This window comes from Antechinus flavipes, chromosome 3 (assembly GCF_016432865.1).
Source record: "Antechinus flavipes isolate AdamAnt ecotype Samford, QLD, Australia chromosome 3, AdamAnt_v2, whole genome shotgun sequence".
In the NCBI taxonomy this organism is placed as follows: Eukaryota; Metazoa; Chordata; class Mammalia; order Dasyuromorphia; family Dasyuridae; genus Antechinus; species Antechinus flavipes.
The window spans coordinates 351143684-351215772 of NC_067400.1; the positions used below are offsets into that span (position 1 = coordinate 351143684).

A 72089-nucleotide genomic window follows, 5' to 3' on the forward strand; every position below is an offset into this window, starting at 1 on the left:
TTAAATTATATTCTGATATTCCGCATAAAAGTGAGAAATTGTATTTTGTATACATTTAAATCAGTTATTTTAGTATGAAGACATTGGAGATATTTTTAAATAGGCCTTTTAAAAATTTTATTTCCCTCTCCCAATTACATGTAAAAACAATTTTAAACTTCAAAAAAAGTTTTGAGTTCCTAATCTTATCTCTCCTTCACATCTTCCTCCTTGAGAGGAATTGTGAATTGATCCAGCCATTCTGGAAAACAATTTGGAACTATGCCCAATGGCCTACAAAATTGTTCAAACCCTTTGATCCAGCAATGTCTGAATCTGTATTCCAAAGAGATCATAAAAATGGGGAAAGGATTCACAGGTGTAAAAATGTTTGTGACAGCTCTTTTTATGGTGGCAAGGAATTGAAAATTGAATGGATGGTCATCAGTTGGGGAATGGCTGAATAAGTTATGATATATGAATGTAATGCAATATTATTATTCTATAAGAAATGATGAGCCGGCTGATTTTAGAAAAGCCCACAAAGATGTACATAAACTGATACTGATGAAGTGAGCAGAACCAGGAGAATATTGTAGACAGTGACAGCAAGATTATGTGATGATTAACTATGACAGACTTAGTTCTTTTCAGCAATATAATCCAAGACAATTCCATAGACTTGGGATAGAAAATACCATCCAATTTGGAGAAAGAAATATGGAGACTGAATACAATTTGAAGCATACCATTTTCACCTTTTTTTGTTTGCTTGCTTTTTTTTTCCTTGTGGTTTTTCCTTTTTGTTCTGATTTTTCTTTCATAATATGACTGATATAAATACGTTAAAAATGACAATATGTGTATAACTTATTCAAGATTGCTTGCTGTCTTAGGGAAGAAAGAAATTGGACTTGGACAAAAATGAATGTTGAAAACTATCTTTACATGTAATTGGAAAAAATAAAATCATTTCGAATTTTTAAAAAAAAATAGATATTTTCTCCCTTTAAAAAATCTTTTTAGGATACATATCTAGCAGGGGTATTGCCAAATCAAAGAGCACAGTTCTGTAGCCCCTTGGGCCTTGTTCCAAATTGCTCTCCAAAATGGTTGGATCAGTTTGCAATTTTACCAAAAGTATATCAGTGTTCTTGTTTTCCCACATCTCCTCCAATATTTACCATTTTCCATTTTTGTCGTATTAGTCAATCTGATAGGTATGAGATAGTATCCTAGAGTTCTTTTAATTTGCATTTTTCTAAATAATAATGATTAAAGCATTTTTATATGACTATGATATCTTTGATTTCTACTTCTAAGAACTTCCTGTTCATATCCTTTGACTATGTGTCACTTGGGGAAAGACTTAACATTCTTATAAATTTGACTTAATTCTCTATATATTTGACAAAAGAGGCCTTTATTCAAAATAATTACTTTAAATTTTTCCCAGTTTTATTCCAATATTGTTTGCAATGATTTTGTTTATACAAAAACTTTAAAATTTTATATAATCAAAATTAGTCATTTTATATTTTGTAATATTTTTTATATCTTGTTTGATCCTAAAATCTTCCCTTATCCATAGATCTAACAGGAAAATTATTCAATGGTTTCCTAGTGTGCTTATGGCATCAACCTTTATGTATAAGTCATGTACCCATTTTGACTTTGTCCTGGTATACAGTGTGAGATGTTGGTCTATATCTAATTTCTGCTATGCTGTTTTCCTGTTCTCCAGCAGTTTTTGTCAAATAATGAATTTTTGTCCAAAAATCTTGGATCTTTGGATTTATCAGATGCTAAATTACTATGGTAATTTACTACAATATATTGTGTACCACTCTATTTCTTAGCCAATACCAGATCATTTTGATAATTATTGTTTTATAATACAGTTTGAGATCTAGTAGTGCTAGATCATCTTCTGTTATATATTTTTAAATCAATTCCCTTGGTAATCTTGGCCTTTTATTCTTCCAGAGAGTAGTTATTATTTTTCTAGTTCTGTAAAATAATTTTTTGTAGTTTGATTGGTGTGACACTGAATAAATAGAGCAAGCAGAATTATCATGTTAAATTATATTGACTTGGCTTGTCCTTGAGCAATTAATATTTTCCCAGTTGTTTAGATCTGACACTATTTGTGTAAAGTGTTTTGTAATTGTATTCATATAGTTCCTGGGTTTTTCTTGGTAGGTAGATTCCCAAGTATTTTATATTGTCTACAGTTATTATAAATGGATTTTTCTTTCTATTTCTTATTACTAGACTTTGTGGGTAACACATAGGAATGCTGATAATTTGTTTGATTTTATTTTATATCCTGTTTCTTTTGCATTCTCCAAATTTCTACATTTTTCTATTCTTGACTTTATTTATAGAAGAAATATTAAATTTAAAATAATTGAAATATCCATTTTAAATTTCAATAAAGCTCTCTTTTGATTCTACTAAATCTCCTTCCTTTATATCTTCTTCCTTAATTTTTAGTTGGATATCATTCTATCATGATCATTCCACGTCTATGCCCTCTATGTATACAATATGTATATCTTGTAGTGATAAAGTTATAGATAAAGTTAAGAGTTATAAATATTTTCTTGCCATGTAGGAATATAAACTGTTTTATCTTATGAAATCTTTTATTCTTTCTCTTGTTGTTTTTTAAAAATCTTTTTCTGTTTCTCTTGAGTCCTATATTTGAAGATCTTCTTAAAAATTCAGCTCTGGTCTTTTAATTAGGAATTCTTGAAAGTCTTTTATTTCATCAAATATACATCCCATCCCCAAAGGATTATATTCAGTTTTGCTGGATAGATGATTCTTGGTTGTAGTCCTAAATCATTTGCCTTCTTGAATATCATATTTCAAACTTTCTGTTTCTTTACAATAGAAGCTGTTAAATTCTGTTTAATCCTGACTCTGGTTCCATGATATTTAAATGGCTTTTTCCTGATTGTCTGAAATATTTTCTACTTGAACTGGAAATTCTGGAATTAGGCTATGCTATTCTTAGGAATTTTCATCTGAGGATCTCTTTCAAGTGGTGATTGGAGGAGCCTTTCAATTTCTTTTTTGCTCTCTGGGTTCTAGGATATCAAACCAGTTTTTCTTGAAAATGATATCCAGAGTCTTTTTTTATTGTGATTTTCTTATAATCCAATAATCTTTTTTTTCTTAGTTCAATAAATTTATTTTTGAAAATGTACACAAAAATCTCTCTTGGATCTATTTTCAAGGTGAGTGATTTTTCAGTGAGAAATATGGCATTTTCTTCTTTTTTTCTTCTTTGATTTTGCTTTATTGTATCTTGATGTGTCATGGAATCATTAGCTTCCACTTGTTCAATCCTAATTTTTAAGGAACTATTTTCTTCAGTGAGCTTTTGTACTTTCTTTTACATTTGGCCAATTCTGTTTTCTAAGTAGTTATCTATTTTGGTGAATTTTTGTATATTTTCCCTTATTTTTGGTGTTTCTTTTGCTAAGCTATTGATTCTCTTCTCCCTCCCATGATTCTCTTGTATTACTTTCATTTATTTCTCCAATTGTTCCTCTACTTTTCTCATTTGCTTTATAAAATCCCTTTGAGCCTGAGAACAATTTACATTTTTCTTTGGGAGGGAGCTTGGCATGGAGCTATTTTGACATAATTGTCACCTTCTAAGTTTGTGCCAGTCATTTTCTGTAGTCAATTTTTTTTCTGTTTTTTTAAAGATTTATTTTTTCTGCCTATTTTATGATTTGATATTTTTATGTAAGAGTTGGGCTCTGTTTCTGCATTGTCCCAATCTTGTTGAATCAGAACTCAGAATCTTGTTGCTGGCTTTCACTGGACCAGGGTCTAGTTCTTAGTTTGCTCTAGAGGTGGGGGGCTCCTTTCTAGCATGTTCTGGGGGCAAGTCCTAAAAGCCAGCCTGATCTAAGATAAGCCTCACCCTTTTTTCATCAGACAGGCCAATTGACTCTTAGTGCCAAGATGATGGAACGAGCAAAAGGTCCCTAGAACCTACCCAAATTCCTCTCCAAACAACAGTGAAAACCACCTCAGAACCAATATAGGAGTGGGGAAGAAGATGAACAAAAGCTGGATTAGCCACCATCTATAAATCTTATGTCCCTGTGACTTTCCTTAGCTTTAGTTTCCTAACCTATGAAAAAAGTTTTATTTTAGCTATAGACCTACAATCCTATGTTCATTTTATAACTGAAAGTTCTCATTGGACACTGGATAGAAATGAGCTTTCATTGATTGAATACTTCATATAAAACACCTTTTTATTATTCATTATGTCTTCCTTCTTTCTCATTTAAACTGGAGTACATGTAACGCTAGATTTGGAATTCTGTACCTTGGATTCAAATTCTATTCTTGATATAAAGTTACTGTGAGACTGGGAAAAATCATTTACCTTCTCTGAGTTTTAGTTTCCTTATCTGTAAAATAGGATAAAAATAGCATTTACCTGGTTTTGTGGCTCAGATGGGATAAGGCATGAAACTCTATGGAGTTCTGAAGTTATATAATTATTAATTATATTCAGTCTAATGAGTATTGTACTTTACATTACCCTGGCACACTCCTTGCCAATAAACAAACTTTATTTTTTCAATAAAATGTGAGCTTCTTAAGGTCAGGGACTCTATTATTTTCTCCTTGAATCTTTGTGGTTTGGTGTATCCAGCATCTTGTATGACAATTACACTAGGCACTTCATAAATGCCTGTTGAATTGAATGGATTACAATTAAATTACTTAAGCCAGACAAACCCACTCTTTGGCATGACCCAAATTCCATTCTTTTTTCTTTTGCTAAAGATTCTTTATATTGGTCCCTATTTACAATATGATGATCATTCCAGGGATCCATTATAATCTTCCCTTTTAAACCAGTCCTTGGGATCTTTCCAATGTGGCAGTGTAGCAGCACTCTGGAATGTGTCAGTCTCCTTATTAAGTGAGTGTTTTAAGGACAGAGCATCTCTGGTAAATTGATATTTTCCCATTTTTTTCTGGGGGGAGAGGGACTGGTGGAAAGAAAAGTCCTGACATGCTTTATAACCTGTTTTTTCATGCCTAGTTATCCTCTAAAGCTAGAGTTCTTGACTTGGTAGCCACAGACCCATTTATCTGTGGATAAATTCCAAGAACTTGGATGGGAAAAATCATCTTTATTTTTATTAATTTTTTATTTCACTTGAAAACATTATTCTGACTAGAGGTCCATTGGCTCCATGATGCAAATAAGGTTAAAAAAAATTCCTGTCCTAAAGGAAAATAAGGCCTCAAGGCTAATGTTTAAGCCTTTTATTTCTTCAAGGACAGATAGATCTTTCAGATTGTGTCCATATTTATCTTTGATTTACCTTAAACAATCACATCAATTTAACTTTGACTATCAGGCCATTTTGATGGTGGAATTTCTGGGCAATCAAAAAGTGGGGGAGTCGATTTTGAGACAGACAACTTCACAGTACCCTTCCTATCATGACACGCAGCCTGCCACCTAACCTGTCTATCCATAGGCCTTGCCCTGCTTTCCATATAACCATGCAAAAGAAAAGGAAGCAACTGGCAGTTGGGACAGTTTGAGGGACTTGCATCAATTCATTTTCTATGATCATCTGTGGTCTAGGAGAAGGGAATTCGTTTGATTTTTTAGTGTTGGCTCCAATCAAAGAAAACACAATCAGTGAGCTTTTCTTTTTCCTTTTTCTTAAGGATCTTGCCAGAGGGAACAGAGAAATGATACAGAGTGAAACCATCCACACTTGGATACACATGTGTATTCAACATAGGATATCTTGTGAATGAAGCTAATCATTTAATTAAGGATTGACAATCAGATTACAGTTTGAGCTTCAAGGAATTTGGGGACAATATGGGATGTTCTCTATAGGAATCAGCTGCATGATACCCCAGCATCTTCATTGTGGTTACAGTTATGAACGCCCCAGGAACTTTTTGGGCAATCCCAGATGGTGTTTTCAGACCCCGCGCATTCAACATCATCCAACCAAATTTTTCCAGAACCTTTCAAATGACAACAATGAAAAGGATAATTAAATCATGGGCTTCCAATTTGGACAAAACAATCTATAAAAACATTATCCACAAAGGCAGGACTATTCAAGAAATCTAAAATTTGGGGTTCTTTTAAAAGGTTTGGTGCAAGTCTTGGGGTTTGCTTAATATTCATTTAACTGTTAAATCCTATGAACTTTAATTTCAAATTGTCTCCCATCTCTCTTTCCCTTACCATTGCAATGACCTTTGCCTAGGACCTTGACATTATATATTGACAACTATGGAAGGCTTTTATTTGGTCTTCTTGGTTCTAACTTTCCCCACTGTCATTTAGCTTTTCAGTATTCCTTTAAATTTCATATCCTTTTCTGGGTTTGTGTTGCTATACTCTTTTCCCTTACTTCCTCCCCAATGCTTTCTTGCCACTTGTGGAAAAAGCACCTGTGCTTAGAGGCTCAGCTTAGGTTCTTTGCTGTTTAGATGCTTTTCAGTCATGTTTAACATTTTGTGACCCCATTTGGGGTTTTCTTGATAAAGATACTTGGCAAAGTTGTTCACCATTTCTCTCTCCAACTCATTTTACAGGGGAGGAAACTGAGGCAAATAGGGTTAAGTAACTTGCTTAGTGAGTATCTAGGGCCAGATTTAAACTCAGGAAGATGAGTCTTCCTGACTCTAAGCTCAGCACTCTATTCACTGCATCACCTTGAAGCCATTTAGATTCTAGCTCCTCCATAAAATCTTCTCAGAGCATGTTAGACCATAGTGATTTCTCCTTTCAGAAACCCTTTCCATGTCTTCTCCAGGGGTCCAGAACCCTTATGCTATATTCTGACTGTTCAAAGGTACCTCCTTGCATCAGTTCACTTAACTCTGCCCTCCTTTTAAGACTCCCAGAACTTACACAGTCCACCATGAGTGGTTAGAGGTTGAAAAGAAAGTCATTTGGTTAGCTGATTAAAATAATTTAAACTTGTATGTGTGTGTTGGTTGGTCTTATCTCTGATGGTATTGGGTTTAAGAAGATCTTATATCTCAAAGGAAATTTTTAAGTAATGAGATATTGGGGAAAATTCTTTTGAACCAAAGGTTTCTAAGTGTCTGGCTTTTAATTTAGGAAAATTGTATTGAAATTAGTAATGAATCTTTCAAATAAGTGTCTGAGGAACATGGGCTCATTTGTTTATTTTCAGTTTGTTACTTACCTGGTGCCGCAGAGAATACTCTTCCTGACCTGTAGCCCATCATAACACAGAAGACAGTGGCATCTCTGTCATCCCAGGAGTCATCACAGATAGTGCCCCAAATACCACCATAGAAAATTTCTGCACGGCCTCTATACCTGTCGCCAACAATTCTAACATTGGAGGCTTGGCCTGTGGGGGGAAGTAGAAAAGATTCACAAGGAGCATGTGAGGAAATCACTGTTCTGTCCCACAGCAACACCAATGGGGCCAAGGGACAAAAGTCCAGCTACTGTGTATCATGATATCACTACAATTTCACTGACACCTATTGCTCCTTACACATGGATTCTGAGATATTGAACACCGACTCCTCAGATTTGCAACTCTTGCTAATAAGATCCTCTTTGCCATTTTCCTAGCCTTTTGAATTTGACATCCTTATGACATCTGACCCAGAGTGCCTTCTGCTTTACTTTGATCATGACTAGGATCATAGATCTCTTTCTCTTGGAGAGTTCTCACTTTCTGACTCTATTCATTGCTCTTAATTAGCAATATATTTTTGTTCTATCCACTTGAATTTAAGAATCATATTATATAACTTTCTAAATTAATAGTACTACTTTAAAATAGTGGGGGCCTTAAATAAATAATTATTTTAATAGAAATTAGCTGGATTATATGTTCTTCATGATTCAGTGACCACTGCCTGGAATCAGGTACTATTCTTCCTTCCCTCCCCTTTTCTTTCTTCCCTCTTTTCTTCTCCCCCATTCTGTTTTTCTTCTTATCCCTTCCCTTCCCTTCTCTTCCTTTCCCTTCCCTTCCCTTCCCTTCCCTTCCCTTCCCTTCCCTTCTCTTCCCTTCCCTTCCCTTCCTTCCCTTCCCTTCCCTTCCTTTCCCTTCTTCTTCCCTTCTCTTTCCCTTCTCCTTCTCTTCTCTTTCCCTTCGCCTTCCCTTTCTTTCCCAAAATAAATCTCAAGGCCTTTATGCCTTAATGGTTTCTCTAATGAAACCCATAAAAAAGTGACCAAGTTTCTTCAGTTGAGCCTTTGAGGCATACTTTGCTAGAAACAGATAATGGTGCATGGCTGAACTTTGGGGACCCCAGGGCCACTTCCAGGTCATGTTAAACCATTAAAAGAAGATTTTGGAATTCTCTTCCCTAAAGGATAAATTAAGATAAAAATGGGCAATACCTGATTCTCCTTTGATCCCTTGTGGTCCAGGCTGACCTGTGATGAAAAGAAATGAGTCATTATGAGTACAGACCAGTTTGCAGCTCCTTTTTTTCCCTTCAGGGATAACTAGTGGGGGGTATATAAGGACTTGAGAGATGGAGAAGAGATCATGTTCTCCCTTGTTCTGTCCAGAGATCTATCAGTAGAATTGAATTAAATTGAAATGAGCTATAGGAATTTATTCATTTTGCTTTGGAAAGGCTTTCCAGCTTATGCTTTTATTCATGAGCAAAAAAAAAAAATGGGCTTAATCTTCAGACAAAAGGATTTAGTTTAGATCTGAGAAAGAACTTTCTGTAGTGAGGGTTTATAAGAAAGTATTATAGAATCTTTACTAGAGGACATTGATTGATATTAAGATGGATCCACTCTCCCTAGAGACTAGGAGGATCCCTTAGGAAGAATGCTATGATCTCTATCCCTAAATGTAAATCCAACTCCTTGAAAACTTAAAATCATACTCCACAAAAAATCAAACCAAGCCAAACCAAACCAGAACCCTGCCTTACCTTGCTGTCCTTTTTCTCCTTTGGTGCCTTTTAAGCCAGGTTCACCTTTATTTCCCATACTTCCTTGTGCTCCTTTTTGACCTGGAGGACCTACAGTAGAGAAAAGAGGTAAGTGGTTCCTATCACAGATGCATACCTGTGTGCATGCATGTGTGTGTGTGTGTGTGTGTGTGTGTGTGTGTGTGTGTGTGTGTGTGTTTCAGTTTTAGTTTCCATTAACATTATTTAGTACCACTAAAATTGGTATTGCCTCCTTACCCAAATCTGTGATGAACAGAAATTGGGAAACAGACCCAAGAAAAATCAGACACACAGTTGAAAAGAAATTATAAACTGTTCCTCTTTTCATAATCTTTTTGATTCAATTTTCACTGAATCCTGAAGGCTATAATAATCTGTCAATTAAATTATTTCAACTGAAAAAGCATCAGTTAAACTGGTTTTATTCATGTAGCTCAAACTAGTCTGTTTGACTGGTAGTCAATTGATAGAAATACTCCAACCTCTGATTTTGAGATTATACAAGCCCAAACACCAGGATAAATTCTGTAAATCATCTGGATGTTCTGTCTCTCTGACTATATCCAGCTATTTTGGCATCCTAGATGTTTGGCTTTGTGTAGAAGCCCTAGTCTGAGTATGTTGTTTTTGGGAAAGATGGAAGACAGATGCTGAACCTGAACTCAAGAAGACTTGGACTGAAATCTTATCTTAGACATGAGCTGTGGGTCCCTGCCAAAATCATTTTAATTTCTCTGAACCTCAGTTTCCCCATTTGTAAAATGAGGCAGTTAGAGTGGAGGACCTTTAGGGTACATTCTAGCTCAAATAAAAAAAATTCTATGATCCTGGCCTGGTGAGAGCAGATAAGGTAGTGCAAATTGTTTGGAACATAAAGACCTTTCAGATCTGTGATTTTACAGTCTCTTTCACAATTGATGAACACAATTATTTTATTTTATCCAGATTAATATATTTGTACATATATATTTCCCATGAACACTTTCCATCCTACCCCCACCCCAATTTGGGATATAGTTTACATTATTTTCTCCATTTTTTATAAAAGGAAACCAGGATCCCCAAAGCTCATTGACTTTTCTGAGATCACATCATACTTGGGCTATTCTAAGAACCAGAAGCCCTGGTTTTCCTTATGGTCCTTCAAGTCCATTACAACTTTGGGAAGGGGGGAAGAGAGAAGTCACAGAGTCACAGAGTCCTGCCATTTGAATGCCCAGCCTTTATTCATCTCTTTAAGAAATTAAAATCAAATAAGTACTCTACCTGAAACTCCTGCTTCTCCTTTTGTTCCCTTTTGTCCTTGATGCCCTAAGAGAAAAACAAAAAAGAAAAAAAAGAGGGGAGAAAATAATAAAATTTAGATATTAGACACTTTTCATCTTAAGACACTTTCTATTTTTTGTCTGATTAATTCAGGAGGGAAGATACACTGGTTTCCTAGAATTTTTAAAAGGCCCCTTCACTTACATAAATGGAGACAGGATTGCAGATGAATAGTAGACTGTGCCTTCATGTCCAACAGAACCAAATGGGACTATAAACCTTGATTCTTTAGGCCTCATGCTCCCTGCCTGAGACTGCTATATAGAAATTTAACAAAATTGTTTGATGTCTCCTATGTATAGAACATTCTTGTGGCTAGACATATGGGGAGCCACAAAGTTCAGAAATATAGGCATGCTTCCTGCCCTTGAAGAGTCAACAGTCTACAGTGGTTCTCAAACTCTTTTTCTCAGTATCTTTATGGTATTAACAACTATTGAGAATATGTCCAAAGAGTTTTTGTTTATATGGGTTACATAATAGGTATTTATCACAAATAGAAAAAAAAACTAATTTTGAATTTGTAGACCCTCTGAAAGGCTTTCAGAGACCCTCCAGGATTCACTGCACCACACTTTGAGAACCACTGGTCTAGTAAGTACACATAGCTATAAAATATAAGCTTTTTGATACAGTATCTGTTTTATTTTTGGCTTTGAAATACTCATTGAGCACATAATAGCTATAGGTACAATAATATCTGAATGCATTGGAGAAGTACAAAAAGAAAGTCTGAAGAAGAAGCTTATTATGAAAGGGGGGGGGTATAGAATTTAGGAAAGTCTTCAAAGATGAGCCAGAATTTGAATTGGGCTTTAAACGATAGAGTAGGCATTCAACAGACAAAAATGAGAAGTGAGGACTGGTCAAACAGAAAAGGATTGAACAAACAGCTTGGAGGGAGGAAAACAGTATATGTTCTGAGGACAGAGAGTAGAAATTGATAGGTAAAGCTGAATTGAAATAGTACATAATTTACCATCTCATTCATGGAGAATGAAAGCATTGAGTCCCAAGATATACTTTTAAGAAATGAGGTAATTGGGTAGAAGTGACTTTTCCAGAGTCATGCAACTAAGTGTCAAGAGACTGAGAGCAGATTTGAAGTCCTTGAAGATCTCAAGTCCTTTAGTTGCTGGTGCTCTATCCACTGAGCCACCAATCTGCCTCACAAAACATTTTTTTGATAGGAGTTGACATAGGGGACTCAATTGTGATGGGGCATCCATTAGGAACTTTGGGTACATTGTATATTGTAGGAGCACAACAAGTTTGATTATTTTGGGGAATCTGTGTGTCATATCAGGACTAAAGTCAGGAAGACAGTATAGTTTTTAACAGAGTATAGCAATTGTTTACTTGTAGTTCTGTGAAGAATAATAATTATACATTAGGAATTATAATTGCATATAAATATAATCTTAAATTATATTTAAAAACATACATAAAAATATTGACAGAGGCTTGATCCCTATTGTGAGATGAAATTTACACATATATTGTCATTTACTAACATTCAAACTGGTAATAAAGTTTGGAGGCTTTCGTTCAAGCAAATTATTAGAATTCATCATATAAAAATGCAAAATAACTAGTTATAGAATGAGATTTTGCCATTCAAATGAGTGAAGTTTTTTTTTTTCAATAAATATCTGCTTTAATGGGTTACAGTACAGATAATTATACTTTATGTGAATTGAGACCTTCCAGGTAGAGTTTGTCATTTCTCTTTCCAATCACAGCCATAAGACATTTAGATAAAAACTTTTGGTTTTAATATAGATCCTGGGAATATTTCTGCAGACACAATTTTTTTGAGCAGCATTTTGTTTGATAGTTATTATTGAGATGGCATAGTATATTGGAAAGAGTATTGAACCTGGATTCAAATGCCAACTTAATGTCATAAAATCATAGGTCTAGATTTGAAAGGGGCCCAAGAGGCCATCAGATTTATTTTTCAAATGAGGAAACTTTACCATTGAATGATTTTTTAAAGTCACACAGGTAGCATCAGAGGGAATTTCTGAAACCAGTTCTTCTAACTCTAGAATCAGTACTCTTGATATTTAGTTATTTGCTATCTACGTGACTTTAGTCATGTTACATTTTGAATGGGCCTCAATTTTCTCATCTTTAAAATGGGAGGAGTTGAAATAGATGGCTTTTAAGATTTTTTTCCTAGCTTTAGATCTTTGACTCCATGATCTTAACATTCTCCCTAAGGAAGAATTTTATACATGTATATATGTATGTACACATACATATATATATATATATATATATATATATATATATAATATATACTTACATACATACATACACATAAATGACACATATATTCCTTATATTTTTAGGATAAGTGCACTAGAATGCCTTTGTTTTTTTCTGGGACATCTATAAATTATATTCTACTGAGAGATTATTTTTTATAAAATGAGTTCCCATCTGGGAACTTGGCCTGAGTTAATCAAAACTGGACAAACACCACAGTCCCTTTGATTTGGGGAATACCAACATCCTGACACTAAAAAATATGTCTATAAATATAACCAGGAAAAGATCCCTGCATTGCAATATCTAACCTCTAGTACTACCTTAATAAGATGCTGCCAGCCTACTGAACGGTGGGAAGACCCCTCAGAAATACGTCTCTGATAAGAGGCTGTAGTTTAAAAATATTTGAATTGTTTTGGACACATTACAGGAATGTTATATTTAGATTTATGCACATTTTAATTGCTGTATACCTAAAATTGGAAAATGTAATATTATATTTATTCTGGCTGTCAGAATTAGGAGCTATATTGGACAAGTTAGGATTGAATCAACCTATTTGAGGTGGCCTGGTTAATTGCAAATGAAATTCATGAAGTATGAACCAAAAGCTAGGGAAATATCTGAAATATCTACCTGTGACAAAAGTAGAAGAAGAGTTCTTCTGGTGGGCTTTAAAAGATAAAGAGAAATTTCATACTTGAAAAGGAGAAAGGAGGATATTCTGACAACAGTGTTAAGCAAAAACATGGAAGTATGACAAGACCGTGTGTGTGTGTGTGTGTGTGTGTGCACGCGCGTGCGCATGTGTGCATGTGTGTTTGATGGGATATTGAGGGAGATAAAGTAGACAAAGATTTAATCAATTCAGCTAAAAGCACAAAATAATGAGGGAAGAAATATGAAATAAAGCTGAAAAGGTAGAATCATACCATGTTGTGGAAGGCTTTGGATGTCAGACAGAGAAGTTTGAATTTAATTTGGCAGTTGCTAGCTAGACACACTGAAGATATTTGCATAGAGGAGTGACCTCTAGGTGAAGAAGCAGAGAATGGGTGGTGATGCTGAGAAGTGATGAAAAAATGAGAATTAAGGAAGACTCTTGCCATAAGGCTGCCATCTTTATAGGGAAGAAGATTGACTAACTGCTTAATTGTCAAAATCAAAAGTGTTTCATAAATCTTTTTCACACAACTAGTAAAGAAACTGGTTCTCTGGTTAGATGGCTGACACTGACTTTCCTAATCTGCCTTATTATCCACAAGAGGAGCTTAATCAATATTTGTTAAATGAGTCAATTGTGACTAACTATCCAAATGTGTACTATAACTCTCTGAGTGGAGGATATTGCCTAAGGAATAAATTGAACAAAACTAAGTCCTCTGATAATCTGAAGAGAGCTTAATTGAAAAACTAGAGAGTTTGCTTGCGTTTTTAAAAGAAAATTCTTTTTAAATAGGAGAAAGGTCAGAGATGAAGACAGGTTATGATGACCTAAGATGCTAATGATACAGCCTGCCAGAAGTGCTTGTGACCTGGCCAATGTGTTGATTTGTTTTGCTTAACTGTATTTTTTTGTTACAATGGAAATATCTACTCTGTGTGTGTATATATGTGTAATGGGGGGAGACTGATTTATTCAGAGATGACATTGATATAAAGAAGGTAAAACATTTTAGTATATGATATAATGCATATGCCATTTTAAAAATGTAAGATTTAATTTATATTTTATTATACAAATATATGAGGTATCATAGGGATAGAAAATTTGCTTTGAAGCCAAGAAGACTGGAGTGCAAGCTCTGTCTCAGATACATACTTGGTTGTGGCTATGACTATAGGCAAGTCATATTTTATGCATATCTTATGTACATGTACATGCACACATGTATATACACATTAATATTATATAGCAATACTTACATGATATAGGATACACATATATGGTATGATATGACCACATACATATATACCTACATAGAATCAGACCTCATATTACATGCATACATATACATTCATTTGTATATGTGATTACATATACACATGAATATTCATGTATGTATATACCTGTATATATGTGAGTATATATATTACAAATATATGTGTATGTTTACATATATACACACATACACACACATAATCTTAGGTAAATTTTCTATCCTTTCCATATAGGTCTCTGTGTGTGCTTTTTGTTTGGATATATTTATTTGTGTACACACACACGTTTAAATAATATATGTGTATGTTAGGTATCAAGGTGGAAAAGATGTCAGACCCTCTAGTCCACAGTCTTGTTCATATTAGGAAAGTAAGGCCCTGGGAATTTGGATGATTTGACCCAGATCATATCAGAGATGGTCCTCTGATTCCACCATGTTACTTCACAACTCTCTTCCCCTACCCCTGGGCTCCAAGGTAAAACATTTAATCAATTATTCCCAACAGATCACAGAAGACATGGAATGGGCATCAGTTATATCAAATCTCATCTCTGTTACTTGTGGTCTTGGACAAGCTGCTTAAACTTCCTTGGATCTCCATTTCTTCATCTTTAATGGGGATATTGGATTAGATGGCCTAAAAAGTCCCCTCTAGCTCTGCATGTGTGATCCTAATGTAACACAGCTAGCTGGAGAAACAAATAGAATGCTGTACTTGGAAGATCTGACACTTACTCAGACACTTCCTAGTTTTGTGATCCTGGGCAAATTACTTTAATCTGCATTTGCCTCAGTTTCCTCATCTGTAAAATGGGAATACTAATAGTTCTTATCTCTCAGGGTTGTTTTGAGAATAAAATTAGATAATATTTGGAAAGTATTTTGCAAATATTAAAGCACTATATAAATGTTACCTATCCTCCTCCTCTTCTTCCTTTTCCTTTTCTCCTCCTCATTGTCATTGTCATTGTTGTTAGTTAATATTCTCTTAAATTGACTACCTCTTCATATGGAGCAGGTTACTCTTAAAAAGGGCAGTAAATAATACTTTTGTGTAAAGAAAAAGAATTATATCGATTGGTCAAGAATATAAGATATTGTCTCTGTTTTTGATAAATATTTCATTTAATAAATATTATTAAAATATGTATATGAAGAAACAGTTTTCAGATGTTATTTGAGCCATTTCACATAGACAATGACTTGTGCCAAAAATATAGACTTAAATCATCTTACAAAAAGATATAATAATGAATTCTGTTTGTAATGTTTGTGTTTGTAAGTGAATAATGTTTGTAACTGAATAGGTTAATGGTTCAAAGGAGCAGAGAAAAAATGTTTTTATTCAAAATGGGAATAACATGAATATGAAGAAATTAATTTCAAGGACACAAAACGAAATTTGAAGACCATGTTGAGAAATTTGTGTTGCAGGGCAATATGGTCCTGGAAGATTTAGGCAACAGGAGGCAGAAACTGGGTTGTTAACAGTGAAGATATTGAAGACCTAAGTAATAGTGTCAACAGGTAGTAAAAAACATATTTATAAAAGTTGTTTGAAAAAATCAGCAACAGGAGTAGTTATCTAAAAAGAGTTAATCATGGGATTTCTGATGGATTGGACAGAAATTCAACCTCATTGGATTAGAACTTCTCAGTGCCATCTAGAGTTTAAGCGAGATAATGCCTCAGAAGTGCTTACTTTATTTTGCAACCCTCTTTCCCTCTGATTTGAAAGAGAAAATGAAAAAGGGGAAAGACAGCTTTGTAAGTGATACATAGGATGAAATCCTGAGATTTAATATGTTAACATGGAATCCTGGTAAATGAAAAGTTGACTAAGTTTTTGTTGAGTTGTTGGTAGTAGGTCTATAAAAGTTTATGCATTATTTTTTGATTTGTCTTTTATCATTCATCCATTTGCTTTAATATATGTGTACCTATGATGTCATTTCCCCCTTTATTGCTAAGTAGATGGTTATAATTAGAATCTACAAGTATCATCTTATGAGTTTCTGTTTTGTGTAAGTAGAAATACATTGATGGGGGCTTGAGTGGTTAATAGGTATTATATATGTCTCCTCAATGGGGTTACCCCAAGACCCTGAGAAAATTTGAGTATAATTTAACAATAGTAGTCCTTATCTAGGAACTTAAACCTGTCAGTATAAAAAGTTGTTGGAGAGAATGAGACAGCCAAAAGAATGAGTGGGTATCTATACAAGAAATGTAAAGCGTTACAGAAAAATGGTTGTATGTGGCCCATATATTAATGGGCATTATACTATTAAATCTTCCATATCTATCTCTCTCTCTATCTCCCTCTAATATATATTATATATAATTTTCCATATATATATATATGGAATATATATAGTACCTATACATGCCTATTATTACATATAATACCTATATGTATGATGGTAGGTAGAGAGATAGAAAAATAGACACAGACAGACAGACACCTGATAGATCGATAGATAGATAATGAAAGAGCCTGTAACTAAGAGTAAGTAGACCAGAAAACAAATTTGAAAAGTAGCTGAGTCTAAGAGCTTGGATGCAAAGGACAAAGAGAAACTGAATAAAAATGTTTGGGTTCCTAGGGATAAATGGATATCTGTCACAACTGTAGCTGAAGAGACAAAACATTTCACTGGAGAACAAAAGAGAATATGCAGCCGGGTGGGAAGAGACTTGGTTCCACCAGAATCCCATGAGTTGGACTTTATGTGTGAGAAAATATGGTGTGAGAAGTAGAATGACATAAGAGAAATGACTTGCCAAAGATTGTCTAGTAAGAGGCAAAGCCTCTATATAAGACATTTGCCTTCAAGTCTAGCATGCTTTTCATAGCCCATTCTGCATTGGGCTTCCCTACACCAGAGGAATGGGGTTTACAATACTTGTTACAATACCTTCTGTCCAGAGAGCAAAAATAATGAAGATTCACACATATGTAAGCATATAAAATTACTCTTTCCACATTATAGGGGTTAGGGGTATGACGTCCCCCATAATCTGAAAAATTCATGTAAATTTTTTGATTTTTTCTTTGTATCAGAAAACAAGTATGAATTATTATGGCATTAAAATATGATACTAATACAATATATATACATATGGGTGTATATATAATGTACCTTTTTGATTTTTCTAAACTTGCTGTGTCATTTGCTGGCCTTCCTGTGTTAACTGTGGCTTCCACAAAGCACCCTCAAATTCTCATTTAATTTCTTATTCACACACACACATACACAAATACTTAAGTACTCTATGAAATTTGAATTTTATGGCCAACTTCTTGAAATTCAAGTTTGAATTCCTGGTATCATGAGAAAGAAATAAACTTTATCATTACTATAGAAACTACCTATAGACCTTGCTCACCTCAGTAAAGTAGGAGAAGGCAAAAAATGATCTATTCATGTTCTCTGTACATTTAAGAAAATTTTCTGATTGTAAACTGGGATTCTTGTTGAGCAATCCCCTGCGGTAGCAGATCTCAAACTATGAATTAGCAATTAGGGAGTAAAGAAGTAACTATCCTTAGAAATTGGGTCAGGCACGTAGTCCAATGATCATTGGCTCCAGGGTGAGTCTGTCATTCTAAGTCTGCCAATGAGGAGGGCTCAAAGTGAGTTCCACCAGGGAGTATGAGGAAAGAGCAAGAATAAAAGTTCAGTCTGGAAGAAGATCCTTTGTTCAATGCTCAACTTTGGCAAGGATTAAACAATCTTAGATTTAGAGTTGGAAAGTACTTTAGCAATAATTCAGTAGAAAAATTCTAATACATACATATATACACACATATGTATACACACACACACAGACACACACACATATATATATAGAGAGAGAGAAAGAGAGAGATAAATTTCTTAGAAGATGGACAGCTGCAGGAGAGAAAGAAATAGGTGACAAGCACATATGGAATCAAAGCTTAAAGGCAAGAGAGAAATCTTTAGGGGTTAGAGAGAGAAAGCTCTTTTCAAAGAAAGAAATAGATTACCAATGGGTCATAGGATCATAGATTTAGATCACAGAAGAGACTTAGTCCAAGCCCACATTTTACAGATAAGAAAACAGATACCCAGAGAGGTTAATTATGCAACTTTCCTAAGACACAAAAATAGTAAGTGTCCAAGCTGACATTTGAACCCAGACATTGATTCCAGATTGATTCATTGGGCAATGCTACCTCTTTAGTCAGTAAAAAAGGTAAGGAAGAGGACAGTCCTGAAACCCAGTAGAATGACTTGTCCCGAGCAGGGAGTAAGATAAGGTAAAAAAAAAAAAAAAAAAAAAAAAAAAAAAGGATGCATGCCTATGGGGAGCTTGGGGATCCCACAATCAGGACTAAAGGTTGAGGGAGTAGATTTTGGAAGGACTGAGGCATTTTGCAACCTTACCAAACTAAATCCATCAATTAGAAACTTAGAGTTTGATCTAGCAGACAGATGAGACAGTATTAGACCTGTTGACTAAGAGCAAGAGCTGGGGAAAGGGGACCAACTCTGTCAGTTAGGGGATCACTATATGTAGAGAGCAGAACTCTGGAAAAATATACTTGAAACAAGGATATTTACAGCAGGGTGTTTACTAAGTGTGATTGATGAGATGATGGTTCTCTATTCCCATATACTTAGTACTTAGTATGGTGATGTAATGGTTCTCTAATTCACACATACTTAGTGTGTTATAATGATATAATCATACTGAGGTATTTAAGGGTTGAGAGGACTGGAAATAGAGATATTCCATCTTTGATTAGCCTTGTGGTGGCTCTCCTGCCTTCATCACTTCTTCACCTAAAGACCAAGGCCCATCCTGAGATCCTCCAGAAAGCTAGTCTGGATATTAATACTATTGAAGAGGGAGATTTTATTCCAATTACGTTTGTATATGAGCTCAGTAGTCAATGAGAAGACTTTTTATAAACTTTCCCTCTTCATTTAGTAGTAAAAAATTAATTAAAACCACCTAAAAGGAGAATATGGTATTATTTACAGAGAACAGGACAAGAGAAAAGAAAAAAAAAAGCCATCCTGTGTGTGTGTGTGTTTTTTTTTGGGGGGGGATGGAAAAGTTGGAGGTACATGGAGCAGGGTAGAATAGAAAACTCAACGGAAGAAGCAGTGGGAGTGAAAAACCAGAAAGAAATGTCAGCAAGCAAAGCTCTGAAGTTTGCTGGCACAAGAAAAGGATGGGTTTCAGGGTATAGGAAATAGAAATGAAGGTGAAGAGATTATATAAAAAGAAACCAAGGAAATGTAGTCAGGGGAGAAAGAATTTCTTTCTGAAAGAGAGTTTCACTTATCTCCCTAAGCCATGATTATTTTCTCATGAGTTGTCAACAGTCTTGCAGATTATATCAAAAACCACAGCCTAAAAGCTTTAAACACTTTAATGTGTGTCCAGTTGCCCCTCTAGTCTGATGGGTGATTTCCTCTTCTGGTCCATTCTGTGAGAATGGTCCTGCTTACTTACTTTATTCCCTATTCTTCCTATAGTCAACTTCAGTTAACCTCTATTAACTTCAATAACTTCCTGCAGCTGCATAAGATCCCCTTTCTGCTTCTTTCCCCACCTTCTCTTTCTAGTACCATGATAAAATATTAATTTCCTCAAGCAAAACTATATCAACAAGTGTTTTTTGAATATTTCAAACTAGTTCTCTCAGAAATATCTTAAACTCAACACACCTAAAATTAAATTTATTATATTTTTCTCCACCCTAAACATCCTCATCCCTGTCAAAGATATCATCACTATTCTTCCAGTGTCCCAGGTTCCTAATTTTAGTATTATCTTTGACTATCCCTTACCTCACATATTCAATCAGTTGCCAGATCTCACTGTCTCTACCTTCATAAAATCTCTTGAATATGATCCCTATTCTCTAATCTCATAGTCATCATCTTAACTCAGGCCCTTAGTCCAGGGAAAGGTACTAGGTCCTCGAGCCTAGCACATTGTAACTGCTTCCTCATTGGTGTCCTTGCTTCAGACCTCTCACCATTACAGTCTATTTCATACATTGCTGCCAAAAATTTTTTCTTTACATTCAATTCTGATGATATGACTCCCCTAACCAACCAATACCAGTAGTTTCCCATTGCCTCTAAGATAAAATATAAACTTTTCTGTTCATCTTTTAAAGCCCTTCACAAACTGGCCCCAATTATTTTTATATCTTTTTGGATTATACTCCCTCTTTCCCTTTTAGATTCATCCAAAGTGCTCTTCTCTGTCTTCATTCATAACACTTTATCTCCTATCTCCATCTTCTAACTCTATATCCTCGCGCTGGCCATCTCCCAGGCCTGGAATGCACTCTCTCTTTATTCCTAACTCAAAGAACCCATCTCCTTCTTAAAACAGAGCTCAGACATTATTTTCTGCATGAAGCCTTTCCTAATCCACTAACTGCTAGTGCCTTCCTTCCTATAGTCTTTTAACTGCTACAGATCTGAATTGACTTTATATTTTTGCTATACATACTTTTCCGTGTATTTGTTGTCTCCCCCATTAGAATTCAGGTTCATCACAAGTAGGAAATCATTTCAGTTTCTGTACTTGTATTCCAAGCAGGTAGAATAGTGTTTTTCATTAATTAATTAATTCATGATCTTGAATAAGAAGAGATTAGATTAGAAGGTAAGGAGGATTACAGCTGGTCCTTAAAGACACACATAGTCTTTGAGACTAAAGAGTCTTTCCATGCAAGGATGTTATTACTTGGCTACAAGGCATGTACACCCCTACTAACTGCAGTTTCCCAAGAATTTTGCCAGTATCATCAAGGTGCCCTCTAAAGTGATTTCAGGAAGCAGTTTTCTTAAAACATTCTCATAGGAAACTGCACAGTCAATTTGGAAATTACTACATAACAAAAATTAGGTTTTTTTTTTTCCTTCTGTTGAGCAGAAAGAGAAAACAGGTAAGTCAATTGGGAGTTTTTAAAGAAGGGAGGTGGGAAGTACTCAAATGTGTGGATAGAGGAAGTTCTGTGCACTTGATGGAACCCTTGAGGCTTATGGAGGTGAGGATCACCAGGTCACCTTCCTTTTCCTTTAAAGACTAATGCCTCTAATCAAAGGTAAGTAGGCAGTATACAATGGATAGAATGTTAAACCTAGAAACAGAAAAATTTGAGTTCAAATCCAGCCTTGGAGACACTTTAGCTCTGTGACTCTAGGCAAGTCACTTAATTTTTTTTTTTTCCCTCTTCAGTTTCCTCAACTATAAAATGGTAAAAATAATGGACCTACTTCTAAGGGTTGTTATAAGGATCAGATGAGATATTTGTAAAGTTCTTGGAACTAGATACTATATAAATGCTTATATCCCACCTCTTTACCTATGACAATCTTCTGCAAGAGAGATGATGGTTAAATTCGGAGTATAGAATGAGGCACATATCCTTTTGGACATGGTCAGTGTGAGAACTTATTTTGCTTTACTATTCATTTTATTACAAAAGGTTTTTTTTCTTTTCATTTCATTTTTATTGGAGAGATGAAGAGGGGGTGAGATAGATTTTCATTAGTTGAAAAAAAAGTAAATTAAAAATTTTAGAAGTTTTAAAAAGCAAACAAAAAGCTCATCATGTGCCTCTGCTTTTCCTGGGTTCACCAAGTCATTTTTTTTAAAGTAAATTTTGTTTCACAGATAGTTTTCCTTATTGAAATAGTAGGCAAACTGATTGAGCCAAAGGCTCTAGTTTTAATCTTTCTGACAGAGTTTTCATAGTAAGTTAGTAGATTGACAGTATTTTGACCCTCTCTTTGAATTTGGTTGTCATGAATCAATGCCATTCCTTTCCCCTTATTGCTGGTAGATTGACTGAATTTCCGAACCTTCAAAACTGAGGACTTCCCCACCCTCAAAGCTTGCCCCAGAATCAATAGTCACCAAGGTCTGAGATGAATCATTATTGCTACTGGGAAGCTTATAATGATGATATATACAGAGATCAATTATTCCTGTGCCTCAGTGATGAACTTATGGTAACAGAAATAGTAGAAGTATAGAAGACAAATTATTATTCCTTCCATGTCCCAGGGACAAATTCTGTTTTTGGAATTAGAGACAGATAATAAAGCACTTTACATTCATAAACATGTCAAATTATTATCTGTTATAGTTAGGTCAGTCATTGAAGACCCTCTGGAAATGGACAACATCTTTCACCCTCATGTGTCTAAGAACCTGGGTGAGGGGTGGGGAAAGGGACTGAAAGGATAGACAGAAAAGGGATTAAGAGGGAGATAGTTTTGTTTGGTTCTGGCAAATAGGCAGATGTTGCAGTGGCCTGAGCCCCTGAATGTTCTGCCCAGGGATCTGACCTCTTGTGTCCTTTATTACCTGAATCTCCTTTGTTTCCTTTTGCACCTGGTACTCCCATAAGTCCAGATGGTCCTGGAGGTCCTAGAGATCAAATGAAACACAGAGACAGTAAGGAGTAGGTAAAGATACTTTTAGAATTCACCACAAAAATCAAGAGATGGCGCAGCAGAGGGTATATTTGTTGAAGACAGGGACTGACTGGTTTTTGACTTGGTATCCTTAAAGCTAAGTAATTATAAACCCTTACCAGATGCTCATGGAATTGAATTACCTGGTGGTCCAGAAGGACCATTTTTGCCAGGTTCTCCCTTGGCACCAGGAATTCCAGTTGAACCTGGTACTCCAGCGACACCCTTAGCTCCAGGCTGACCTGAAAGTTAAATAAACTTCAAGTTAGTGGTCATTTTAGTGAGATTGTTGGAAAAAACTAAAAGATATCCCCTGTTCTCTTGTCCTTAAAGGTCAAAGATTTGCCCTCCCCATCCCTAAACATCCTAGAACACACTTTTAAACATTTTACTTTAGATAGCTTCAGTTACTATTGGCCACTAGTAAAAGCATCCATTGAGTTTTACGTGCTTTTTTTTTTTTTAAATAAACTACTGGTAGAAAGCTGCTAGGACTTCTGTAGTTGTTAGAGTCCATGCTTTGGATTTCAAAAGCACTATCCTTCTATTGTAGAAAAAAGAGGAGAGTATAATAGACAATATCAATCAGTCTTGCCTCTTTTTTGCCTCTCAGTTGCTCTAGAGAAACTAGATTTCTTTTAGAAACCCAAATGCCTAAAGGAATGCTGAAATAGAAAAGGTTTCTCACACTGACTTTGAGTTGAGGTTCTGTTCAGCAATCAGGATGCTTTGGGGGCTTGATAAATACCACATGTTAGCAGTAGTGGCAAGAATAAAGCTAATACAACTATCATTCCTTCTCCCAGCTCTTACCTGGCTCTCCTTTTGGCCCAGGAGACCCATTCATTCCTGTAATAATAATAAAAAAAGTTTTTCAGGTAATCTTTCCCATGGGGTTACCTTAATGGAAAATGGAGATATCTGATTATGTGACATCTTACCAGTTTTGCCTGGTTCCCCAGCGACACCCTGTAAACCAGGTAATCCTGGAGGTCCTATTATACCTATGTCTCCTTTCTGGCCCATTTCCCCTTTGCTTCCTAGGAAAACAAGAAAATATAAGTTAGACTTAAATAGAGGACAATAATGACATCTGTCACTTTTTGCAATTTCCAATCCATTAATTTATTCATTCAATCAGTATTCATGAAGTACTTAATATGTGCCAGGTACTATGGTAGATTTTGGAAATACAAAGACAGAAATGAAACCATCTCTGTCTTCAAAATGTTTACATTCTATTGGAGGACGGAAGAAACAGAAAATACACAGAGAAGTAAATATTAAATATATCCAGAGATAATATTATCAGAATTTAAACTCCTTGAAGTTTAGGATTATTTATTTCACTTTCATCTTGAGTGCTTAGCACAGTGCTTGTCATATAGGAAGCATTTAAGAAATGCTTGTTGATTGATTACAAAGTATTGTGTATGTTCTTGGGGGTGGAGAGATAGTGGGCCCTAATAATTGGGAAATAAGAAAAAGTTTTGTGTAGGAGGAGTCACTTGAATTGAAATATAAGTAAGCTATGGATTCCCAGAGGTTGCAGTGAGGAAAGAGTGCCCTCTGAGCCATGGGGGATGATCTGTTTAGAAGCAAACACAAAAGGTGAATGTAGGACATAGATGTCTAGAAAAGAAAGTACATGATAACATGATTTAAATCAGGAAAATCACAAGAATCAGACTATGAAGAGATTTAAGTGCCTAACAGAGGAATTCATATTTTATCTCAAAGACAAGAGGAAGTCCCTGTTGCTTCTTGGGCAGAAGTGACATAGTCAGTCCTTTGCTTTAAGAAATAGCATTTTGGGAGTTATGCGGTAATAGATTCAGTAAGGGAAAGAATCTAGGTAGCCTAATTAGGAAGTTCCTGTAATAATTCAGTGATGAAAATTGCATTAAGGGGTAGTGACTCTAAGTTAGAAAGAGGGGGTAATACAAGAGAAATTGTGGAAGTAGAATCAAGAAAATTTGACAACTTGGATATATGGGTGAGTGAGAGTGAAATCAAGGATTACTCTAAGGTTGTGGACCTGATTGACAAGAATGATATTGGTGCCCTCAATAGAGAGAGAAAAGTGAGATAGATGTGAGGGTTTAGGGAGAAAGATTTGTTTTTTGGATATGCTGAATTCACTATGACTATGGGACATCCAGAGAACTTGGTGATCATATCTCAGAGAAGTTTGTGATCAATTAATTAATTAACTATCAAACATATATTAAATATTTATAATATGCAAAGAACTGTGCAAAACATGAGAAATATAAATTGAAAAATGAGATAGTCCTTGTTGTCAGGGTTATTCTTACATTTTACTGGAATATAATGTGTTTACAGATGAGTAAATATAAGATACAAATAAAAAAAGAAAGTGATTTCAGGATTTGGATGCAACTAAACTGGGAAAATAAGAATAGACTGTGGGCTCAGAAGAAAGAGTTGGACTAAGATATAGAAATCTGAGTGTCAACTTCATAGAAATGGTAATTGCCCCCATGAAAGCTGATGAAATCATGAGAGAATAATAATAGAAATAATAACTTGCATTTATATAGTGATATGAAGTTTTCAAAGTACTTTACAAATATTTCTCATTATTCCCAGAACTAGGTGTTATTATTTGTACCCATTTATAGATGAGGAAACTAAGGCAGGCAGAAGTTGAATAACTTGCCCGTAGTCACATAGCTGGTAAATGCCTAAGGTAGGATTTGAACTCAAATCTTCCTGACTTCAGATCCAACTGTCTACTATCTACTGTGAGGACATAGGAAGAGAAAAGAAGAGGGTTCAGGATAGAGTTTTGGAGTAAACCAATGATAAGGAGATGAGATGGGGGTAGTAGTCTAGTAGAGGAGAATGTGAAGTCAGACAAATTGGAAAAGACCTAAGAGAGAAAAGTGTCAGAAAATAAACAAACAGGAAGGATAGTGTCCAAAAGAAGAGGTCCAAGTGCTACAAGAAAGATGAAGACTGAGAAAAAGATGTGATATTCATAATATAAAAGATCAGTAGTTAACTTGGTGAGAACACTTTCAGTTGAATGAGATCCTTGACTGGATGCAAGGAGAAAGAGGAAAGGGGTGTAGACTATTTTTCTCTAGATATTTGACTGTGAAAGAGAGGAATTATAGAGAATGATGGCCTGAGGGGATTGTAAGATCAGTGGAAGTTTTTTTTTTTTTTTTTTTTAAATTTTTAAGGATGGAGGAGACTTGGATATTTTTTATAGGCATTAAGAAAAGGAGAACTATATAGAGAGACTGAAAATCATAAAGGAGATGTTTTCAGGGTTAAGCTTATTGGAATAGAGGAGGGAGGAACATTAAGTCAAGAGAACAAGTAGCCATTTTTTTCTTTATTAAAGAATGGAGAAAAGGAGAGTATGTTCAATGTTATAGCTTTTGAGATACATAAGAGGAGCAGAGGAGATTCACACTCAGTAAGGCTCTTTTAGTAAAGTATAAAGTATATTATTCATTAAGAGATGAAGAGGGAAGTTGTGGTAGACTTGAGGAGAGAAGAGAAGCAGAACTACAGGGAGTGGGACAGTCAATTAGGGAAGAGAAATTGAAGGTGAAATTAAGGATGCTGATATAGAAACTGTATTGGAGAACATTAGAATATGGATTGAAGTCCTTAAACAACTATTTACAGTCTAAGCATTGTTTACTGCTTAAATCCATCCCCTTCCTTTTATTTAACCCCATCCTCTTCAGGTTTGGCAACTACGAACCAGAGGGATAATGTTATTTTCCCAAGATCACCTAATTTCTGAGTTGGACTAGATTTGTGATCTCTACTCCTGTACTCTGCACAAATAATAATAATTGATATTTAATATAGTTCTTTAAAATATGCAAAACATTTTATACATTTTCTTACATTTGAATCACAACAACATGTAAGAGAAATACTAAAGCTATGATTCTCATTTTGTTGTTGTTGTTCAGTCATGTCTGACTCTCTGTGACCTCATTTATGGCTTTCTTGGCAAGATACTAGAATGGTGTGGCATTTCCTTCTCCAGCTCATTTCACAGATGAGGAAATGAGGCAAGTAGGGTTAAGTGAGTTGGCCAGGGTTACATAGCTATTTTCTAAGTGTTTGAGGCCAGATTTGAACTCATGAAGATGAGTCTTCTGACTCCAGGTCTGTATTCTGGTGTATTGTCACCTAGTTGTCCCCTCATTTTACAGATGTGAAGCTTAAGACTCAGAGATGATACATGCTAATTAGCAGCGCCTGAGATGGAGTTAGAATTGAGGTCTTCTTAACTCCAGGCCTAGTGCTCTGTCTACTATGCCATGATGTCTAAGATGAAATCTTTAACTAATTTCTTTTTTTTTTTTTTGGAATGTAAAATAATTTATATTATATTAAATCAAAAAAGTTTTATACAAATAAAAGTCAAAATTAGAAGGAAAACAGCAAGTTTAGGGAAAATTTGTAAACAGTTTCTCGGAAAAAAAGTCATATCTCAAACATATAAAGAACTCTGTCAAATCTATAATCTGTCATTCTCCAATTAATAAATAGTCAAAGAACATGATTAGGAAATTTTAAAATAAAAAAATCAAAATTGAACATAGTCATATAAAAATGGTCTAAATTCCTATTTTTTTTCCTTTTTTTAATTTTACTTTTTGTAAAAGGCTGAAACTCTGAGTAGGTGCACTGGAATCAGACAACTGAGCACTTAAGGCTAATTACTTATTGGACAATATTCTATTAGCATATGCTTAGAAAATGGCCCTTCCCACTATTCTGTGCTGGCTCGATCTTTTGGTATCTACAGAGAATTGTAGGAGGGATTAGGGGGTGGAGTAAGACAAGCCAGAGTCACTTTCAACATTGACCTTTGCAAAACCTTCTGTTCCAACTTTTCCCCTCCTTCCCCCTTCCCCCCCTAGAAGGTAGGTAGTCCCATACATGTTAAATATGTTTAAGTATATTTTAACCAATTTCTTTAACCAATCTCTAATCTATTTGAGAATCTACTACTAGTTGCATGTAAAAAAGGCCTCCAGCAGAGACCAATCAAAATGCAGTTAAAGAATGAAGTTATTATTTGCAATGTTGATTATGTCTTCATGGAGTTTTATCATGAATATGTGGAAACTTCCAAATATTTAGGCATTCTACTATAGAGGATAGAATGCTGGATTTGAGAGTCAGGAAAGCCTAGGTTAAAATTGAAATAAGTCATTTAAACTCTTTCTAGAGATTCTGATGAGATCCTTTTCTTTATATGGCTTTTGATGCAAACTGGACTCAGTTTCCTTATCTGTAAAATAGGGAGGGGATAGATATGATGGCTTCTAAGGTATCTACCAGCTCTAATTTATAATCCCATATAGTAGTGATACTAATACCTATAGTGCCTATCTTACTGGTTAGTTATGAGGTTCAAATAGATAATGTATATAAAGAACTTTGTAAAATGTTATGTAAATCTATATTATTATTCTTTGGTCTGGGTCTGTGATTTCAAAGGTATGAGAAACTTCTGGTATGAAAGCTTCCCTCTTAAAGAGCAGAAATTCATCTTCAAATCACAGACTTAGAGATATTCTCAGAACACTTTCGAATGAGTTAAGTGCCTTGGGGTTATTGAGGTCTGATCCTTGCAGACTTATATATAATAAGGATGCTGAGAGAGCAGCTCTCCTCCACTAAATAATCCTCAAGTGCAAGGTTAAACAACAATACAAGAGTTAATAATAAAGACGGGTAAGAGGGATGTGATAAGGCAGCACATGATTCATTGCCTACATCAAGTAGCATAGACAGGAAGTGCTATGAGCTCTAAGCAATCAACTATTCACCTTATGAGAAACCAGACCTTCAGGTGCAATCAGTACTCCCAAACTCATCTTAGCCCCTAAGTTTCTAAAATTAATTTTTAAAAATGAAATTTAGGGACTTCATGTACAAAGATCTGAAAGGATAGGAATAAATGCAAGACTTAAAACATTCAGAGAATTTTAAAAAAGTGTATGATTGTTTTTCCTTCTGTTTCATATCTATTTTCCTGGAGCACCTTGATTTCAAACTTTCCGCTCATCATCATTCAAAGCTCATTTGCATTAGATCTGTCCTTTTCTAATCCCTTGCTCTCATTCTTTATTTGCCAGCAATATATGGCACATATCAGTAGGGATGGGGAGGGGGTTGGGAAACTCCCTAGCCCACTTAATTTTTAGGCTTCACTTGGATGACCCCCAAATAAGGACTCTACTGGGAAAGTAGCTTCTCTCAGAGAAGTTTTCCCTGCCTGAGTCACAGGTTTAGTCTGACATAGTTCAATTTTATCAGTTTAGAAAATCCTTTACAAACAAACATTAGTGGAGTACTTGCTATGGATAAAAATCCCATAATTATGAACTCTGAGAACTTTATTCTAATTTGTCATAAAAATTGGGTTAAAATATTTTCATTTATAGAAATCACATTCTTATTTTTGTAAAAGCTAAAGATCAAAATATTAATATCCAGCCACTGAATAGTGAAAAAGCAGGAGAAGAAATCTCTGAACTCTACATGGAAAAGAATCTCTGTCAGTTTCAGGAATCTTTTTGTCACACTTCAATAAGCTGCTTCATTTGGGGTTTTAGGTGAGTTTTGTTCAAGAAATCCAAATGTGGTTGGAAATGAAGTTTAAGGTCATTGGCTCTATGATGGTAGGGTAAGAGAACGTGAAATAGTCCAACTTCAGTTAAGCTTTCCTTTCTCTGCCTTGCAACAGATAATTTACCCCATTATTAAGAACTAACATGGACAGGGATTTATGAAGGCAATTACTATAAAAAATTAACTGAAATCAGCTCAACAAATCATTGTTACTATATATGGACCATTAACCAAGGCCATGGAAATTTCAAAAACAACTAAGCTAGCTACCTAAGCTATCTATCTATCCACCCATCCATTTATCCATCCATCTATCTATCCATTTATCCATCTATCCATCTATCTTGCTAGATAAAATAATTGCTAAGATCTTTTCTAGTTCTCAAATCAAAGAATCCTATGATTGGGAGATAGAAGATAGCATAGAGATCATTTAGGCCTTGAGGTTCCTATCAATTCTGAGATTTTATCCTTTTTTGTACAAGCTTCCAGGAAAACACAGGGTTGAAGGTTTTACCTTGGAGACCCCCTTTTAGGCTGCGTTCAATACTATTTGGAGACATTTTCATTTTTCTAGAAATAACAATTACTGGGGTGAATTGAGTAAGAGAATCTTGTGATGATATCTTAGGAAGACCTCAGGGGGCCCTCAGGATGGAGTTCCTGATTCCTGAGGAAATGAAACCATTGATTTTTCATTAAAAAAAGGCAAACTGCATTTCCCAACTTTGGTAAATGACAAAACAGCAAGACTTCTGACAGCAGATGTGGCGAGATGGGGCAATAGTACTGTTTGACATTCAGGGAAATGTTTTTAGGTTGGCTAGGAGCCCAAAGTTAAAAACCTTAGAAAGGGGAGACCTGGCATCTGAGTTCTATCATAACTGGAAGCTCACTAACTAGCTGAATTACAACCAGCAAATCAGCTGACCTCCTGTTTCCTAAATTGTTTAAACTAGCTTAATCTGTTCTTGATGAAGCTAGCTCTTTGTAGTCACCATTTTCTTTTCTCTTTGTTCACCAAACATCTCTTTAATAATTCATTCTAGAATTCACTGCCCTGCCTCCCCACTGCCACCAAGCCCCTGACTCCTCATTCCCTTAGATGATTTTCCTCCACTCAAATGATTTTCTCTTTCCATTCCAAAAATCTATATTCTCATGACTTTCCAGACTATCCTTTCTTGCTTATACTTAAGAATAAATGTTTAACAACTAGATTTCTAGGGGATATTACTTTGTGATTATCCACATATAGTTGTAGTGAACAGAGATTATCTAACTTTTAAAGACTTTTATTGTTGATATTAAACCATTTTTTTCAGTTGTGTCTGGGACTCTCTGTGATTCCATTTGGAATTTTCTTGGCAAAGAGACTGCAGTGGTCTGCTATTTCTTTCTCCATTTCATTTTATACATGAGAAACTGAGGCAAACAAGGTTAAATAACTTGCCCAAAGTCATATAGTTAGTAAGAGTCTGAAATCAGATTTGAATTCATTCTGATTGCAGGCTCAGTACTCTATTCACTCCCCCACCTAGCTGAGATTTTACCATCCTCCCAGCCCCCTTTAGATTCTCAGTTTTCTGAGCTTTGTACTTTTTTTTTTGATGGCTCCTATAGTAATTAGGATTAGGGTTTTTACATGATAAATACTCACTAATCATATAGAAATGAAAAATCTCAGTTAAATATAACATACCAACATAGGTCAAAAAAATTAAACTATATAAAATAAGGAAAGAGAAACCTGGTTTAATAGAAGTTTATGACCACACTAGAGAAAAAAATCAAGGGCTAACAAAGTAGGGAAAACAGGGACACTGATACATTGTTGGTGGAATTGTGAACACATCCAGCCATTCTGGAGAGCAATTTGGAACTATGCTCAAAAAGTTATCAAACTGTGCATACCCTTTGAACCAGCAGTGTTTCTACTGGGCTTATACCCCAAAGAGATACTAAAGAAGGGAAAGGGACCTGTATGTGCCAAAATGTTTGTAGCAGCCCTGTTTGTAGTGACTAGAAGCTGGAAAATGAAAGGATGCCCATCAATGGGAGAATGGTTGAGTAAATTGTGGTATATGAACGTTATGGAATATTATTGTTCTGTAAGGAATGACCAGCAGGATGAATACAGAGAGGACTGGCGAAACTTACATGAACTGATGCTAAGTGAAATGAGCAGAACCAGATCGTTATATATCTCAACAATGATACTGTTTGAGGATGTATTCTGATGGAAGTGGATCTCTTCAATAAAGAGAGCTAATTCAGTTCCAACTGATCAAGGATGGACAGAAGCAGCTACACCCAAAGAAAGAACACTGGGAAATGAATATAAACTGCTTGCATTTTTGTTTTTCTTCCCGGGTTATTTATACCTTCTGAATCCAATTCTCCCTGTGCAACAAGAAAACTGTTTGGTTCTGCACACATATATTGTATCTAGGATATACTGTAACCTATTCAACATGTAAAGGATTGCTTGCCATCTGGGGGAGGGGATGGAGGGAGGGAAGGGAAAAATTGGAACAGAAGTGAGTGCAAGGGATAATGCTGTAAAAAATTACCCTGGCATGGGTTCTGTCAATAAAAAGTTATTTAAAAAAAAAGGGCTAACAGAGTAGATTTCAGTCTCTATCTGAATCAATCATGAGTGATATGACTAGACAAAAGATTCAACACTCTATTAAGATCTATTAACAGAAAGTATCTCAGTGGCTATTTAGTGTAATTATAGACATTTATAAATGTTCTAAAATATTCAAAGTATTATATATATAGGAATATGCCCATTGTTGAATCCTACAAAAGTCCTACGAAAGAGATAATACAGGTATCATTATACTCATTGTATAAATGAGAAAAATCAAGGCTGAGAGAATAAGGTGAGTGACATCCTCCTGATGACATGCCTTATGTGGCGTGGTTTTAAGTCCACTTTACCATTCTGTTCATTCTCCCTTGGAGACACTCTGGTTTGCTGTTTTTTGAAACTATGGCCTCCAGAACTGGACATAATACTCTCAATATAGTCCTACCAGTAAAGAGGCTTGCTTTTTCTGGACCCTGTGTTTCTATTAAAGAAGTTTAGGATTACGTAAGGTTTTCTGGCTGCCACATATTGTTGGATCATAATGATTTTGCATACTTGAGTCTGTTTTATATTAACTGCCATTAAACCAGGTTGTCCCATACTTTATATTTGTAAAGTTAATCTTTGAACTTATATAGTTATTTTATATCTGACTGACTGAAACATACAGGGGATTAGTCTTACACCTCATTTCTTCCCTTTCCATATTCTATCAGATGCCAAGTGTGGGTGTTTCTACCCCAGATAAATTCAAAGAGATCCCATTCAGCCTTCCCTTAGTGCTGCATATGGAGAAATGAACTTGGCACTATTAGGTCTGATTCCAATTTTGACTCTTTCACTTCTTTTGGCAAGTCTTTTTAGCCCTCTTGTTTTCATTTGTAAAATGAGGTAATTGGGTTAGATAAACTCAAAGATCTACTCTAATTCTCAATATATAATCATATGATTCTATGATTAATATGTCCACAACCCTAGTTCAGATATTTACATTACTTGCCTAGCTCCCATTTTAATACCTTCCTAATCAGTTTCTTTGTCCTGCTTTGCATATGTATCTACATTTATATCCATATTTAGTATCTTTACATGTATATCTATATCTATATTTATCTATTATCATCTATCAATATCTATCAATCTATGATATCTGAATCTATGTATCACTCTCCCTCTTTACATCTATCACTTATGAATCTATGTTTGATTCTCCCTCCCTCTAGCTATCTATCTGCTGTCCATCTGTCCATCCACTCATCTGTCTGTCCAATCTGTCTATCTGTATTTCCATCTATCTATCATCTGTCTGTCTATCTGTATATCTATCTACCTATCTACTTATTGGTATATCTACTTCGTGGTTGATTGGAGTGTCTATCTGTCTATCTGTCTGTCTATCTATCTATCTATCTATGAAATTATCCTAGAGTAACAGAGGACCATTAAAGATTTTTGAATAGGAGCATGAACATGGTCTGAGAAATGCCTTAGGAAGATATTTCGATAGTTTTGTGGAGGATGGATCAGAGGGAGGGGAAAATTGAAATCATATGAAATAATGTAGAACATTTAAAATAAATTATTAAAAGCAAGGTGGAAGGGACTTTATAAGGGAGTAGAAGAATGAGGGGTGAAAGTGAAACAGAGGGAATGAGTGAATGATTGGAAGGAGGACAGTATGATAATTTAGTTATTTTGGAAGGTGATGATAAAAATAGTCATCAGTTAAGAAATAAAAGAATTGACTATTCCCATGAACATACAAAAAAAGAAAATATTCTGAAATGCTGAACTTGTATAAAATGAAAAAGATTATAACTTCATTTTCAAGTTATGCTACTGTGGAAAAATTCATGAAAGAATTAGAAAATCCATCTAGAAAATATATTTGAAGTATGTCAGCTTTCTTTTCCCCTATGAACCTTTATCAAGGCATCAACAAATAGCATGCATTTTATATATTTATTGGACTTTTCAATATTGCCTTAATCTTTTTTGTTCCTAGCATCTAAATAATGAAAATAGTATCACAAATTAAAAAATAAAACCTCTGTCTGTCTGCCTCCATGATTACATCATGTAGCAGCACATTTCAGCCATTCCATTTTAGTTTATTTCCACCCATTTTCATTTCCTCTCTTCTATTCCTCCCTTTACTTTTCTGTCTTTTAATAAAATCCTTTGTCTTTTGATTTTCACAATCTATTTTAAATGTTTTAAATTCTCTTACATGATTTCAATTTTCCTTTCCCTCTGATTCATCCTCCACAAAACTACTAATATATCTTCCTAAGGCATTTATAGACCATGTCCACTCCCCTGTTCAAAAAATTTTGGTGATTCCCTATTGCCTCTAAGCTAATTACCCATTTAAAGCATTTAATAATATTCTTTTCTATCCTTTTTCATATTATTGCCTTTCATATTATGTTCTAGTTATCTGATCCACTGTTATCAGAAGTTGACATTTCATTTCCCATCTCCATACCTTTTCCATCAGCCATCTCCTCTTGTCTCCATGTACTCCAACCTCAATTTCATGTCACTGAATTCTTATCTTCTTGCTAAGATTTGGTCATATGTGGAATCCCTTAACTTATAAGGATGCTTTCTCTCTTCAAATTATCTTGTTTTCTTTTTTGTGTCTATGACTTATGCATCTCCTGTCCCTACCCCACAAAATTCCATGAAGTCTGAGATTGTTCCTTTTTTATTCTTTTCTCCTCAAAACCTAAACTAGTGTGATGCATGTAATATTTGCATAATAAATGTTTGTTGAATTGAATTGTTACTCACAGCTCTCATATACCTTCCAGGTAAGAATAAAAAAAAATCCTCTAGATTGTACTTACCTGTGAATCCTTGATCTCCTTTATCTCCTTTAGCTCCAGCTTCACCTCTAGGGCCTGTTGGGCCATTATCCCCTTTGATGCCTTTCTCACCCCGGGGTCCTGTGATACCTGAGCATAGAATATCAAGTGAGCAAACTTACCTTGGGAACATGGGTAAAATAGCGGTGAGCATTCTGGAAACAGGAGGCCATGGCATGGAGAAAATGAACAAATTCTAAAGTGAAGTTTTAGCTCATCTGATTATTAATATCATTTATACCGGATACTTCTCTGCAGAGTGAAGTAATCCTTTGAGGCCTTTCCATTTCTGGTACATATCTTTCCCATGTACATGAGGGAGAAGAGAGTATCTTTGGTTATTTCCACTCTATCCTACCTCCCACACAACAAAGCTCTCTATGCTTAAGATCCTAGATTCTAGCAATAACTGAGCAAGTTTAGGAAAAGGCCTGGGGACAAGGAACTTGGTAAGAAAGAGTCAGTTTTAGTTTAACCTAGTTCCTTCTCTTTTCCTAGAACTTTGGAGATAGATTAGCGGGAATCTCTGGTTTAATCTAACTACAAAGTTATATCAATAGCCATAAGGAAATTAGTTACCAGCAGGTCCTTGTTCCCCTGGAATTCCCTTTGGTCCTTGGATGCCTAGTATATATGAAAAAAGAAGAAATTCAATCATTATTCTCTAATTCAGGTCATCAATAAATATTTATGAACATTGTGTTAGATGTTGTATGTATACAAAAATTTAAAAAGCATATGGAAATAGAATTGCCAATAAATTACAGCATACATGAAACTGAACAATCAAGTTTGTACTTGATGTACCTCCCTCATCTTTTTGTAGAGTTGGGGGACTTTGGGTGTGGAGTGTTGTATATACTTGTTCAATTATTTCAGTCATGTTCGACTCATTTTACATTTATCAAGCTGATGCAAACAAGGTTAAATGACTTGCCCAGGGACACATAGCTAGTAAGAGCCTGATATCTTCCCGACTCCATACCTGATGCTCTGTCTACTGTGGCACCTAGCTGTCTATTTTATATACTATCAAACACAATCAATATGTTTATTGCTAAATAGCTTTTAATTTTTTCCATTTCTTAATTTTTGTTATTAGATAGTTCACTGGACAGGATAGGGGAAAAAGATATATTTATAATGTATAAAAACTATAGTATCAACATATGTAAGAAAAAAGATTAACACTAAAAGATAGCATGTAGTAAGTGGCAAGTAAGAATTACAGAAAATAAGTGTTATTAAGATGTCAGTGGAGGGAGAGAATGTAGTAGGCTGAAAACAATAAGAGAAAGTAAAAATACAGTAGAGCACCAGCTCTGGAGTGAGGAGGACCTGAGTTCAATTCTAGCCTCAGACACCTAACACTTACTAGCTGTGTGACCTTAGGTAAGTTACTTAACCCCAATTATCTTGGGGGGAAAGAAGAAAAGAAATTATTATGTAATAGGTGAGATTTGGATTTATATTAAACTTGAACAATGTGCAGGATTTGGCTAGGTTGCTAGAAGTGTGGAGAGCATCCTAGATGAGTGAACAGTGTGAGCAAAAGCTAAGAGGTGCAAAAGCACAGGGCTTGATGAGAAGATGATGAGTCCATTAGATTGTCTGGAATACCCATCAGAGTAGATGCTTCTATTTACATTTCTCTTGTGCTAGCTAGGAGATCAGAAAAAAATCCTTTATTTGTTCATCGTGGAAATTCATTTCAGAAAGAATGAAGTTGGGTCTTCTCTAAGAGTTTATTTATATCTTTGTACAATAGGCCCATCTTTCATTTACCTGCTGCTCCTTGGCTCCCTGGTGATCCTTTAGGTCCAGGTTGTCCTGAAAGGAAAGGCAAATCAATCATGAAGTATTAGTGCCTGAAAAAAGGACGTCTCGCAGCATTAGAAAGGCACAAAATATATGGATGCATACCTGGAATTCCATCCCTTCCAGAGGTTCCTTTTTCTCCTTTTACACCTGGCAATCCGGGTAATCCAGCATCACCCTTTTTTCCCTGGGGTCCTAGACAAAAAAGGAAAAACACCAATAAGAGTACAAAAAATGATAAATACATTCTCTTGTCTTGTGACAATTACTTGTGCAAGTTTAAAACACCAGCTTTTCTATGAAGCTAAAATCAAATTGATCATTTCTCTTTCCTGTGAACTCCAGTCACCAACATCACTCATCATCACTTGTCTGCTTTGGACTGTGAGCTGTCTCTTCATCTCTCTTTACTGTTAGAAGCCAGTTGAGAGTTAGATAGTTTTCTTCTTTGTGTATCCTCAGCACTCAGAATGATACCTGGCACATGATAGACCCTTAATCAAGTCTTCTTGAAGGATGTGTGCATCTGGGCTTGTCACAGTTGTAACATCCAGACACAAGGATAAATGACAGAAAAATGGGAATCTTTATACTGGAGAAGAGAATTGTAATAGGAGAAGCCCTGACCTAAGAGTTAACCATAGAAACTAGATTCAGCTCAGCCCTGCCACCTACTAGGTGACCATGGTCATTTCATTCCTTTGAGTCTCAGTCTCCTTATCTCTAAAATGACAGAATTGGATTAGATAATTCATGATGAAGGGTAGTCTTTCTGACTTTGATAGTATACAATTCTATGCTATGAAAAATGCAGCTAGGTGACATGATAGAAAGAATACGGGACCTGGAGCCAGGAAGGGATGAATTCAAATTTGGCTTCAGATAACTCACTTATATCTACCTCAGTTTGCTCAACTGTAAAATGTGGATCATAATAACACCTATGCCACAGGGTTGTCGTGAGAGTTAAGTGAGATAATATTTTCAAAGTGCTCAGCCCAATGCCTGACATAAAATAAGTGCTTGATAAATGCTTGTCTCCTTCCCTTAGTTTCTTTCTTTTTTTTCCTTCCCTCCCTTCTTCCCTCCCTCCCTTCCTTTTTCTTTTTCTTTCTTTCTTTCTTTTTTCTTTCTTTCCTCTCTTTCTTTCTTTCTTCCTTCCTTCCTTCTTCTTTCCTTCCTTCCTTCCCTCTTTCCCTCCCTCTCTACTTCCCTCTTTCCTTCCTTCCTCCTTTCCTTATTTTCCTTCCCTCCCTCTTTCCTTCCTTCCTCTTTTCTTTCTTTCTTTTCTTCCTTTTTCCTTTACCCTTCTTCTCTCTCTCTTCATCTTTCTTCCTTCTTTCTCACTCTTCCTTCCTTTCTTTCTCACCTTTCCCCCTTTTCATCTTTCTGTCCTTTCCTCTTCTTTTCTTCCTTCCTCCTTTCTTTCTTTTTTCTTCCTTCCTTTCTTTTGTATTTCTTCTTTTCTTCCTTCTCTTCTTTCCTTCTTTGTCTCTCTTCATTTTCTCCCTTCCTTCCTCCCTCCCTCCCTCTGTTTATATTTTCTTTTCTTCCTTACCTTCCTTCCTTCCTTCCTCTTTTCCATCTTTCTTTTCTTCCTTCCTTCCTTCCTTCCTTCTTCCTTCCTTCCTTCCTTCCTTTCCCTTTTCCATCTTTCTTTTCTTCCTTCCTTCCTTCCTTCCTTCCTTCCTTCCTTCCTTCCTTCCTTCCTTCCTTCCTTCCTTCCTTCCTTTCCCTTTTCCTTCTTTCTTTTCTTCCTTCCTTCCTTCCTTCCTTCCTTCCTTCCTTCCTTCCTTCCTTCCTTCCTTCCTTCCTTCCTTCCTTCCTTCCTTCCTTCCTTCCTTCCTGATAAAGGGCTGTTATATGGAATAAAATTGGAGATCAGGCTTGATTCATTTAAGTTCAAGGTGCAGAACCTTAAGAACAAGGTGCAGTTGGTGATGGTTAAAAACTACAGCCTGGAAGATTTCAGATTAAACTAAGAAAGAACTTCTAAACCACTATAGCTGTCAGTTTCCCCTTACTGAAGGGTTATAGCATCAAAAGGTAGTGGATTTAGAGCTAGAAGAGACTTCTGAAGCCATCTAATATAATTTTTTAGATGAGGAAAGCAAGACCTAGGGAGTTTAAATGACATGTTCAAGGTGCTAGTGAGCCAAATCAATAAACATTTATTAAGTATTTACTGTGTGCCAGGAACTATACTAAACACTGGGGATAAACAAGCAAAGAGAAGGATAGTCATTGACCTGTAAAAACTAACATTCTAATGGAGGAAGACAACGAAGAAAAAGCAGCAGAAAAGAAGTTGGGAAAGGAAGTTATCCATAAAAAGAGAAGTTATCCAAGTCAAAAATCAGAAGCAGAACCAGAAGAAAATTGAAGAGTCTCTCCTGAATGGAAGTCCCAGGAGAAAGTTGCCAATGGGAGAAGGGAATTGGCCTAGAGAGGAATGGTCTAGATTGAGAAGACTCAAGGAAAAATGGATAGTAAACATCAGAGAACATCAAATGAAGGCCATATAGCCCTTTTTTAGAGTTTCTTGTTTAGATAAGAATTAGACTAGATACGACCTCTGAGAAATCTTACATTTGTGATACCCCATGATTCCTTGGGGGTTGAGGTCCATGTCATGCTTCTTTGTATTCCTCCCATGCCAGTTCTAGCATGTGCAAAAACTAAATAAATTCTTGATTTATGAAAATAGCAATAGATTAGGAGTTAGGAAGCTTGGTTCTAGCTTGAGTTTTTAGCTATGTGAAATTGGACAATTCAATCAATTTATTGTAAAACAAGGTAAATATACCAAATCATCTCCTAAGTTCACTTAACTCTAAAATTCTATGAAACATATTATTGTTATATTCACATTATATTATATGTATTCATAGAGTATTTTATTATAGTGTTTTTTACAGCTATTGTCTTATTTTCCCCTCACATTAATCCATGAGGGCTTTATATATAGACGATGAGACTGAGGTTCAGAGGAGTTGGGTTACAGATTTCAAAGTCACTGTGATTTGCTGAGATTTGGAGTTTGTTCCTAGACATCTAGTACAGAGATGTCTCCCAATAGCTTAAGCTTCCTCAACATTAATTACTTAAATAATAAAAAGGGAGTCACATGGGTCTTGGTACATATTGTCACAGGGTAGTTCTTGTTTTCTAAACACTCAAGGGAAGAATACTGTTCTTAGTTCCTCCAAGACAGTGATTCTCAAACTTTGTAGTCTTAGAACCTTTATATTCCTAAAGTTATTAGGAATCCTCCAAAGATTTTTTGTTTATGTGGATTATATCCATTGATATATATATATACTCTGTTAGAAATGAAAACATTTGGTTATTTTTATGAAAATAGTTTTGACCTCATGGATCTTCAGACTATACTTTGAGAAACCTTGATCTAGAATTCATCTTTCTTAAGCATCCTCAGCAGAAGCAGAATTCAATGGTTTGTTCCTTTTGTCTAGATTATAGGACAAGTTATGAGTTAGCTAATTAGCATTCATTTACTTATATGCCATCGTGGTTCTAGGGAAAGTAAAAGGTTCTGAATAGTTTCAGTGCCATGGGGAAATTGCCCCTAGTTCCCAGAGCTGCTTTCCAATATAAATAAATCTGAAGCAACTTCCCCTTTCTTTCATGGGTGGCTGTGGTATATGTGGGTATAGTGGCTTAGATTCTCTGGACAAGCTTTTCAAGTAAGAGTTGGAGAAATTGTGATTCTGTGATTTTTGCACCAGACCTCAAGTTCTAGTTAGAAATCCGTGGGAATGACTGCTAGGCAGCATAATGCTGGACTTGGAACCAGAGAAAGCTGTATCTAGCTGTGTGATCCGGGGAAAATTACTTAATCTATGTGGTGCCTTAATTATCCCCTGTAAAATGGGGATAATAAAAATATATAATAAAAATAATAATACTTCTTTCACAGGATAGTTGTGATGATATAATGAAATAACCTGTAAAGTACTTTGCAAACTTTAAAGCATTATATAAATGTTAGTTATTAGTAGCATATATTTATTTTATTATAGATAATATCTGCTTTCAAGAAATAGTAGTAACAAAGAAAATGGTTTTTGTTGTTGTTGTTGTTGTTGTTGTTGTTGTTGTTGTTTGTGGGTTTTTTTTTTTTTTTTTGGCTGAGGCAATTGGAATTAAGTGACTTGCCCAGGGTCACACAGCTAGGATGTCTTAAGTATTTGAGACCAGATTTGAACTTCAGGGCTGATGCTCTATCCACTGCACCACCTAACTGCCCCAACAAGGAAAATGTTGAAAGATTAAGTGACAAAAAGGAAGCCTAAAGAATTTAAGGAAAGGGAAAGGAGCAGGCCTAAGGCTTAGTCTGGTCATGGGAGAATTTAAGGACTCATTGTATGTAATTTTTGTTATATTTGGATATAATAATAATCATTGTTATTATTGTTAGTACTAACTTGTAGAGCTCTGCCCTCTCTTACCAATTGTCTTCCTTGACCCACTGGCAGTCCAGCAAAAGGTGAAAGAGAGCAGGGGTTCAGAACTTCTTTACCATATTGTAAGGATGACCTTGCATCCAGGGATGTTTGGGAAAAACAATAAATCTGTGCCTTGGAATTCTATACCTGGAAGTTGGGAAGAGAACTTTTAAAGAATTAATAAGATTGGCTGGGAACAGATGTTTGGATTGCTGATGGTTCTTGGAAAAGCACCCACAATATTGGAAATACTCAAATTTTCCTCTCTGCACAATGGTTTGCTATTGTCTAGACAGTACATAGTACACATTGGAGTCACTTAATAAATAATGGATCCAAAGATTCTTGCCTTCAGAAAGTTTCATCTATTTATTCCTAGAATTGAATGTCAACCAAATCAAGAGTTATTTATTGTTGATTTTATTGAGCAGCTACTATATGCAAGGTCCTCTGGAGGACACAAAGATGAATAAGATACAGTCCCTCCCCTCGAGGATATTGCAATCTAACAAGAAAGATAAGACATCTTTGAAAATAGAAGGCAAGGTATACTGTGTATTAAATGAATAGCACAGATAGTACATGCAACAGAAAGTCAGAGGAAGAAGATGAGCGGGATCAGAGGTGAGGCTTCTGACTTGGCCTTAGAAAACATGTGGAAATTATTTGGTGGGAGGGGGGAGGTAAAGAGCCCCCTCCCCAAAAGGGGGGAAAGTACAGACAAAGGCAAAGAGGGAAGAAAATACAAGGCTTGTTGCTGAGATGGTTAATATAGAGAAGTCTTCTAGGGAAATAAGACTAGATTGGGCTATATTTTGTGAAATTTCAAAAAAGAGGTTCCAACATAGCCTTATGAAATTTATGAAGGAGTAGAGGAAACAAGAGTAGACCTACCTGGAGAGCCTGGATCACCTTTGCTTCCTCGAAACCCTGAAACAGAAAGTTTTATATGTCACAGTCTCTTCTGTATCATTTTGGATATCTCTTCCACAGAGCTCAGCTTTATCTAAGCTAAAAAAAAGATCTCAGCCTTTTAGAAAGATACATAGAGACACCATACTCCCCAAGAATACATTCTTCTGGTAAGTTTGGATCCTAGGCACATATAATCTCTTGTCTATACTGAATATATTTTTGAAGAGTGTTTTCACTGTGGGTGGTCAAAACACCCTAAGTGAAGAGAGATTATTTTGATAGCTCAATCAAATTTTTTTATTTTTTGCATTTTTTTCTTATTGTACTAGCCACCTAGGAAGAAATGTTTGGTGTGTGGACTAAAGAGCTGTATGAGTAGTAATAAATTTTTTAAAACTTTTTTTTGCAACTTTTTTGTTTGAATTTATGTAAACACAAACTGTGTAAATTTATTTTCATGAGAAGGAAGAGTTAAGATACTTTTCCTTATAGGGCAAAGATCCCTGGGATCTTCAAAGTTGGAAAAAGGATATTTTCAGTGAGAGTTTCTGGCTTGGAAGGGAAAAGACTTTCTCTTCACCCTCTCTATGAAATCTACAGATCTAAATTTCTTAATTTCTATTCAGACATTCTGGATTCAGATAGAATTGACCTCTGTGTCTTTATATAAGGAGAATGTCTCATTCAGGACTCTAAACTATAGAATCCTAAGAAAGCCAAGAATAAACATCATTAGTTTAAATGACTTTGTTGATGTCAGTGCAAAATGTGTTGATAGTCCAAACCTACAGGAAATAGCATCTGTGAGGTTTATGGTATTTGATAATAATATCCGATTTCTCATGTAATAAGACTAGCAAACTGTGCCTTTAGCTCAGTCCTATGGGCTTTATAGCTCCAAATTCTGGTTCTGAATAGGGAATCATAAAGAGATTTCGGTTGTTCTTATGTGCATCATTTTCTTTTTAGAAAAAAAAAACTATTTAAAATTCTCAGTTCCAAATTTACTCCTTCCCCTACTCATCAAGAAGGCAAAAAAAAATATCAACTATACATATGAAATCATGTAAAATCATTCTATAATAGTCATGTCATAAAAAAGCAAGAGAAACAAACGTGAGAAAAATATATTTCAATTGAAACAGTTAATCAGTTCTCTCTCTGGAGGTGGATAGCATTTTTCATCATGAGTCCTTTGGAATTGTATAGACATCACTCTGAAAGCTCAGACATATGCCCCAAAAGTCCCTAGCCTCTCTTAATAACTTAATAAAATTGAAATTTTAGCCATTTTGTATTTTTAACCAAGAGTATTTCTCGGAGTGATAGGTTTCCTAAGATAGGTATCCACAAAGACACAGGGATTTTTTTTTTTTTTTTGGTTGATTCTAGAACTTTCATCCAAGTATCAAGAATACTCATTCTAGGATTAAGGAATTTGGCAAATAAAGTCAATGTTTACCTTCTCCTTTTGAATTTATAGATTCATGCCCCTATTTTTTTTTTGGTTACTGTAATCAGGCTTGCTTTGTGCAGGACTCTGGAGAAAGGGGAAATATATTTTACCTGGTCTTTAAGCAGTGATAACCATGGTTGTCAGTGTTATATAATGTAACATTCAAATGTAAGTTCCTCAGAGGTAAATTCTGCAACTATGTTTCCTTTTTAAAAAAAATTCTCAGTATATTGTACATAGTAGATACTTAATAAATGATGATTTAATGAGTAAAAGATGGAAAATATTAAGCCCTTGGAGTTACTTTCTCTTTTATACTCCTTATATTATATGTATCCATAAAATGATCTCCTTTCTAGAGATAAGGGCCAGAATCTGGCTTTTATCTTGTTTTAGCCTCATAAATTTCAACCTAGGTAGGGACCAAAGAGAGAAAAGACAAACTTTGTTATAACAGTAGTGAAACTAAGGTCCAAGGTGTCTAAAATGCTTGCCTACCCCAAAGATACATGATGAATTAAGGATGGATCCAGGAATCCACTTCACTCAGTTCTCCTTACTCATAGGAAGATGATTTTCCAGCAGATTAATCTGTCTATGTTCAGTGTTCCCAAAATGAAACAGATTTACCAATATAAATAAAGGATTTACTTCTTTCTCTTTCTTCTTTGAGTAGCCATTGTGACAAAGATGAAAGGGACCAGAGAAAGAGTAGAGAAAAAAGATATGGCACTTACCTGCGTTCATAGTAATGTTATCTATCCTTCCACGTAATTCTTTCTGACTGGCCTGCACCTCAGTGATCCCCTTTTCAATTTCTAGAAACCACTGACTCTCTTTCTTGATGCTGAGAGGTGACTGGCTGGACAGCATAGAGGAGAAAGATGGACTTGATTGGTCCACGGAGGATTCCAGGGTTCCGTTGGGAATGACCAGCCTCTCCAGTGTTAGCAGCCAAGATCTCTGGGAAGTCACTTCTTTCTGTAGACTCAAAACTACATATATATGCTTCTTATAGAACCTTAATATTCATTCATGACATTAATGTATGACTTTCATATTTTCATATTTCCCTAGGAAGATGGAAGACCTAGGGTAAATCAACACTATGGCCCTCCTAATACCCAAATCATAGGATCATCGAGGCTAGAATTATAATGCATTTTATAGCTCCAATCTCCCTTTATTTTATATTTATGGAAATCGAGACCACAGAGGTTTTTTATTTGTGAAGTGCTAGCCACAAAGAAGAAAATAAATTATAAAAGGATGGTTTATTGGGATGGTAAATTTAATCCCCCTTCACCTTGACCTTAATGAGGCATTTATAAGCTGATTGTGTGCATATGAGTCTCTTCTTTCTTTTTCAAATATCAGTTGGCAAGGCCACCTCATTTTTGTTCATGCTGTGTCTAAATCATTATCAAGCTTTCCAGTTAAGAGAACAGTTCCCTAAGCCAGGAGTCATGTTGATATAACAAGTCCTAGGGATGATTGTTTAAATGGCATTCTCACATGACCACAGTTTGATTTACATCACTTGATCTAGTCCTTGGGACTTAAAATGTAGACCCAATCTTCTTAGAGTGGAGACCACAATCCAAGTCCATCATGAGTAATTGAGGACTATTAAAAGTTTTCATTAGCCTTCCCAGTTCTTCCTTTATGACTCCCTAGTATGTCAAGAAGCAAACCCTGAGGAAGGGTTGATGGATAGCTTTTTACTGTACCATACTTATCATTGCTCATGCATGATATCTGTTTCTTGTACTAATTTCAGCTGGAATGCTGTCAGCTTCCCATCATAATGGCTTCATTATCAGGACCTCTTCCCAATTCTCTATTTAATCTTGGTGTTTGAGAAGAACCCATTAATACCTCAAACTCACTCCTCAACAAACAAACAAAAGTTGGAAATCCCTGACTTTTGAAATGGGTAGATTTTGCAATATATTATGTCAATGGGTACACTAACAACCTGCTAATTCAGGAATATACCTGGATTATAGTTATAACTGGTCTATATAAATTATTAGAGAATCCAAATAGTAAAAGAATTTTTAAAGAAACATAAAAGTGTAATCTTCAAGAACATACAGTAATCCCAACTAATTTAACAAAGATTGCTAATAGAAGCCTTAGAGGGATTGCTAGCAGGGGTCCTCAAACTTTTAAATAGGGTGCCAGTTCACTGTCCCTCAGACTGTTGGAGGCCGGACTATAGTAAAAAACAAAAACTTTGTTTTGTGGGCTTTTAAATAAAGAAACTTCATAGCCCTGGGTGAGGGGGATAAATGTCCTCAGCTGTTGCATCTGACCCCCTGGCCGTAGTTTGAGGACCTCTGGAAGAGCTATTTGTAGTTAACAAATAAATGTCCTATAAAATATTTGAAAATAATTTGCCCTAAATTTCCTTTTCACTTCCATTCACAGCATTCATTTGCTTAAACTAATGTTTTATAAAGTAAATTAGGATCCTATGATCTGTCTAGTCATTGTCTGAACTGGTCCCAAATTCCAAAGTAGGTGGCTGTAATAATTGATGAATTTTCTATCTAGCAAATTTTCTATCATCCACCAGAATTGAGATGGAATTGGATGATCCCTTGAAATGATTAGTCTAAAAAAGCCTTTATATTTGGTTAAATAATTCAATTAAAGAAGTACAGATACACACATACACACACACATGTATACGCACTTATCTTTTTCGAACTCCTGAGACCATATTGATTTCTTCTGTTTACCCAGTGACTTGGACAATAAAAAAGAATTCTTTAAATTTCCTAGATTAACAGAAACTTGTGCCACAGCAAACATCATTCTCTAACATACAGAGCTTGTTTCCAAGAAAAACAGTTACCTTGTATTGCCAGAAATCCCACACCTGCTGTAAACAGCACTAGGTAGATGATTATTGCAGAAGTGATGCAATTCCCTCCACATTTTTTCTTGGGCTTTGACTCTAAAATAAAGAGAAGAGAAGGCTGATGGGGGACTGAGCAAAACAGTCTCTAAAAGTATGCAGGATGTAATTTCTAGTGGTCCCAGCCACAAAAGCATCTGGTTTACATTTGACACTAAGAGAAAGATTCAGGTATATAAGAGGCTGGAAAAGCACATGTGTCCTAGAGAATTATTTAGGTGTCTCCTGTTCCTTCCAAGACAGGACTGGGAGAACTACTTAGATTGAAATGTCTGGGTAAGCCACCCTCTATTGTTCAAGCCTCTCCCCAGCAAGATCTTCCAAGTCTAGGTCCAGGTCCTAAGTGTCTTTTGCATTCCATGTATAAATACAGAGATGAGCCTTGACTGATTCCTATAACTACCAGCCTTCCTTTCACAATGCCTTTAGCTCCTCATTTTTTATTTTGGTCTACTTTAAAGGAATGAATATATTTTTAGCATTGGTGTTCCAGTGGAAAACAACTTCTCCAACATTTATCATTATCTTTACCTGCCATTTTAGCCAATCTGATAGATGTGAAACAGTACCACAGAGTTGTTTTAATTTAAGTTGTTAAATTTTAATTTAATTTTTTCATATGACTAAAACAGCCTAAATTATTGATCTGAAAAATTTCTATTCATATCCTTTGACCACTTATTAACTAGGGAATTTATGACTTTGACTCAGTTCTCTATATATTTTAGTAAGGCCTTTATCAGAAACACTGGCTATAAAAATTGTTTCCCAGCTTTCTGTTTCCCTTCTAATCTTGGTTGCATTGGTTTTGTTTGGGCAAACCCTTTTTAATTTAATGTAGTCAAAACTATTCATTTTGCAGTTCATAATGCTCTCTGGTTCTTTTTGGCCATAAATTCCTCCTTTCATCAAAGATTTGACAAGTAAACAATGTCTTGCTTTCCCAATTTGCTTATACTATCATTCTTGTCACTTTAATGCTGAACCCATTTTGACCTAGTTTGCATATCCAATTGGTCTCTTTCTCTATTATATTCATGTAAGCACCCAGAGATATAAAATTTCCCCTAAGAACTACTTTGGCTGCATCTCATACATTTTGGTATGTCATCTCATTATTATCATTTTCTTGGATGAAATTATTGATTATTTCTATGATTTGTTTTTTAGTCACTTACTCTTTTTTAAAAAAAAAATTATAGCTTTTTATTTACAAGTTATATGCATGGGTAATTTTACAGCTTTGACAATTGCCAAACCTTTTGTTCCAATTTTTCCCCTCCTTCCCCCCACCTCCTCCCCCAGATGGCAGGTTGACCAATACATGTTAAATATGTTAAAGTATAAATTAAATACAAAATAAGTATACATGTCCAAACAGTTATTTTGCGGTGCAAAAAAGAATTGGACTCTGAAATAGAGTACAATCAGTCTGTGAAGGAAATAAAAAATGCAGGTGGACAAAAAAAGAGGGATTGGGAATTTTATGTAATGGTTCTTAGTCATCTCCCAGAATTCTTTCACTGGATGTAGCTGATTCAATTCATTACTGCTCTATTGGAACTGATTTGGTTCATCTCATTGCTGAAGATGGACAGGTCCATCAGAATAGATCATCATATAGTATTGTGGTTGAAGTATATAATGATCTCCTGGTCCTGCTCATTTCACTCAGCATCAGTTCATGTAAGTCTCTCCAGGCCTTTCTGAAATCATCCTGTTGGTCATTTCTTACTGAACAATAATATTCCACAATATTCATATACCACAATTTATTCAGCCATTCTCCAATTGATGGGCATCCACTAAATTTCCCATTTCTGGCCACTACAAAGAGGGCTGCCACAAACATTCTTATACATACAGGTCTTTTCTGCTTCTTTAAAATCTCTTTGGGATATAAACCCAGTAGTAACACTGGTGGATCAAAGGATATGCACAGTTTGATAACTTTTTGAGCATAGTTCCAAATTGCTCTCCAGAATGGCTGGATGTATTCACAATTCCACCAATAGTGTATCAGTGTCCCTGTTTTCCTACATCCCCTCCAACATTCTGTATTATCTTTCCCTGTCATTTTAGCCAATCTGAGAGGTGTGTAGTGGTATCTCAGAGTTGTCTTAATTTGCATTTATCTGATTAATAATGACTTGGAGCATCTTTTCTTATGGCTAGAAACAGTTTCAATTTCTTCATCTGAGAATTGTCTGTTCATGTCCTTTGACCATTTATCAACAAGAGAATGGCTTGATTTCTTATAAATTAGAGTCAATTCTCTATATATTTTGGAAATGAGGACTTTATCAGAACCTTTGACTGTAAAAATGTTTTCCCAGTTTATTGCTTCCCTTCTAATCTTGCCTGCATTAGTCTTGTTTGTACAAAAACTTTTCAATTTGATATAATCAAAATTTTCTATTTTGTGATCAGTAATGATCTCTAGTTCTTCTTTGATCATAAATTCCTTCCTCTTCCACAGGTCTGAGAGGTTAGTTTACCTCCTATGTTCTGTTATGGAATATTATTGTTCTGTAAGGAATGACCAGCAGGATGAATACAAAGAGGACTGGCGAGACTTACATGAACTGATGCTAAGTGAAATGAGCAGAACCAGGAGATCATTATATACCTCAACAACAATACTGTTTGAGGATGTATTCTGATGGAAGTGGATCTCTTCGATAAAGAGAGCTAATTCAGTTTCAATTGATCAAGGATGGACAGAAGTAGCTACACCCAAAGAAAGAACACTGGGAAATGAATATAAACTGCTTGCATTTTTGTTTTTCTTCCCAAGTTACTTATACCTTCTGAATCCAATTCTCCCTGTGCAACAAGAAAACTTTTCGGTTCTGCACACATATATTGTATCCAGGATATACTGTAACCTATTCAACATGTAAAGGACTGCTTGCCATCTGGGGGAGGGGGTGGAGGGAGGGAGGGGAAAAATCAGAACAGAAGTGAGTGCAAGGGATAATGCTGTAAAAAATTACCCTGGCATGGGTTCTATCAATAAAAAGTTATTTTAAAAAACTATCCTATGTTCCTCTAATTTATTTATAATCTCATTCTTTATGCCTAGGTCATGAACCCATTTTGACCTTATCTTGGTGTGTGGTGTTAAGTGTGGGTCAATGCCTAGTTTCTGCCATACTAGTTTTCAATTTTCCCAGCAATTTTTGTCAAACAGTGAGTTCTTATCCCAAAATCTGGGGTCTTTGGGTTTGTCAAACACTAGAGTATTAAAGTTATTGCCTGTTTTGTCTTTTGAACCTAACCTGTTACTTACTCTTTGGGATTAGATTATTTAGTTGCAATTAATTTTTGTCTCTTTTTCCATGGCCCTTTTTATATGTAATTTTTATTACATCATGATCTGAAAAGGATGCATTTAATATTTCTGCTTTCCTGTATTTGATTTGAGATTTTCATGTCCTAACATATAGTCTATTTTTATATAAGCGCCATTACTGCTGAGGAAAAGATATATTCCTTTTTATATCCATTCAATTTTCTCCAAAGGTCTACTATATTTAAGTTTTCTAAAGTTCTACTTGCCTCCTTATCTTCCTTCTAATTTATTTCTTGTTTATTTTGTGGTTCAATTTATCTAGTTCTGAAAGAGGGAGATTGAGATTCTCCCATTCATATGGTTTTGTTTTTTTATTTCTTCCTATAACTTACTTACTTAATTTCTTCTTAAGAATTTGGTTGCTATACCACTTGGTCCATATATATTTAGTATTGATATGACTTCATTATCTATGGAACCCTTTAGCAAGATGCAATTTCCTTCCTTATCTCTTTTAGTTAGTTCTTTTTTTTTTTTTTCTTTTGCTTGGTCTGACATCAGGATCACTACCTCTGTCTTTTTTATTTTAGCCGAAGCACAATATATTCTACTCTAGCCTTTTGTCTTTATTCTGTGTGTATCTTTCTACTTCAAATGTATTTCTTGTAAAAAATATGTCATAGCATTATGGTTTTTAATCACCTTTTCTATTTCTTTCTGTTTTGTAGGAGAAAATATTAACATTCACAGTAATGATTACTAATTCTATATTTCCTTCCATCCTATTTTCCTCCATTTATATTTTTCTCTCTTGTTTCACCCTTTCCCTCCTTACCAGTGTTTTGCTTCTGACCTCTACCTATCTTAATCTTTCCTCCCTTCTATCAATTCTCCATCCTTTTTTTACCCTCTTCCCCTGCTACTTCAGCCATCCCTTCTATCAGACTTCCCTAATTTTTTTTCTTTCTCCTTTTCCCTCCTACTTTCCTTTAGGGTAAGAAATTTGTATGTTATCCCCTATTTGAGAAAAATATGATGAGATTAAGATTCAAACAATGCTCACATACCTCCTACCCTCCTTCTTTCCTCCTACTATAATAATTTATGTACCTCTTCACATAAAGTAATTTATCCCATTTAACATTCCCTTTCCTCTTCTACTACCTTTTAACTTCTCTTTTATATCATCACATCAAAATCAAGTTTTACCAACCCCCTCTATCTATGAACACCCCTTCTAACTGCCCTAAGAAAGAAATAGCTCTCAAGAATTACAAGTATCATTTTCCTGTGTAGGGATATAAACATTTTAACCAATAAATAACATTTTTTTCTTTCTTGTTTACCTTTTATGCTTCTCTTAAGTCTTGTATTCTAAAGATCAAATTTTCTGGTTAGCTCTGGACTTTTCAGCAGAAATGATTGATTCATTGTATGCTCAACTTTCCCCTGAAAATATTATATATTCAATTTTGCTGGGTAGCTGATTCTTGGTTGTAGTCCAAGCTTCTTTGCCTCTAGAATATCATATTCTAGGCCTTCTGAATCTTTTAATGTGGAAGCTGCTAAGTCCTGGGAAATCTTAATGATGGCTCCTTGATATTTGAATTGTTTCTTTCTGACTGCTTGCAGTATTTTGTCTTTGACCTTATAATTCTGGAATTCTGCTATACTATTTTTTGGAGTTTTCATTTGGGGTCCCTTTCAGGAGCTGATCAGTGAATTCTTTCAATAACTATTTTATCCTCTGCCTTTAGGATATTAGCACAATTTTCCTTGATGATTTCTTGAACGATGTCCAGGCTCTCTCCTTCTCTCTCTCTCTCTCTCTCTCTCTCTCTCTCTCTCTCTCTCTTTTTCTCTCTTTCTCTCTCTCTTTCTGATCATGGCATTCAGATTGTTCAGGTAGTCCAATAATTCTCAAATTATCTCACCTGTATCTATTTCATAGATTGTTTTTCCAATGAAATACTTTACATTTTCTTCTATTTTTTTATTTAAAAACTTTTTTTTATCTGACTGATTCTTGATTTCTCAATGAGTCATTAACCTCCATTTATACAATTCTAATTTGCAATGAATTATTTTCTTCATTTAGCTTTTTTATCTCTTTTTCCATCTGGCCAATTCTACTTTTAAAAGAATGGTTTTGTTCAGTGGATTTTCCTTTGATTTTGCCAATTCTATTTTTCAAGGAGTTGTTTTCTTCAGTATACATGCTTTTTTCCCATTTCACCAAATCTACTTTTAAGGAGTTGTTTTCTTCAATATATTTTTGTGCTTCCTTTTTCCAAGCTGTTGACTACCCCCCCCCATAATTCTCCTACATAGTTTTCATTTCTTTCCTCCATTTTTTCTATTTCTCTTATTTTATTTTTTAAATCTTTTTTGAACTCTTCCAAGAGAAGCTTTTGAGCTTGAGACCAACTCATATTTCCCTTTGAAGCTTCACATATAGGTAATTTGCCATTGCTGCCCTTTTCTGAGTTAGTGTTCTTATCTTCTTGGTTATCATAGTAGCTTTCTATGAGCAGGATTCTCTTTGCTTTTTTGCTCATTAAAAAAAAAAAAATTGAACTTTGCTCCTAGAGTACTGGGAACACTGTACCAAGCTTTGTTTGCAGGAGGACAGGGACCTCTCACTGGCTTACCAACTCTGGGGCCAGAAGTGCTGGAAGTTTTCCCACTGTGTGACCTGTTATGCAATGGTTCAAGGGTTTGCCTTTTGCTTTCTACACTGAGACTGGACATCTCACAGCTGATCTTCTAAGCCACTGACTAACTTAGCCAGGACCAATCAGCTGCTCAACTTTGCCATGACCTAGAGCCTCCTGCTAGATTCCCCTCATCACACCCATGGTGGGCTGCACTCCCCCAAGAGAGAAAGACTTTTCCTGAAATCCTATGTTAACTTAAGCTGGAAAATTGCTTCATTCCAAATTTTTGTAGATTCTGTAACTCCAGTATCTGTTTAGAGGTTTGATTTAATATTGTTTCTAGAGGGAAACTGGGGAAAGCTTAGGCAACTTCCTGGTTTCTCTCTGCAATCTTAGCCTCTTCCTTCCTTCCTCCCTTCCTTCCTTCCTCCCTCCCTCTCTCCCTTCCTTCCTTCCTTCCTCCCTTCCTTCCTTCCTCCCTCCCTCTCTCCCTTCCTTCCTTCCTCCCTCCTCCCTCCCTCCCTTACTTCCTTCCTCCCTCTTTCTCTTCTTCCTTCCTCCCTCCCTCCCTCCTTCCTTCCTCCCTCCCTCCTTCCTTCCTCCCTCCCTCCTTCCTTCCTCCCTCCCTCTCTCCCTTCCTTCCTCCCTCCCTCCCTCCCTCCCTCCTTCCTTCCTTCCTTCCTTCCTTCCTTCCTTCCTTCCTTCCTTCCTTCCTTCTTCCTTCCTTCCTTCTTCCTTCCTTTCTTCCTTCCTTCTCTTCTTCCCTCTCTTTCTTCCTTCCTTTCTTGCATCACTTTGTCTTCTCTCCATCCTAAATTCCTCTCTCCATTTAGAAATTCATTAATTTTTTTATGACAAGTAGATATAGTTAAGCAAAACAAACCCATGCATTGGCTGTGGACAAAAATGTATATCACCAATTACTCTGAGTCTCCTACTTGTCTGAAGGAATTTTCTTCTAAGGAAAATTTTTTTTAATACTTCGGAGTGAAAGTGGTTATTAACAATCAAATTATGGTCAGCTAATCTCACTTCCTTCTTTTGAATGAGTTAATGGAGTTGTATATTGGAGTAATGCCATTTTTAATTCTAGCAACACATTTTACGAAGTTCTTCATGATATTGAGAGATGTGTTGTAGGATTGCCGATTTGAATGGATTTATAGCTTTTGAATAACAATACTCAAAGAATATAGAGTAGTAATTTGAAGTCATTAAGTAAGTATTAGCAAAACTGTAGAAAGTCAGTTTGAAGATCTATTAAAAAAAACAATAACAACTTCTTAATAAGACATGACCTAGAGTGGAATTGGGCTAAATCAGATACATTTCACAGATATATCTAAGGATAAATCCTTAGATATCTTAAAATAATAATATGTTAGGGATAGAGATGATTACAATAGAAAAAACAGATAATTTAGATTGCATAAAAGAATTGGGAAGACCCGAGTTCAATAATATAATTCAATTATTCAATAAAATAATCCAATCTCAGAAAATGATCAGACCATAAAGGAACTACCAAAAGAAGGAGAAACAAAGCCTGTTCCAGATAAATTTGTGGGTAAAGTATTAAAAATATTTTTAAAATAATTATTACCTAGGTAATACAAATAATAATTTTTCTCATTCATTGGGATAGAAAATACTCTACCAAATTCCTTTTTATAAGATAATTATCATCTTACTATCTAATCCATGGAGATATAAAGCAGAGAAAAGGAATTATAGGTGAGTAACAATAACATTGATTTAAAAAATTTAAATAAACTTCTAGCAAGAAGACGACGATTATGCATATTAAAATTTATTTTCTATGACCAAAGTGAATTTTACTAGAAATTCAAGGATGGTTTGGAATTAGAGAAACAATTAATATTAAATTTAGTAATAATATTAAAAGTAAACCCAACTAGATTTACGTGATTATTAGCTATAGAAAAATCCTTTGAAAAAAATATAGCACTATGGACCCACACTTAACACTGTATATCAAGATAAGATCAAAATAGGTTCATGATTTAGGCATAAAGAATGAGGTTATAAATAAATTAGAAGAACATAGGGTAGTTTACCTCTCAGACTTGTGGAAGAGGAAGGAATTTGTGACCAAAGAAGAACTAGAGATCTTTATTGATCATAAAATAGAAAATGTTGATTATATCAAGTTAAAAAGTTTTTGTACAAACAAAACTAATGCAGACAAGATTAGAAGGGAAGCAATAAACTGGGGGAAAAAATTTACAGTTAAAGTTTCTGATAAAGACCTCATTTCCAAAATATATAGAGAATTTCTAATTTGTAAGAAATCAAGCCATTCTCGAATTGATAAATGGTCAAAGGATATGAACAGAAATTTTTCAGATGATGAAATTGAAACTATTTCTACTCATATGAAAAGGTTCTCCAAATCATTATTGATCAGAAAATTGCAAATTAAGACAACTCTGAGATACCACTACACACCTCTCAGATTGGCTAAAATGACAGGAAAAGATAATGCTGAATGTTGGAGGGCATGCGGGAAAATTGGGAAAGTAATACATTATTGGTGGAGTTGTGAACAGATCCAACCATTCTGGGGAACAATTTGGAACTATGCTCAAAAAGTTATCAAACTGTGTATACCCTTTGATCCAGCAGTGTTACTACTAGGCTTATATCCCAAAGAGATATTAGAGAAGGGAAAGGGACCTGTACTTGCAAAAATGTTTGTGGCAGCTCTCTTTGTAGTGGCTAGAAACTGGAAATTGAACAGATGCCCAACAATTGGAGAATGGCTGAGTAAATTGTGGCATATGAATGTTATGGAATATTATTGTTCTGTAAGAAATAACCAGCAGGATGAATACAGAGAAGCTTAGAGAGACTTACATGGACTGATGCTAAGTGAAATGAGCAGAATCAGGAGATCATCATGCACTTCATGACACTTCAACAACAATACTGTATGAGGATCAATTCTGATGGAAGTGGCTATCTTTGGCAATGAGAGAATCCAATTCAGTTCTAACTGATCAGTGATGAACAGAACCAACTACACCTAGTGAAAGAACATTGGGAAATGAATGTGGACTGCTTGCATTTTTGTTTTTCTTCCCAGGTTATTTTTCCCTTTCTAAATCGGATTTTTCTTGTGCAACAAGAGAACTGTACAGATGTGTACACATATGTTGCATTTAAGATATATTTTAACATGTTTAACATTTATGAGGCTGCCTGCCATATAGGGGAGGGGGTGAAGGGAAGGAAGGGAAAAGTTGGAACAGAAGTGATTGCAAGGGTCAATGTTGAAAAGTTACCTGTGAATCTGTTCTGTCAATAAAAAACTATAATAATAAAAAAAGAAAAAAATATAGCATTAACATGCTAAAAAAAAATCCCTACAAAACATTACTTTTAAGGCATCATTTGAAAAGCAATGTGATACACACACACACACACACACACACACACATTAAACTAATAGCTAACATCATTTATAATATGAAAAAAGTAAATTTTCCAATAAGTCCAAGAATAAAATAAGCACATGTTCTCTTTCCATTGTTATTTAACATTGCCTAGAAATGCTAGCAATAGCAACAAGGCAGGAAAATCATAGACAAAGAAGAGATAAATTGTTTTCTAGGATGACTGGTTCAACTCATACCTTCATCAATATAGTCAAAGATTTATCTTTCTGTAATCTGTCTAGCATTGACTATTTCTATCTTTAGTCATTTTCTCATTTTATTGGTGTAAAGTAAAACTTTAGAATTAATTTCTGTTTAGGTATTAAGAGAGACTAAATGATGTCTGAGGTCCTTGCCTCGAGGCAGCTAAGTGGTGCAGTGAATTGAGGGGTGGGCCTAGAATTGGGAAGACCCGAGTTCAAATGTGGTCTCACTTATTAGCTAGTTGTAAGATCTTTGTCGAATCACTTAAGTTTCCTCAAGTATAAACTGGGTATAACAATAGCCATTACCTGCCTCCCAGGGTTGTATTCAGGATCAAATGAGATAATATATACAGTATAGCATATATAAACACATAGTGCTTAATAAATATTAGTTTCTTTCCAGTTCTCAGAGTTTGCTGTTATTTTGTAATGAGCACATAACCCAAGCAGATTCCTCTATTGTTTTCTTCCCTCAGTCCTTTTTTGTAGCTAAAGGCATATATTTTCCAGGCAGTTGATTGTGGTTAGGGATGTTAGCTCCTTGCTTACATGAGCTTTCTACTCTAAAAACAGCTGTATCTTAGGATCATGGAATTCAAAATTTAAAAGGACTTTAAAACTTATCTCCCTTATCTTGCAGATAGGGTCACTGAAGCCAAGATAGGTTAAGTGATTTAACTGAAGGTCACACAATTAAAAAGCAGCCAAGACATAATCCAAATTTTCATTATCTGACTCCAAATCCAAGGAATTTTCTACTACCAAAAAAATAGACTTTTCTACAATCAAAAGCCCTAGCAGGATATTGAAAGCTGAATGATGGGTGATCTACAAGTCTTCAGGACCTAAGTAAGCTTTTCTGTCTCTATCCTTTTAAATTGATGGCAACGCAGAAGTATGGGGAATAGAATGGGGGAAAGGAGAGGAGGAAGAGAAATGTGTTTGGAGCATCTCCCTTCTCTAAATTATGCAATTTGAGTGTTGGAAGGAACTAAACTATGATACCTATTTAACCCAATCTATACATTATAACAAGAGATGCAGATGATTGGTGATTGAGCTAGGAAGATTATTTTACTGAGTAGGCTGTATAATGGAGTGAGTTAAAAACAAGACAAAACAAATTCTCTTTTAAACTTATAACTTTGTGATTTTAGCAGCTTCTCCTTTTGATTTTGGGCAAGGAAACTGGAAGGGAAATTCTCAAGAAAACTGCTCCACAAAACTGAACCATCTAGTGACGGTGTCTAAAAGCATATGCACTATCCCATTGCCAGAGTCCTATGGGTAATAAGGGAAACTGCATTTCCTTATCTCTTCTCTGGAACCAATGGCTTCTTAAATATCAAAGTATAAAATATTAGAGCTCGAAGAGACTTACAATTCATCTCATTGAACCTCATTTTGTAAATGACGAAATTCAGCTTCAGAAAGATGAAATGATTCATTTAGATAGCTTATGTTAAGTAGGTGATAGAGGCAGAATTCAACCTAAATCTGTCTCAGATACAGACAAGCATTATACAATGGAAAGCATGCTGAATTTGAGGTCAAAGGATAAGGTTTGAATACTTTGTCTTCTCTCTCTATTACCTTGAACAAGTCTGGCCTTCAGTTTCCTCATTTGTAAAATAATCTAGGGAGCCTTATAATTCTAAATCTATAATTCTATGCCTTGTCATGAACTGCCTATGTCTTTTTTTCAGTCTTAATCTTCGTTGTCTTTCTACAGGATCTCATGTTCCTTCTTAATACCTTCATCTCCCTTTGATTTCCATGACGATGGACTCTTCTAGTTCTCTTCCTTGCTCTCTGAGGGATCCTACTGTATGTTCTTCTCTGGCTAATCTTTCTTTTCCTACTTGCAAACCATAGATATATCCCATGGTCTGGCCCTCACTCATTTCTTTTATCTCCATCTCTCCCACTGTGATCTTTTCTCTTGGTTATTATTCCTGATTTACTTCAGGATTTCTTCCTTGGATCCATGCTCTCTCAGTCTTCTGCCAGTTACCCTCTTTTCCTGAGATAGATGAGTGGTTTTTCTAGATACTGAATCCCTGCAGATAATATCTACTGTAAGGTTCTTATTTCCCTTTATAGAATATCTCTCTTCTCCTATGTGAGAATTCATCAATATATACCCCTTCCCACAATTGAAACAAGGTTTCTTCCCCCTCTTCCTTTTTGCAATCCCTCCTTTTGTCTCCTCACACATTGTACTATATGCTATCTTCTTCCTGAGAGACTACAGGAATTATTTTCCCTTCATTGTAGCTTTTGATTTTATTAGGATACATCACATATTCCCTGCTATTTTCTCCCCCCTTCCCCTTCTCTGTGGAAACTGTGTCTTATATATTGTAATCCTCACAGTGTAATTGCACCTGGTAAGCTACCTGTACAACTTGGGACAACTTACTTCATCTCTCCCATCTTAGTTTCCTCATCTGGACAGTGAAATTGGTAGACTAAATGTTTTTCTTAATTATAAAATTTGTTGTTCTGTGATCCCAGAGACTCAATAAATACTAAAGGAATGGCTGGGATTCTGCTAATATCCCGGAATACAATACTTCTAGAAAAGTACAAGGGGTAGGGGAATCTGAGATTAAAGTTTTCTACAATAATATTCTAGAATAAGAGTTCATTCTAAGGAAGCAGAAAGATCACTAGAGCTTTTAAAAATATACTTATGTTAAATAATGATGATGTAAAGGCAAAAAAGCATCAATAAAATCTATTTCTTTAAAAATAATCTGTGCAATATTATACAGAGTAAATGGATCAAGCAAAATGAAGGTTTTTAAAAATAATTTATTTGAACTGAATTCACATATATCATTGATATCATATTCCTTGTTTCTCAATGGATGAAGAGGGGTCTCAAGAGACAGAGAAAATTTTTAAAGGAAGACTAAAATAGACAAAGCAAAAAAAGAATTAATTTGAACCCTTCCCTCCCTTTATAAAACAACCATCAGTTCCAATGGAAATTAATATATTAGTTATATCTGTAAAGATATAGCTCATTCTGCACCATAGTTTACCTCTTCTGTGGAGAAGAGAGAGGTATGTTTGATCTTCAGTCTTCTGGTGTCAGTGTTCAGTATATGCTGTACAAATCCAAGTTTCTTAAGTTTTTCTTTTTTAATGAAATTTTAAACTTGAATATTCACAACCTATTCTTTTGTATCATTTAACTTTAGAAGTTTTTTTCACATTTAATCATCATAGTGTAGTGGATTAAAAGCATTCCTTAAAAACAGGACAACCTAGGTTCATATATAACTTTTATCCATACTGGCTGTCACTTAACTTTTCACTGTTTCAGGCAATACCTTATAATGCAATTAGTTATAGATTTAATATTCATTTGTATCGATGAAAGTAGTTTTCCTCACTAAGGAACTTTCCACACACCCTCTTTTTCCCTGCCACCTTCCCCAAGGTGTAATCAACTGTCCTGTTTTAAGGATAAAACATTGAGGGAAAAAGTTCTAGTAGTTTATGAAGCTTTAAAAAAATTTACCAGTTATAATATTTAATAGGGAGAAAGAGAAAGGAAAGTAGAGGTTAGATAATTCAGTTGTAAGGGAACACCATTTAAAAATAGAACTAGTTTTTTTATTTAAAAAAATAAAAGATGCTAAAGAGGTAATGCAGCTATTATTAGCCTTTCAGAAAATTATAGAATTAAACATATGAGAAATTATTCTGCAAAAAGTCAGACTTTCTAAATATGAATATCTACTGCAAATTCAATCTCCCCAATCAAATATTATTTTCTTATATGGATAATGAAGCAACTGTATTGCCCCTAGATTATATTAACAGTGAAGAATACTTTACCACTGATTTCAAAGGTCTCCACTGAAGAAAACATCTTTTGTTCTGTAGCTGCCAATCTGTTGGTGTGAAAGATGAACTCTTCCTCCTTAAAATTCTCTTGAGTTTCCATTGCTGTTGCTTTATAGTAGGTTTAAACTCCTTGAGTTAGCAGAAATGCTCTCCCATTAGAGGAACTACAACATGAATGGATATCCCTCCTGTTTAATTTTGCAGTTATTTGAGACATTTGGAGGAGGGGAGAATGGTGCACTTCCTTTTGGCTGTGATTTCTGATTTTATAAATATTCCTAACACAAACAAAATTAACCATTTCTCTAAAATGATCTATCCACATGTGTAGATCCTGACCACTGCAGGTAATTAAAAAAAGGTGAGTGACAATACTCTGGGTACATCCTGGACTCCTTCCTACCCAAGGTTAACACCAAGGAAGGGGACTATCTTTCTCCTACAACCTGTCCCATCAGAAATTGAATGCTAGATTGAATGAACCATGGAACTAATTTCTACCCCACTCCTCTGGTTATCCTAATCCTACCTCAGCATTCAAGACTCAGTTAATTTCCTACTTTTTCCTTAAAGTCTTTCCTGAGCATTTTAGCTTATTCTCTCTTTAAATTGAATTCAATTCAACATTTATTGGTGCCTACTTTGGGCAAGGCATTAAGCTAGGCATTAGAGATACAAAAGTCAAAAAAGCAAAAGTTCTTGTTGTCAGGGCAGCTAAGTGATTCAGTAGATGAGCACCAGAATTCAGGAGGACCTGAATTCAAATCTAGTTTCAGACACTTAATATTTCCTAGCTGTATGATCCTGGGCAAGTCATTTAACCCCAATTGCCTCAGAGAAAAAAAAAAGTTCTTGTCCTCAAGGAGCTTCCAATCTACCAAGAATTCTAAGAGTACTTTAAGTTTCTTTATTCCTTTTATTCTGTACATTTTATGTGTGTTAGACATGTTTTTCTAACTGAATTGGAAGCTCTTTGAGAACATAAACCATATCAAAGGATATGAATAGACAATTTTTAGATGAAGAAATTACAACCATTTCTAGTCATATGAAAATGTGCTCCAAATCACTATTGATTGGAGAAATGCAAATTAAGACAACTTTGAGGTACCATTATATACCTCTCAGATTGGCTAAGATGACAGGAAAAGATAATGCCAAATACTGGAGGGGATGTGGGAAAACTGGGAAACTAATACATTGTTGGTGGAGTTGTGAACTGATCCAACCATTTGTAGAGCAATTTGGAATTATGCCCAAAGGGCTATCAAAATGTGTATACCTTTTGATCCAACAGTGTTTCTGCTGGGTCTGCTGTATCCCAAAGAGATCTTAAAGGAAGAAAAGGGACCCACATGTGCAAAACCGTTTGTGGCAGTTCTTTTGTAGGGCAAGAAACTGGAAACTGAGATGCCCATCAATTGGAGAATGGCTGAATAAGTTATATGTATGTTATGGAATATTATTTTTCTATAAGGCGATTAGTAGGATGATTTCAGAGAGGCCTAGAGAGACACAAACTGATGCTAAGTGAAATGAACAGAATCAGGAGATCAGTGTACACAGTAATAGCAAGATTATATGATAATCAATTCTGATGGACATGGTTCTTCTCAACAATGAAATGATTCAGGCCAGTTCCAATGATCTTGTGATGAAGAGAGCTATCTACACCCAAAGAGAGGATTGTGGAAACTGACCATGGATCACAATATAGCATTATCATTCTTTTTGTTGTTGTTTGCTTGCATTTTATTTTTTTATTTTATTTTATTTTTCTTTTTCGTTTGATTTTTCTTGTGCAGCAAGATAATTGTGTAAATATATTATTGGATATATTGGATTTAACATATATTTTACCGTGTTTAATATATATTAGATTGCTTACCATCTAGGGGAGGAGGTAGGGGGTAGGAGGGAAAATTGAAACACACAAAATATTGCAAGGGTTAATGTTGAAAAATTATCCAAGCATATGTTTTGAAAATAAAAATCTTTAAAGTAACATAGACCATATCATCCATAGAGTGCTGGCTGGAAGATATCTTATATTTATCTAAAGCCTCTGCTTCTAGGTCATGAATTCTTAACTTTCTTTTCTATCATGGACCCCTTTTGTAGTCTGATAAAGTCTATAGATCCCTTCTCAGCATATTGTTTTTCAAATAATTCAAGGAAATGTTAAACTTCAATTAGATATTAATGAAATCTAAAGATATAATCTCACCATTCCCCCCTTCTCCATCCTCTATTGTCTTTCTCTCCATTAAAAATATTTCACTTGGTAAAATTTTTTTTCATCTTCTAAAATTTTTTTCCTCAATATTTTATCCTTAAAAGAGGATTTTGTTGTTTGTTGTTGCTCAGTTGTTTTCAATCATGTATTCTTTGTGGCCCCATTTAGGGTTTTCTTGGCAAATATAAGGGAGTTATTTGCTCTTTTCTTTTTTAGCTTATTTCATAGATGAGAAAACTGAGACAAACAAGGTTAAGTGACTTGCTCAGGGGTCACACAGTTAAGTATCTGAGGCCAGATTTGAACGCAGAAAGAAGAGTTTTCCTTTCTCCAGACCCTGAACTTTTTCCATTGTACCATGTAGTTGCCTACAATTGAGGGAGGAGAAGTAGCAGAAGGAAGGAGAAGAGAACAGCTGAATCTAGATTTGTGATTTTATAGATATAGGAACTTCTTTACTGAGGAAAAGACCTTACTAATATAAATGAGTAGTTATTGTATAATTAAATGCCATATAAGTTACTGCCTGGAACAGTGAAACATTAAGTGAATTAGCCAATATTGGCAAGACTTGAACTCAGATTGTCCTGATTTCGAGGCATGCTTTCAACCCACTACATATGACCAGTATGAGTTAGAAACAGAACTTAAACTCAGGTTTGCCTGACTTCAAGATCAGCTCTTTTTTTTTTTTTTTTTTTTTGCACAGTGTCACACTATTTCTTAATCCCCATGCTATGGTAGGAAAATTCCCAGCTTCCTCTTCCCTATCCTTGTGCTTCAGAATCAATATTTTGTCTTCCCCTTTTGTCTCTCCTTTACTTTCATCCCTATTCAGCTCAACCTATATAATGGAAACCTGGCTTTTTCCAGGAAAATACTGCCTTCCTAATCATCTTTTCCAATTCTGATAGTTCCTCTTCTCAACCTGCCAGTCCCATCCCTGACCCAAAACACTGCACCAGGAGGAGGAGTGTATACTCCTAGCTCCTCACTCTCACTTCTAAACTGTCTCTGCCATGATCACAATCATTAGCTTGTCTTTTTTTGAGATCCACTTCATTTTCATCTTTATCATCTAATCCAACTCTTGTCACTGTTGCTTTATAGCAAACCCAAAGTCCTGGAGTGAGCAGAAATGTTCTCCAACGAGAGGAAATGAAACTGGGATGATTATCCTTTTTAATATTGCTGCTATCTAAAGCACATAGAATACTTCCTTTTGGCTCTGATTTCTGAATTTGCTGACCTCCAGGGCTTTCTCTTTCATTTCCCAACAATTTCAATATCCAGTTCATACTGTCCTCTCTCTAGAGCTAAACAACCTCTTTCCCTTAATTCTAGGAACTTCAAAATATATGCTGGTATTGCCTCAAACATCTTACATTCTGAATTTCCAAGACTTCCATCTTCCATACTCTTCAGGCACACCCAGGGATGATCAGTCCTGATCTCACTATCTCTCCAAACTGTTTGATCTTCATGATCCATAACTTTGAAGCACTTCATTCAGACTTTACCTTCTTATATTTCTATTTTTGATTTTTGTCAGTTTTAGCTTTCCTTTGGAGGTATCATCAAATTCCCATTTGAGTATTAATCTAACAAAGCATGGAATTTAGAAACAGATACATTAAAAAACATATATATCATAGTAAAGGAATTCATATCCAGATCCAGTTGGTCACATAATAATTATATTTTATCCTGAGGTAAGTATATTCTCCCTCCTTCTCCTCAAAGGGCAGTATTCACCCTGACCAAAAAAAAAAAAAATAAATAAATGAATTAATTTAAAAAAACACAAACAAAAAATCCAAAAAACTTAAACTGCAGGTGAGATAGCAACAGTTTTGGTGTCATCACATTTCTGTTTGATATCTTCCTTCTGGGACTTCTGCTTACTTCTTTTATTTAGAGTACATGTTCTGTATCCTGTTTTTTAACTCTGGACTCTGTAGCTGAACATTATCACTGGAATGTTACATACCTTCAGACACCGGCTCAGCGTGCTGCTCACCTGGATGTAACTGCCAGCTCATATTCATTATCACAGCATATCCTAGAAGTTGTCTTCCTTTGTTCAGTCGCCCCCTCTCCATCTTCTTGGTGTACTGTGTTTCCCAGATAATAAGACACTGTCTTATTATTTTCTTGAACAGAAAAACACCAGAGGGCTTATTTTCAGGGGAGGACTTATTTTAAGGAACATTGACAACAATTTTAATAAACAGGTAAATGTGAACCAAAAAAAGTACCTTTATTCAATAATGATCATGTCATCTTCTTCAACAACATCGCCATAAGTGTCCATACCCTGAGTTCCATCCTCCATGTCTTGCGCCTCTATTTCCTTCAGAAGAAGTGGACCCAATCTGTCATGTCCAGCAATATAGCTCTCTTTAAATGAACATGTCTTGTCCAGGTAACCTGCTTGTAGTGCCTTGGCGACACAGCTGTCAGTAATTTTATCCCATGACTTCTTCACCCAAGTCACGACTTCTTGCAGACAGGGCTTCACAAAGTTTCCATGCTGATTTCTTTACATTCTCTTTTCAATGTAGTCATTGACTTCCATGCGCAAATGGTCCTTGAATGGCTTGTTTATTGCAATATCAAGGGTGTGGAGATAGGCGGTCATTCCTGCAGGAATCATTACTTGATCTATTCTTCTCTCTGCAAGGAAGTTCTTCATTTCTTTAGCATGGTGAGTGCTAGCTGAGTTCTTCTTTTATCCTCCATCATGCCCCTTTTATCCTCCATCATGCCCCCTCACTCCCACTTACATACCAGGTTTTTATGTTGTCCTGCCTTAGCTCTCTTCCGCAGCACTGCTCTCAATGGTGCCAGCAAGCAAATCACTGGAGAAGAACAGGATGAAGCACTCACTGCTGCAGCTCTGATTGGATGCAGCTCGGAGCGCAGCGTGTGCTTCACCCGGGGGGAGGGGGGGAACGGTGCATACAGAGGGTACCATAATGTAGCGTGTAGCACAGGGGATCACCTTCACTACAGTAGCAATCTCAATAGGGTTTATTTTTGGGGGAGGGCTTATTTTAGAGGAATCTTACCCAGTAAGGGGAGGGCTTATTTTCGGGATAGGTCTTATTATCAGGGAAACACGGTATATTCCTTATACTTACAGCATTGTGGGAAAGGACTGCTTGGCTCATTTTGTAGTGGCTCAAATCTTCCTCTGGCCCATCCAGCTAGAAAGAGAGGGACTGGCCTGCCTTCTTATAATGTAAAGAAAAGCTCTGTTTAATGTAAAGTCATCATTATCTTAGCCTGTATCAATAGAAACAAGATATCCAAAATGAAAGACATTGTAGCCCTAATGTGCACTATTCTTATGGTATCAAATGTGAGTAGAAGTGAAAGCCACTAAACTATACTTAAGGGCAGAGGAGAATAGAAGCTCATCTCTTTATCCTTAGAAACTATGTCTCTCTCAAGATCACTTTAGCTCTTTTGACTGCCACATCACAATGCGGATTCATTTTGAGCTTTCAACCCATTAAAAGTACCAGAACTTTTTCAAAACCACTGCTAACTTTGTGTCTGTCATCTTTAACCTCTGTCACCTGTGCCTTATTAGATTTCATCCTATTAGATTCAACCTAATGCTTCCTGTCAAGAAATTTTTTGGATCCTAATTCTGTCATCCTGTATGTTAATTAGCCCTCCTATTTGGAGGATCCTGACCCTGAAAATTTGGGTCTAGGATTGTCCTAATTGTAAAGTCAGAGAAGGAGTTGGGAAAGTATATAAAAATCACAGAATGATCTCTCAGGCTCTTATCCCAAAGGCTTGACGTGTGCAAGCCCCCACATCTACACATACTAGAGACACTCATGAAGGGAGAAGTTGCTTCAGGTTAAATCACATTGGAAAGCACCTCTATGGGAATTAGGGAACTCCTCCTGGGGAATTTCCTTTAGGGTGCTGAAATTATTAGGAACTTTACACTTCTTCAGGAAGGGAATTTCCCTAGAACTCCAGAGTTGATCAGGTTAAGTGATTGCTGACCAGTTAACCCAGATCTTCAACTGTAATCCATGCAGAAGGAATAAATCACTTAAGGTAGGTCTGCTTTTGGTAAGGAGAATGTTTAAGGAAGATGGATTTTGGAACAACAGTTCTCTCTTTAAAAAAAATAATTTTAATTGTATATTATTTTTTCCTATTACAAGTAAGTTCATTTTCAACATTCATTTTTTTAAAAAAGATTTTGAACTCTAATTTTTTTCCCTCCTTCCCTTGCCTTCCCCCCCTAAAAGATAGTATGCAAATTGATATAGGTTTTATGTGTACAATCAATTGCTTAACTTAGTTCCAATAAATCATTTTGGTTAAGAAAATTTAGAACAAAAGGAAAGAACCATGAAAAAACAATAACAACAAACAATAACAAAATGTGAAAATAATATGCTTTGATCCACATTCAGTCTCCATAGTTTTTTCTCTGGGTGTGGATGGCATTTTCTATTCCGAGTCTATTGGAATTGTCTTGGATCAATGTATTGCTGAAAAGAGCTATGTCTATCATAGTGGGTTATCACACACACTTTTTCTGTTAATATGTTTTCTTGGTTCTGCTCACTTCACTCAGCATATGTATCTAGCAGGAGGGATGGGCTGCACTAAACTCTCCATAGGTTTCCCTTGTGATCAAATACATGACTAAAAAAGAGTAGAACTACCAGGTCCCTTATAGACTTACACTCAGAAAAAAAGCCACTCCTTAGAGCCTTAAGGTTACTATGCAACAGCCCACTAAAAAACAAACAGGAAACCCTGGAAGCCTGAATGGATCCAAATAGCATTGGGCTTTTTTTTTTTTTTTTTTCTGTTTTCCTGTATTAGTGGAAAGAAATAATCCTTCCTTCTGATCCTTAAAGATAAGTTTAATGGTAGTAAGAGTATTTTCTGTAGTCAAGAACATTGAAACAAATTGTAACAAAGAGATGAAGTGAATGTAGCAAAGATACACCAAAAACAGGAAGAGGGGTTAGGAACTCAGGAGGTCAGAGTCAATAGTGGTAGAGATAGCCTCAAAGGAATAGGCTCACAGGCTGAAAGAGAGGATGGATGGAGAGACAGATTACAGAATTTAGAGATAGAAGAGGCATTAAAAATCACCCAATCAAACTTCCACTTTTATAGAGATATTTTTATGATTCTGTTTTTGGTTTTGTTTTGTCCTGAAGGATTGAGTCTTTAAAACTATACAGGTGGAGTCTTTTAAGTCATGATTCATTCCTAAGTCTTGTGATTTTAATCTAACATGACAGACAAGAGAACCCCAAAGTGCCTTTAGAGTCTGGTTGCATGGGAGAAGGGGAAAGAATGTTTGCTTGTCTACCAATTCAAAGACTAACTCTGGTCTACCTATTTTGTCTATTTCCTGATAGTTTTTTTTACAATCTGTTAAAAAATAACTGCAAAACAGTGACTTGGTTCTGCCCCTCCCCCCCTTTTTGGAAGAAAGGATCTATTCCTACTTACATGAACTCATTCTGAGTGAAGTGAGTAAAACCAAGAGAACATTGTACACAGTAACAACAAGATTATGTGATGATCAATTGTAATGGAATTGGCTCTTTTCAACAATGAGGTGATTCAAGGCAATTCCAATAAACTTGGAATGGAAAGCACCATTCAAATCCAGTGAGAGAATCATGGTGATTGAATGTGGATCAAAAAATATTATTTTGTTATTTTTGTTTGCTTGGTTTTTTTTTTTTTTCTTTCTCGTGGTTTTTTTTTTTTCACTTTTGATCTGCTATTTCTTGTGCAATGTGACAAATATAGAAATATGTTTCAAAGAATTGCACATGTTTAACCTATATCAGATTGTTTGCAGTCTTGGCGAGGGGATAAGAAGAAAGAGAAGGAGAAAAATTCGGAACAAGGTTTTGCAAAGGTGAATGTTGGAAACTATCTTTGAATGTATTCAGAAAAATAAAATGGTATTTAAAAAAAAGAAAAGATCTATTCTTGCATAGGAATAAAGGTTATGATATTTTAAGGTTGTATATGATACTGTTTTGTTTTTGCCCATGTAGCATATGTCTGAATGAGCCTGCCTAGAGGTGATCCACAAGAAGGTAACAATAGACATCTCTAGCATCTTTTCCCCACCCTTCTCCAAGGGAGTCTGATTCCTGTCAGAAGCGGAGGCAAGAGGTTTGGGCTAGATGGTTTGTCCACTCTGTTCTTCTCAGAGAGAAGGGAGGGTGTGTATATATCTTAAGTTGTTTTGGTATGTCGGACTTTCTGTGACCCTATTTGGAGTTTTCTTAGCAAAGGTACTGGGGTAGTTTGCCATTTACTTTTCCTGATCATTTTATAGATGAAAAAACCGACTAACTGATTTATCCAGTGTCACATAGCTAGTAAGTAATGGGCCAGATTTGAACTCAGGTAGTCCTGATTCCAGGCCCAGTGCACTATTATGCACCTAGTTGCACCACACCCCATCTTTGCCCCCAGGGAATGCCAGGCTAGAGTTATATCTGCTCTCTTAAATATTATTAGCATCATTGTGGGGATCAAATGAGATAACATTTGTTAAAAAAAAAAAATACACTTAACACAGTGACTAGTATATAGGAGCTATTTAAATGTTTATTCCCTTCTTCTCCCCTCCATTTCCCCTTTCCCTCCCCCCCCATTAGTCTAGGGTGTAATTTTAAAGTTCAAGCTAAATTCCTGATCCCTATTCCTTAATAGGAAAAGAACTCAAGTTCTATATTCAAGGCTTTCCCACTAAAAGCTACTTTTACAATGGACATAAATATCAAAAAACCCAATAAATCCACTTATCCAAGTTGATAGCAAAACAGAAATAAGAGAAAATTCATACACTAAATCTTTAACATTTGAGCATTTAACTTTCACAGCTTAAAGCTGTGTGACTTTTATTAGTAACCTCATTTTCATTTTCTCATTGGCAACCAAACACATTTGTGGCTATGTACAGTAGAGAAAAAATGAGAAGGGTGATGCACATAAATTTGTGGAGCTACCAACTTCTTCACAGATCTTGTTCACCCTTCTTAAGTAAAGAGCTCCCCATGTACTCATTGCATATATTTGTTGTTTGTCTTTAAAGCAAGTTTTATTTTGTAATTATGCCCCTCAAAGCATAATGTGAGTCCTTTGAGCTTTAAGATGTCAAGACCTCACCAGTCTTGATTCTGAGGATAACAGTTAAGTTCCAGGAGCTTCTCCCTTGGCTTTCAGAGTCACCAATGTAGAAAGGTTTATAGCAATATATAAATTGCCTTCCTACTGCTTTTTGACATAGTAGAAGCTAAGATTCAGATTATAAAATATTTTAGTTTTAAGAATTTTATTTAAGAATTATTTATAATACTGTATATTTCATGAGTTATGGAAAGTGTTTTTTTTTTTTAAATTCAGATGTTAGCAAAAAAGGTCAAAGAATTCTAGGGAATTAGCAATGAGAAAAATGTTTTTCATGTTATACGTTTTATTTTGTATATTGTATATTATGAACTATTTCATGCTTACTGTTTTAAAGAAGGTTCATATTATTAAAATTAATGTTTTATTGCACTTCTTTGCATGCATAAAGTGTGTTTTCAGCAATCTCTAGCAAAAATTCTGGTGTTCATGGCAATTTAACCTTTTATTTCCCATAGTACAAGTGTCATTTATATTATCCCTATGAAAATTGAGGATTAAGAATATTTAATAGATATTATAGATTGAATGAACTCTCCATTGGATAGCTAGCTAGCTCAATAGAGTCCCATATCTTATCCAAAGAAAAATATCCTGAAGTTTCTAAAGTAAGCTGGGAAGCAGGGACATGATCCATGTTCTACATGTTAACTTCTTCCTAGAGTCTTTCTCTCCCTTCAGTGACCTGAAGGTAGTTTTAAGTATAATTCTGGAAGCCAGAAAAGCCTAGATCTCTCTTCTCTTTTATTCTCATAAACTTTGCTAGTCCAGGTCATTGATTTCCACAAACAAAGGCAGAGTTTCATGCAAATTGCCCTTGGATACAAGAGTTACAGACTGATATGCAAGATAAAACGGGATTTTGTTTGATTTGTAAACCTATTTTATATACCCATATATCCAGGGACACTTAAAAATTTCTTGGGTCACAAATGGAAAACGTTTAAGAAGCCTTGAGCTATCTCAACTTGAAGGATTCTCCATCTTATCCTTATTGAAAATATCCTTCTCCTACTCTGGCTAAGTAAATTTTTTTTTGTTAATTATTGAACAATCAACAAGTGTCTCATTTTATTCCAATAGTAAACCTAAATTATGAAGGGACTAATCTGAGACTAGTTTGATTAAAACATAATTATCTAATTGAAGTGGGGAAATGGACAGTTCAGAGGAAGGTGAGCCATGATTTTTCTTGCTATTTTTGGTGATATCTCTGGGGATGGCAATTGCTTTATGATAAATCCTGTCCTCTACCACACCTCCTAATCCCCCACTCCTGGGAAGTTAAAGAATAAACTGTCTGTGGGCATTCAGCCAGGAGAGATAATATGAGTATGCTCTGGGAAAGTCAGAAGCCTCAGTTTCCTCATGTGTAAAATGGAAGTAATAATAGCACCTAGCTCTCAAGGTTGTTTTGAGGATCATGTGAGAGAATAAGTGTAAGCTCTTAGTGTAATGACTAGCACATATATTTCTGAAGATAGGAATATGGAAATATGTCGATTACATTCTCATTTAATTAACTGAGGAAAAATCAGGGGTACATGGTATTAATTTTTTTTTAATTCCATTATTTCCCTTGAACTATGTGTTATGAACTAATTCTTTCTGCTATTCCCAGTGAAGAGTCTTTGAGGACACAGAACTTAGGCCTCAGGACCATTTCTTTAAGTCCAGCAAAAGTTGCTACTTTTTTCACTTGGAAAATAAAGACCACATATTGGTTCAGAGGCTTTGTTGTTTTTTGGAGGGTTGTTTAATATCTTTTCCCCTAGCACAGGAAGGCAGGATAAGACCCTGTAGTGTTAGCTTATTGGTATCTGGCTGGAATCGAATTTATGATAAACTCTCTCTTCCATCGCAACTCACCCTCCACTCCCAGGAGATTAGAGAGTAAACTCTCTGTGACTATTCATCCAGAAGAACTGATACTCTTAATAGCTCTAACTTGAAGATAATTTTAGTAAATTATGTTTTAAATCCTCCATCTTTGCTGGGCTTTCCAGACTTGGGTTAAACTAATGGATTTAATCAGAACTCAGTTTACCTTCAAAGCAGCCTATAAGAACTGAATTTTTGAGGATTAAAATTTTTGGCCCAGTAGTAATAATCATCCTATCCTGGCTCATGAGCCAACAGTTGACCTGAGAAGGCAGTGGCAGCTTGGTGACAAGAGTTGGCACTGCATGTGCAGTGACAAAAGCCAACCCACAATAGCCTTTTGATTACTGTAATTAATGTAAGACTGATCAGCTCCCCTTCACAGCTACCAGCATGCTACCCAGTGATTGCTGTGTAACTCCTCTCCAGGGAAGGCTTGTAGATCAAGTACCTGTTACTGTTGAAGGGGCCTGACTGGCATCAAGGAGGAAGTGAAAATGGCTAGCCAGCCCCACGGAAGAAGGGGAAAGTCCCTTAGGGTCCCCTAGAGGCAATGGTTTTATATACCCTTCCAGGAAAGGAGAGGCCCTGG

The 72089-nt window shown here is 35.5% G+C and overlaps 1 protein-coding gene across 1 annotated transcript; it reads right to left on the reverse strand.

Moving 5' to 3' along the window:
* Positions 1 to 5787: 5787 nt before the first annotated feature.
* Positions 5788 to 60283, reverse strand: MARCO (macrophage receptor with collagenous structure). The gene is made up of 17 exons (XM_051985758.1): positions 60160 to 60283; positions 46629 to 46730; positions 44503 to 44760; positions 42289 to 42324; positions 37031 to 37120; positions 36893 to 36937; positions 35687 to 35731; positions 35090 to 35197; positions 23938 to 24036; positions 23810 to 23845; positions 23140 to 23238; positions 22887 to 22949; positions 10237 to 10281; positions 8950 to 9039; positions 8399 to 8434; positions 7218 to 7388; positions 5788 to 6018 (listed from the first exon to the last, which is right to left on the reverse strand). Exons 1-17 carry the CDS (start codon positions 60266 to 60268, stop codon positions 5888 to 5890), a joined length of 1563 nt encoding a protein of 520 aa, XP_051841718.1. The 5' UTR covers positions 60269 to 60283; the 3' UTR covers positions 5788 to 5887.
* Positions 60284 to 72089: the final 11806 nt, after the last annotated feature.

Excerpts from the sequence above, each read along its gene's own strand:
- MARCO (XM_051985758.1), bottom strand. The coding sequence starts at position 60,268 with ATGGAAACTCAAGAGAATTTTAAGGAGGAAGAGTTCATCTTTCACACC. Across the intron at positions 44,761-46,628 it reads GGGATTTCTGGCAATACAAG|TTTTGAGTCTACAGAAAGAA; the intron begins GTAACTGTTTTT and ends ATATATATGTAG. Across the intron at positions 22,950-23,139 it reads TGGTCCTTCTGGACCACCAG|GACCTCCAGGACCATCTGGA; the intron begins GTAATTCAATTC and ends TTTGATCTCTAG.